The sequence below is a fragment of the Pongo pygmaeus genome, chromosome 9, assembly GCF_028885625.2.
Source record: "Pongo pygmaeus isolate AG05252 chromosome 9, NHGRI_mPonPyg2-v2.0_pri, whole genome shotgun sequence".
In the NCBI taxonomy this organism is placed as follows: Eukaryota; Metazoa; Chordata; class Mammalia; order Primates; family Hominidae; genus Pongo; species Pongo pygmaeus.
In genome coordinates this window covers 45,532,861-45,604,949 of record NC_072382.2, presented here as the reverse complement: position 1 = coordinate 45,604,949, position 72,089 = coordinate 45,532,861, and positions in this window count along the sequence as shown.

The window sequence follows — 72,089 nt, the reverse complement described above, 5'->3', positions numbered from 1 at the left end:
AATTAGGTTGCGCTCAGCAGAGATTTATTTAACTGTCAGTTATTAAACTTTTAGTCTGTTATCTTTTCATGTTACATGATTATACTTTATTAAATTTTCTATTAAATTTATTAGAAAATCCCCTTCCACATCATCCTATACAACAGCAAGTGTTCTGAATTGAATTTAGGCTATGTATGACATAGTCAATATTATAAAGGGGAACTTCCTGAAAACTTAGTACATGCCAGGTCGTTTTTGAATAAACATTGTAATTTGGAAATGTTTTAGATTTACGAAAAAGTTGTAAGGGTAACACAGAGAGGTCTCATGTACACCACACCCAGTTTCCCATATTATTAACACGTTACTATATTTGTCACAATTTATAAATAAATATTAATATATTATTATTAACTAAAATCCAGAGTTTACATTAAGATTCACTCTGTCACATAGTTCTTTGGGTTTTGGTAAATATATAATATCATGCATCTATTGTTACATTATCATATAGAATAGTTTTACTGTCCTAAAAGTCTACTGTGTTCTGCCTCTTCATCCCTCTTTCCCTTCTACTGTGCCCTTGGGAACCATTGATCATTTTATTGTCTATATAGTTTTGCCTTTTCCAGAATGTCATATGGATGGAATTACACAGTGTGTAGTCTTTTCAGACTAGCTTCTTTCACTTAGCAATATGCATTTAGGTTTCCTCCATTTTCTGTGAGTTGATCCTTCATTTCTTTCTATTGCTGAACAATATTTTATTATATGGATATGCCACAGTTTGTTTATTCATTCACCTATTGAAGAACATCTCGTTTGCTACCAAGATTTGGCAATTAAAAATAAAGCTGTTTTAGGAATTTTGTCAATATCTACAAAATCTTTCTGGAAGTTTGATTGAGATTGTGTTGAATCTATAAATCAAGTTGGGAAAAATTGATACTTTAACAGTATTTAGTCTTCCTATTCACGTACATGAAATATGTCACCATTTATTTATATCTTCTTGATTTGTTTTAGTCAGAGTTTTATAGTTTTCCTTATATGGTTACATTTATACCTGAGTTTAATGGTTTTGGTGCTAATGTAAATGATGTTTTATTTTTAATGTCAAATTCCAATTGTTGGCCGGGCATGGTAGCTCATGCTTTTAATCTCAGTGGTTTGGTAGGCTGAGGTTGGAGGATGGCTTAAGCTCAGGGTCTTGAGATCAGCCTAGGCAACGTAACAAGACCTCATCTCTACTAAAAATAAACATAAATAGAAATAATTCCAATTGTCCATTGCTAGTATAGAGGAAAGCAACAAACTTTTATATGTTAACTTTGTAAACCTGTGATAATTACTTATTAATTCCAGGAGTTTTTGTTGATTATTTAGGATTTGCTACATAAAAAATCATGTTTTCTGCAAGAAAAGACAGTTTTTTTTTCCCCAACCTAAATATTTTTTCTTCATTTATTTCATTAAGTAGGACTTCCAATATGATGTTAAATAGGAATGGTGAGAGATGGGATATTTTTACCTTTGTCCTGATCTCAGGAAGGAAACTTGAAGTTCCTCACTATAAAGCATATGAGCTGTGGATGTTTTACAATAAATGTTTTTTATAAGTTTAGGAAATTTCCTTCTATTTCTAGTTTGCTGAGAGTTTCTCACATGGATGAGTGTTGAAATTTGTGTAGTTTTTCTGCATCTGCTGATACTATATATGATAGTTCCTCTTTTAGCCTGTTGAATTGATGAATTGTATGATTTGATTTGTCAATATTTAACCAGGCTTGCACACTTGGAATAAATCTATTTGTAGTATATACAGCAGTCTCCCCTTATCAGCAGGAGACATGCTCTAAGTTCCTCAGTGGATGCATGAAATGAGGAATAGTACCAAACGTTATATGTATTGTTTTTCTATATATAATACACATTATAAAGTTTAATTAGGTACAGTAAGAGATTAACAACAATAAATAATAACAATATAGCAATATACTGTAATAAAAGTTATATGAATGTCATCTCTCAATATATCCTATCATACTATATCACAGGTAAATGGAACTATGGAAAATGAAACCATAGATAAAGAAGGACTATTGTAATTCATTCTATACATTTTTGGATTTGATTTGTTAATTTTTTTGAGGATTTTTGCATTTATGTTCATGAAAGATATTAGTCAATAACTCTTTTAACATTGCATGCAGGTTAGGTCTGTTGGTGATGAATTCCATCAGGTTTTCTCTGAGAAAGCCTTCAACTTTTGAAGGATTTTACTGGATATGGAATTCTAGTTTGAATGGGGATTTTTTTCAATACTTTACTATTTTATTCCACTCTCTGTTTATTTGCATGGTTCCTTTTAAGTCCACTGTAATTCTTATCTGTGTTCATTTATAGGTAATGTCCTCACTACCACCACCACTTTCTAAATTTTCCCTTTTTTGCTGATATTCTGTCATTTGAATAAGATATGCCTAGGGATGTGTGTGTATGAGTGTGTGTGCGTGTGTGTTGGTATTTATCTTGCTTGGTTTTCTCTGAACTTTCTGGATCTATAGTTTGGTGTCTGTCTTTTTAAAGTTTTTATCCATTATTATACTTACTTCAAATATTTTTTCTGCTTATTCTTCCCCTCTTCTTCTGCTATTCCAATTATGTATATGCTACACCTGTTGATATTGTCCCACGGTTCTTGCGTGTTGTGTTTTCATTTTTGTTCTCTTTGTATTTCAATTTAGAAGGTTTCCTTTGACCCATCTTTAAGCACAGTCATCCTCTCTAGGCTGAGTCCTGCCTGCAGATGAGCCCATCAAAGGCATCCTTCATTTTAGTAACAGTGTTTTTGCTTTGTAGGCCTCCCCTCCCCTTCCCTCCCCTTCCCTCCCCTTCCCTCCCCTTCCCTCCCCTTCCCCTCTTTTTGAGACAGAGTCTCACTCTGTTGCCCAGGCTCAAGTGTGATGGTGCAAACACGGGAGCCTTGACTTCCTAGACTCAAGCCATCATCCTGCCTCAGCCTCCCAGGTAGCTGGGACCATAGATGCACACCACCATGCCTGGCTATTTTTTATATATATTTTGTAAAGATAGGGTATCGCTATGTTGCCCACGCTGGTCCCTAACTCCTAGGCTTAAGCAGTCCTCCTGCCTCAGCCTCCCAAAGTGCTGGGATTACAGATGACAGCCACCACTCCTGACCTCTAGCATTTTCTACTGATACTTACTTAGACTTTATATATCAATGCTTACATTACTGATATATTCTTACATGTTGCCTACTTTTCCCACTTGAGCCTTTACTATATTACTCATAGTTATTTAAAATTTCCAGTCTGACAATTCCAACATCTGTAGTATATCTGAGTTTGAATCTAATGATTACTTTGTTTCTTTAGACTGCATATTTGCTCTTTGGCATGCCTTGCAATCTTTTGTAAAAAACCAGGCATGTTTTATTAGGTAATAGGAACTGAGGTAAATCGGTTTTCTGTGTCAGGATTTATGTTTATCTTGCTAGGTTGTCAGCTGTGTTTAATGTTTTCCATAGCTGTACAGGCCAGAAGCTTCCAAGTACTCTAGTGCCCTTGTTTTTGTCTTTCTTCCTGACTTTGTGCTCCCCTAAATACTCCTCCTCAGAGACGTCCTCTGCCATGCAGTTTGTTAAGCTGTCATTCACTGTAATTCTATTGGAGACTTCTTGATATAGTGCTAAGGTATGGGGGAGAGAGAACTTCCTATAATCTTCCAATTATATCTCAGTCTTTGAGTGGGTCTGTTTCATGGCATCGTGACCTTTGCAAATGTTCTTCCAGTGATACAGCTTTTTTCCTCCTTGCTCCCTACTCCCTTCCCTGGCTGCAGTATTACCAACCTGTTTTCATCAATCCCTGACCAGTATTGAAAATGTATTTCTCCCCTCTTAGCTGAAACAGGAACCCTGAAGGAAATGGAGCGGGAGCAATTTCTTTCCCCAAGCTAGGATAAGGCTCTGACAAAGTTCTTTCTGTTGGAAAATAAGCATTTGCTATAGAAAAGGCTCTGGGTATATTTTGCAATTATTACTCTTCTCCCTGACAAAACCACCTGGGGGTCTGTCTTGCTTTCTTAGATCTCCCCCATGAGAGCCTAATGCATTTCATAGTGTTACAGCCTATGAAAGTGTGAGACAACTAAACTGCAGTGACTGGAACATTCTTACTCTCAGGCTAATGCACACTCAACCTCCAGCAATTCATCAAAATAACCATTTCAGTGTCCCTACCTGTTATGGCTGCTGCAAGTTCTGCTCCAGGTAAGCACATCTCAGCAGTGTCCCTTTAGATGTGCCAACCTCTCCAGATTTGGGGCTGGTGGTCTGTCCAGCAACCTCAGTTTTCTGATGGGCCCACAAAATACATTTAGTTTTAAGTTTATTCAGCTTTTTCTTGTTGCAAAGACCTTGAGTGATGACATTAAAGTTCTTTGCATGCTGGAGCTGAAGCTGAGCAACAGTATTTTTAAAACATATCTTGTTTAAACTTCAAATCAGTACTAAGATAGAGGAAAGTAATTTGACAGAAACCATACAATTAATAAGACAGAAAAGGAACCAGAGTTTATTTTTTATTATTTTATTTTGGTTTTAATTTATTTGAGATAGGGACTTGCTCTGTCACTCAGGCTGGAGTGCAATGATGCCATCATAGCTCACTGCAGACTTGACCTCCTAGGCTTAAGCAATTCTCCTGCCTCAGACTCCTGAGTAGCTGGGAATGCAGACACATGCTACCATGCTAGCTAACTAATTTTATTTTTTGTTGAGATGCAGGCCTTGCTTTGTTTGCCCAGGCTGGTCTCAAACTCCCAGCTTCAAGTGATCCTCTCGTCTCAGCCTTCCAAAGTGCTGAGATAATGCCTGGCCAACAGCCAGAGTTTAAATTTAGGTCTCCAAATCCAAAGCCTTCTGTCATCCCATTACCACATGCTATTTTGGCACATTATCAGTAGTAGCAACAGGAGCATGAAAGATTGGCATAAATTTAGGAGGCAGCAGGTTAAATAAGCATCTGAGATCTGCAATTATTTTCAAGCTGAAAAATAATTTGTTCAGTAACTACTATTCAAAGAACGTCGAATCATTTCCTACTGTACTTAGTGACGGATAATACAATTCAATAGCTTTCACGTGGGGAGTTTGTAATGTTGCCTTTGACCTTGTACATTGGCACCTGCATTATGAAGGAGTAAATTTACTAAGTAACTGAAAACTCACAAACATTGCAATAGGCCAACACCCTATACCACACATTCATTCAAAGGCCAATAACAGCCAAATGCTATAGCATTTGAGGGCTTGGAAAGGAGAACACAATAACAATGAAAATGAAATATTGGCTCTCCAAGTAATTTTGTAACCTTCCATTAGCTCTCATATGAACAAAAAACAAATGCTGCTATTGTTTTTGTTTTGTTTGCTAATTTTTTTCTTTCTTTCTTTCTTTTTTTTTTTTTTTTTTTGAGATGGAGTCTTGCTCTGTCACCCAGGCAGGAGTACAATGGCGTGGTCTCGGCTCACTGCAACCTCTGCCTCCTGGATTCAAGCAATTCTCCTGCCTCAGCCTCCTGAGTAGCTGGAACTACAGGCGCACGCCACCACACCCAGCTAATTTTTGTATTTTTAGTAGAGATGGGGTTTCACCGTGTTGGCCGGGATGATCTCAATCTCCTGACCTCGTGATCCACCTGCCTCAGCCTCCCAAAGTGCTGGAATTACAGGTGTGATCCACCGCGCCTGGCCCTTGTTTATTAATTTTAAGGATTTTGTTCTGTATTGTTTATAAGTCTCATAATGCATGCAAAACAGATATTATCATCCCAGTTTTGCAAATAAGGATATTAAGACACTGAGCCCCAAGAATTGACCCCAGATTTATTATTAACAAAGCTCTTCTTCCTTCTATCAAACTAAGCTGTGGAAAAATTGATTTTCATTTGTTTTATGTGCAAGAGCAGCACAAGTAGAGTTTAGGAGAGAGAAGAAGGTGACCAACCTCGATAAAGTGATGATCTATACACTTTATAACTCTTTTTACTGGAACAGTTCAACTAGATTTTTTTTTTTTTCTGAGGATGTGATATGGGCAATGACAAAAGTCAGCTCCTGGCTTTGGTAAAAATAAATGCAGAGATATCCTGCAGCAAAGACTAGTTTGCCACTTGCTGGTATTCACAATACCCTGGGTGTACACTTTCTTTATTTGTCTGAATGTATATTCTATTTCCTCAAGCATATGTAATCTTGTAGAACAAAATGTGGCCTTTAGTTAGTTTTGAAAATTTTTTTTATTCACCCCATAAACTAGGGTCTCTTTTGTGTACTTCTTTGCATTTTAAAGTTTCCTAATTTATATATTTCAGTTATATTAAAAAATTCTCTCATGCAAATCAATAGACTGACCACATAGGCCAATGACATAAGCCATTTTACTAGCCACGTATAGTATGTATGATTCCCTTACTTAAACTTTAAATAAGTACTTTATTATTATTGTTAATTTATTATTATTATTTGTAGTAGTAGTAGTAAGTAGTATCCATTAAATCATGAGAAATCTAGCCCCATAGTAGCACATATTTGCAATGAGGATACAAATCAGGAAGACTGGTGAGGAGGAGAAACAGATGGCTGCCTGCAAAACCTCATTTTTAGTATCATTGGGAAGCCACCTGCTAAAAATATGCCTTTCACTAGCCTGCTTCAGTGTGGGTTTTCTAACATTAGAAGTTCAATTTTTTGGTTTATAAAGAATCTATATTCCAAAGACTTAAAAATATGTTTGAATTCAGTCAGCTTCTATTGTATTAAAGCAATTTAATTAGTGCAAAGGAAGGGAAATTATTCTTTACAATGGATACCTTATAAGGTAGTGTGTGATCAATGCCCTTTAATCTCTAGGATTTTGTTATTGTTGTGGTTTGCTTATTTTTTTAAACCACATAGATATCTCTATAAGGAATAACACTTTTTTTAAGAGTTAAAGATAATGTAGTGTGTATTCACACTTCCTACCTAAGAGGATTGCCTTGTAGTAAATGAAATAAATATTAAGATATAGGTCGTGATACAGATGTGATCTAAGGACAATGTATCCACAAGGAAAGGATAAAACAATTCTATCTGGGAAGACTAGGCTTGAGTTATTTCTGAAGAAAAATGAGATTTCAGCAAGACTTTGAGGAGAAGTTAGTGGGACGCATACTAAAAACTGTGCTTAAATCAAGGAAGAATGTACACAAGTTGGTTTACTTCTGCCATACTTAGGTGTATCACTTCACCTCTCTGAGACTTAATTTTCTTATTTATATGAAGTGGGAATTAGCATAAATTAGAATAAAAAGAGCTATATGTTTGCTTCCATGGCTTCCTTATGTGTCACTGATAGATATCATTAATAACACAAATCACTCTACAAATAAACCTAGATAAAGCCTAAAAATACTTTCCAAAACAGCAGGCAGATGTAGATAACCTTATGGAATCAACAACAGCAACAAAAATAAGTGAGAAATTAAGAAAAGTTAACAAAGCTGTAGAATACTAGATCTAATCACAAAAATCTATTGTATTTCCATGTTCTAGTGAGGAAATATTAGAACATGAAATCAAAGTTATAATAGGTCACCTTGACATAACCCTACTTGCTCTACATACTAACATCTGCTTGGTGCGGCTGGTTTTTAATTTTACCCATTCTATCAAATGTAGAGTAGTATCTCATTGTAGTTTAAACTTGTATTTCCCTAACGATTAATGAAGATTAGTATCTTTTAATATTCAATCCATACTTTTTTTTTGATGAAGTGTCCATTGACACCTTTTGTCCATTTTTGAATGGATTTTTGTATTCTTGAGTTTGGAAAATTTTTGTAAGTTCTGGATTCAAATCTTTTATATATAGTTACAAATATTTTATTCTGATATGGCTTGCTTTTTCATTTTCTTAAACATGCTTATTGAAGAGCAGTTATTATTTGAAGTCCAGTTTATCAATTTATCCTTTTATATATCACGTTTTTGGGGTCATATCTAAGAAAATTTTGCCTAATTTAATACTACAAATATTTTTCTCCTATGTTTTCTTCTAGAAGTACTAGTTTTAGGTTGTACATTTAGGTTTATAATATATATTTGTGTATATGATATGAAGCATAGAATTATGCATATGGGTATCCACATTTTTCATTACCATTTGTTGAAAACATTACTTTTTTCGACAGAATTATCTCTGTAACCTTATCAAAACCCAATTAATCATATATGTATAAATCTGTTTCTCAACTCCATTCTCTTCCCTTAATCAAAGTATCTTAATGTTAATATATTACCTTGATTACATTAATTTTATGGTAAGTTTTAAAGTCTTGTAGTATAAGTTACTTAATTTTGTTCTTTTTAAAAGTTGTGCAATCTATTCTATATTCTTTGCATTTCTATATGAATTATAGAATTAGCTTGTCAGTTTCTACAAAAGAATCCAGTCTGATTTTGATTGGGATTACATTGGCTCTATAGTTCAAATAGGAGAAAATTAGCATTGCAATAGTATCAATTCTTGCTATCCATGAACAATATACATTATCCTTTTATTTAAGTAATTTAATTTCTCAGCAAATTTTTATGGTTTTCTGCTTATAGGTCAACCACATCTTTTGCTAGATTTATCCTAAGTATTTCTTATTTGTGGTGCTATTGTAAATAACAGTTTATAATTACAATTTTCAATTGTTCTTTACTAGTTTATAGAAGTAGAAATGTTTTTTACATAATAGTCTTACGTCTTACAACATTGTTAGACTCACTGATTTGTTCTAGTAGCCTTTTTGTAGATTAAATCACATTTTTTTCTATGGACGGTCATGTTATCTGCAAATAAAGACCATTTTACTTGTCTTACCTGCATATGTGTTACTTCTTTTTCTTAACTGATTGTGCCAACTAGAACCTTCAGTGTATATTAAATAGAGCTATTGACAGCAGACTTCTTTCCCTCATTTTTGACTTAAATTGATTAACTGTCTCCTTACTTGCAATGTTTTCAGTGAAAAATTTGCCATCTTTCTGTTTTTCTTTATACAAACTTTATTTTTTCCTTTGATTACCTAAAAAGTATATCATTATTTTTTAAAAATATGATATAATTATGATGTTCCTTGCTATAGTCATCTTCATTTTTCTTATGCTTAGGGTTCATTGAGCTTCTTGGATCTATAACTATATAACTTTCATCAAATTTGCAAAATTTTCTGCCACTGTGTCACACACACACACATACACACCATACACACACACATACATACACACACATATCCAATTTATGTTTATGTTTTCCCATCTCTTCTCCTTCAGGAATTCCAACTAAAAGCATGTTAGACTGCTTTAAGTTGTCAAACTGCTTATTGTTTCCCTGGTTATTTTTCCTTATTCTTGTTTCTCTGTGTGTTTTATTTTGGAAAGTTTCCATTGTTAAGCCTTCATATTCAAAGGTTATATTTTTTCTGCAATGTCTAATCTGCCATTAATTCCATCTAGTATATTGTATCTCCAACATTGTAATTTCTATTCCTGGAAGTTTGATTTGTTTCTTCAATGTATTTTCTATGTCTCTTTTGTTTTTTATTTTTTGAGACCGAGTCTTGCTCTGTTGCCCAGGCTGGAGTGCAGTGGCACTATCTTGGCTCACTGCAAGCTCTGCCTCCTGGGTTCAAGCGATTCTCCTGTCTTAGCCTCCCCAGTAGATAGGGCTACAGGCGCACACCACCACGTCTGGCTAATTTTTGTATTTTTAGTAGAGACGGGTTTCATCATATTGGTCAGGCTGGTCTCAAACGCCTGACCTCAAATGATCCACCTGCCTCGGCCTCCACAAGTGCCGGGATTATAGGCGTGAGCCACCATGCCTAGCCTATTTTCTATGTCTCTACTTATATCATGTTCAGTCTTTTCTCTAGCTTAAGAACATATGGGATACAGTTGTTTAACTGTTTTAATTTCATTGTCTACTAATTCTATAATCTGTGTCATTTTTGGTTACCTTTCCACTGACATTTCTTCTTATTGTGAGCCATAATTTACTGCTTCTTTGCACTTCTAATAATTGTTTTTCTTTTTCTTTTTTTGTTTTTTTGATGTAGTCTGTCACTGTTGTCCAGGCTAGAGTGCAGTGGCGCGATCTCAGCTCACTGCAAGCTCCGCCTCCCAGGTTCACGCCATTCTCCTGCCTCAGCCTCCCCTCCCAAGTAACTGGGACTACAGGCACCCACCATGCCCAGCTAATTTCTTTTTTTTTTTTTTTTTTTTTTTTTGTATTTTTAGTAGAGACGGAGTTTCACCGTGTTAACCAGGATGGTCTCAATCTCCTGACCTCTTGATCCGTCCACCTCTGCCTCCCAAAGTGCTGGGATTACAGGCCATTTCTAGTAATTTTTTATGGAAGGCAAGTCCTTGTGAGTTTTGCCTGTTTGGAATGCTGAGTATTTTTTGTATTCCAAAAAATATTATTTAACACACTTCTGGGTTTTGCTTTTAAGATTTGTTAGGAGGGGGCAGAGTAGCTTTTATTCAAGGTTTAATTTTTTCTTTTCTTTATTATTATTATTATTATTATTATACTTTAGGCAAAATCTTTTTAGTAGTCTAACTAATTTCTTGTGAATTATGAGGTATCTACTCTGTTGAAAACAGGTTCTATTCCTGCATTTTGTTAAGAGCTGGTCGTTCTTTCTAATTTTTTCAGAGGGTTCTTCCTCTGACCTTGGGTAGTTTTACGTGCTGATTGGTACTTAACTAAATACTTGAAGAGGACCCTGTAGAGATCTCTGGCATTATGCCTGTGTAGTTTTCTTCTCTCTGGCACTTTATCCTGTTAACTCTCACCTCCGTTGCTTCCACAGAATGCTGACTCCATCTTCTTGCCTCACTGAGTATAATGAACTTACCTAAGCTCTCCACCCTTTAATGTAAATTATATGCATCAGAGACATTAAGCGATGGAAATTGTAAAGTTTCTCTCATTTTTTTCCATATCTTATAAACTACTGTCCTTTGTTGCCTAATGTCCAATAATTTGAAAGCCATTTTTTATACATTTTGTGTACTTTATAAATTGTTTTTGTTTGGAGATAAATCTAGTTCTTGGTAGTCTATCTTGACCAGAAATACAAGTTTTACATTATTGATTATTGCTGTTTTAACTGACCACCTTAACATAAAGGCTTTTATTAAGAGGAAATAGAGACATGAATAAATCTAAGGAAGAGGAGAACCTTATAGAGGAAGTAAAAAAAGGCAAAGACGTAGGCTAAGAATAAGCTTCTACATTTAAAAAATAGCCACAGGGCTGATGTTGAAGAGGGCTGAACCAGAGTGAATGAGGGGAGAGAATAACGTGACAGATTTTCATAGAGTTAAGAAGGTAGGTGATATACAGCTATCTCAGAACTTAGAGTACTTTTCTTCTTATTAGTCCATATTATGGTTCTGATCAGGAGAGTGCACTGTTTGTATGTACATTTTTAAAAGATGACCTTAAATTTTAATTGGAAAATTGACTTTAAGAAGAAATAATAGAAATAGAGAAGTTAATTCAGGAATTATGATAATCTGGATGAGGGAAGTTGGTAGATTAATGTGTTAACAAGTAGAAAGGGTGAGTAGTGGTCAAATTCACAACGTATTTTAAAGATAGAGATCACAAGAGCTTTCCATGAGTTGGAAGTCAGCCATGAGAAAAATAAAGTAAAGCAGCTCCTGAGTTTTGGGCTGATGCTATGCTGTTTCATTTGTTCAAATGCAGATTAGAAGAGAAGTCATTTTGAAAGCGAAGTAAGGCAAGAGTTTAATTTTGGTCATGTTCAGTTTTAAATTACAATTACACATCTAAGTAGAAATTTAAGTAGCCACTTGGAAAAGCTAGTCTTCTACAAATTAATCTTATGTTGTAGCAGTGAAAAGTCATCTCATCCAGCAAGCTGTTTATGACTTCTTCCTCCCTCTACTATTTGCCATGTCTCCTCAGAAGTTTTCACTGGGATTTAGTCTCTGGAAGCAAGGCACACTATAATTCTCCACCATACTACTCTCTGCAATTCATTATGTAGTTCCCAGTTCTTTTAACCTCTAAGAAAAATTCCTCGTATTAACTCTTCAAAAAAGAAGTTCTTTTAAGGGATTATATAGTCAGCACCATTATTTTTTAGATAATAAAATAATACAACCACTTCCACCAAAACTCCAAGTTCTGAAATAAGGCTTAATGGTAAGAAGGAAAATTTGATTTCCTTAGGGAAATCCTTGGAATCCCAGAAACAAAGAGGGAAACAAGCAGTGTCTCCTCAGTGTCATGTTTACAGTTTTCTTCATATTATTTGCCTCTTATTTCTTCATAACTTTGAAGTTAAGTAAAACTTTATTTGACAAACTGAATAATTCAAGTGTGGGGTTCTACTCTACCCGCTTTATATCACTGTACTAGATATTTTATAAGTTAAAAACAAAGATCTTAATACTTAAGAAATATAAGGAAATATTCTGGAAAACAATGAGAGTGAAGAATTTGTTGCTGCCCAGTCCTGGTGACAGACTTGAATATTAATCAAATATTAATAATAGCAATAATAATTATATTCCACATGGTGATGTTTTGTGTCTTTCTATCATATTCACACCAATGAGCACATTCTATCATTCTAAAACAACTGGTCCAATTTTTTGGATATTCTCATCTTATATTCTCCATTAAAATGCACTAAAATAACATTGCCTATCACTTGCTAGTCTTAAACTGAGAAAAAAGGAAATGTTTAACTCTGAGAACCTGCAGCTGAATTCAGATTAAAAATCATAATTCCAGGTTAAGTCTAAGTAAGTTGTTAAAGAGTTAAAATATACGTCATAAGATGAATTAGTTTGACATGATTTGGTAACATGATGTGGGCATTCAGATGGCTCATAAAAATGTTTCTTTATTTATGTGGCCAGGTATGTTACTCAACAGAAAGTTAGTTTGCTATCTGAAATGTCAGTTCCCCCAATTCAGGCAATATTTTCCCTGATTATATTTTTGCCCACATCTGCACCCACTAACCTCACTTTCATTCCCAGTCCCAATTCAATCCATGCTTCAGTAGAGAATTTGAGCAGCTTCAGTTCTTTTTTTGCTTCATTGTGTATTTGAAATGGGTTGAGTTGGGAGACTAATTATTAAACTGCTCTGCCTGTTGGCATCAAAAGAAGCTTATGTTTGTATTGGTCTGATTAGAGACCTGTTTTCTTATTCTCAGATGAACTAAGGATATTTATTTCCTCTAAGTGAGTGGGACTTAATACAAAAAACACAGAGCTGATAAGAATTAAAGAAAATAAACTTTTAATGCTGCTTCTCATCCCCTATAAATCCAGTGGTTTGAAAGAGGTAGATTCTTCACCCAAAGGAAAGTAAAGGATTTTAGTTTATCTTGCTCTAGAGTATCAAAATGGCATTATATGCTCCTGCTAACAAAGGGGCATGCTTCAGGAAGCCCATGCCCATGAGAAGCTAGACTTCCAAATTTCTTCCACACACCTTTAGAAAACACCATAACATCATTGTGGGTCTAACCATGACTTTTAATGGCCATATGCTTCGATACTCTACATTAAACCTGCACTACCTTCAACTTGGCCGTCCTCTCCTTTAATCTGCTCATCTTGCAGTGAGTACAGAGCTGTGTTACTCTGATTCAAAGAAACACCCTAAAATATAGCATGTGATGGACATTGTGATTAGTTCCCAGCACCCATTTCACCCTTGCCAATGATTCGCCTATCCAGAAAAATGTTCATGTGACACAATTCTGATCATGGAGGAAAGTCACTTGGGTGGGGATTAGTCTGGCGAAAGTCTCCCCACTCCCAAGAAAGATGAAGAAAGACCACTCTACCCCTTCCTATGGACGTTGCCCTCTCTGAACGTAATTCCATAAGGGCTGTAGCCATCTTGCCACACAGGTTGAAGAAGAGCCTCTCAAAGATGGTGACTAAAAATATAGAAAGAATCAACGTCTTTAATGACCCTCCCTGTTGGGCCCCAGATTACACTGTTTTGGAGCTCAGTATCTGTGGTATTCCAGTTATGTTAGATGAAACTTTTTTTCTTTCTTTTTTTTTTTTAAGATGGAGTCTTGCCCTGTCGCCCAGGCTGGAGTGCAATGGCACGATCTTGGCTCACTGCAACCTCCACCCGCTAGGTTCAAATGATTCTCCCACCTCAGCCTCCCAAGTAACTGGGATTACAGGCACCTGCCACCAGATTTTGTATTTTTAGTAGAGGCAGGATTTCACCATGATGGCCAGGCTGGTTTCGAACTCCTGACCTTGTGATCCACCTGCCTCGGCCTCATAAAATCCTGGGATTGCAGGCGTGAGCCATGGTGCCCAGCCTAGATGATACTTTTAAAATTATTTTCCTTTTTCTTTCTTTTTTTTTTTTTGAGATGGACTCTCGCTCTGTCGCCCAGGTTGGAGTGCAGTGGCACGATCTTGGCTTACTGCAAGTTCCACCTTCCGGGTTCACGCCATTCTCCTGCCTCAGCCTCCCGAGTAGCTGGGACTATAGGCGCCTGCCACCACAACTGGCTAATTCTTTTGTGTTTTTTTTTTAGTAGAGATGGGGTTTCACCGTGTTAGCCAGGATGGTCTCGATCTCTTGACCTCATGATTCTCCCGCCTCAGCCTCCCAAAGTGCTGGGATTACAGGCGTGAGCCACCGCGCTTGGCCATACTTTTAAAATTATTTTCTATCATTTTAAAGTAAGATTTTAATGGATATGGACAAAAGAATCCTGACTCATGATATGAAGGGTTTTAATTAATGCCACTGTCCGGGACAAATCCTCTCATAATAAAGTCAAGGGTTTTTAATAGATGACTTAATAGAAAACATCAGTATGAAGAGAAGCTGTTCTTCTCTTGTGAAGGGTTATCAATTTCTAAAATTTATTCTTTATTTGCCTGGTCTCCATGTAGCTTTTCCCTGTAATACCAATAGCTATATTCTTCTGAAAGTGAAAGTCTGTATCTTTAGATTTGAATGAATGAAGAGTTATCAAACTGAATATTCGTCATGCACTCTAAAGAATTATACCTAATCTCACTTTTTTCTGATTTTGAAAGTAACAGTCAGAATAAATAAAATGATATCATGACATTTTATTAATGGATTCAGTCTCCAAAAGTTGTTGAATAAACTGAAGAATGGCTGTAAAAAAGGAATTTAGATGAATTCCTTGGTGTCTAACACTTTTCTGGATGCAGCTGCTCTTGTATCTGCCTGAGCTTGCTGAGCCTCTGGGGAACCCCGCTGAAAACCTACTTACCAAAATAGAAATTAGGACATTGTAATCATCCTCAGGATCAAAATGTGGAAAAGGAAATAGTTGGAGATGGAAAAGCTTATAAGCATTTCTTATTTTACTTTCTAACAGATAATTTTGGCATTTTTATTTTAGTGGATATAATTATTAATAGAAATGTAAGTGTGCCTTCTTATGAAATAGTGCATTACATTTCTTTTTTTTTTTAATATTTCAATGTTTCTTTGTAATTGCATTATATTGCCTTATTTGGTCTTTAAAACTTTGTAAATGCTACACATAGATTAAATTCTTTAATTTTCTTTTTTTTCTTTTATTATTATTATTATTATTATTATACTTTAGGCTCTATGGTACATGTGCGCAACGTGCAGGTAAGTTACATATGTATACATGTGCCATGCTGGTGCGCTGCACCCACCAGCTCGTCATCTAGCATTAGGTATATCTCCCAATGCTATCCCTCCCCACTCCCCCCACCCCACAACAGTCCCCGAAGTGTGATGTTCCCCTTCCTGTGTCCATGTGTTCTCATTGTTCAATTCCCACTTATGAGTGAGAATATGCGGTGTTTGGTTTTTTGTTCTTGCGATAGTTTACTGAGAATGATGATTTCCAATTTCATCCATGTCCCTACAAAGGACATGAACTCATCATTTTTTATGGCTGCATAGTAGTCCATGGTGTATATGTGCCACATTTTCTTAATCCAGTCTATCATTGTTGGACATTTGGGTTGGTTCCAAGTCTTTGCTGTTGTGAATAATGCCGCAATAAACATACGTGTGCATGTGTCTTTATAGCAGCATGATTTATAGTCCTTTGGGTATATACCCAGTAATGAGATGGCTGGGTCAAATGGAATTTCTAGTTCTAGATCCCTGAGGAATCACCACACTGACTTCCACAGTCTGTTTACAGTCCCACCAACAGTGTAAAAGTGTTCCTATTTCTCCATATCCTCTCCAGCACCTGTTGTTTCCTGACTTTTTAATGATTGCCATTCTAACTGGTGTGAGATGGTATCTCATTGTGGTTTTGATTTGCATTTCTCTGATGGCCAGTGATGGTGAGCATTTTTTCATGTGTTTTTTGGCTGCATAAATGTCTTCTTTTGAGAAGTGTCTGTTCATGTCCTTCGCACACTTTTTGATGGGGTTGTTTGTTTTTTTCTTGTAAATTTGTTGGAGTTCATTGTAGATTCTGGATATTAGCCCTTTGTCAGATGAGTAGGTTGTGAAAATTTTCTCCTATTTTGTAGGTTGCCTGTTCACTCTGATGGTAGTTTCCTTTGCTGTGCAGAAGCTCTTTAGTTTAATTAGATCCCATTTGTCAATTTTGGCTTTTGTTGCCATTGCTTTTGGTGTTTTCGACATGAAGTCCTTGCCCATGCCTATGTCCTGAATGGTAATGCCTAGGTTTTCTTCTAGGGTTTTTATGGTTTTAGGTCTAACATTTAAGTCTTTAATCCATCTTGAATTGATTTTTGTATAAGGTGTAAGGAAGGGATCCAGTTTCAGCTTTCTGCATATGGCTAGCCAGTTTTCCCAGCACCATTTATTAAATAGGGAATCCTTTCCCCATTTCTTGTTTTTCTCAGGTTTGTCAAAGATCAGATAGTTGTAGATATGTGGCATTATTTCTGACGGCTCTGTTCTGTTCCATTGATCTATATCTCTGTTTTGGTACCAGTACCATGCTGTTTTGGTTACTGTAGCCTTGTAGTATAGTTTGAAGTCAGGTAGTGTGATGCCTCCAGCTTTGTTCTTTTGGCTTAGGATTGACTTGGCGATGTGGGCTCTTTTTTGGTTCCATATGAACTTTAAAGTAGTTTCTTAACAAAGATTTAATGTCCTATGTAAAACATTTGCTTTATGCCCTCTCTATTAATCTGAGACATTATATCATGCACTATGAAATTTATATCTTGAGATGGCATATGTTGTATCACATGATGTTATATGGTATATCATTTGTGGTACCTCATTAGGGTGAGAAAACTGAGTTCACATTATTCGTCCCTATTATATGAGGAAACCCCTTTTGTGAATCTCATTTCTCTATCTCTAAAGGAAGGGTAATATTTGACTTACCTTGTAGAGCTATTGAAAGAATCACATAAGGTACTGTAAGAATAAAACCACTTTGTAAGTTTTATAAATAAAATGCAGTTATATTTCTAGCACAATGCCAAGTTTGACTGAAACATAAACATTCTATTTAATGCATAAAATAAATACGTTGTCTATTTTATAAATGGAGTATTGCATGTGAAATAAAAATCATATAGTAATCAGAAGTGATACAGAAGGGTGAGCAGCTACAGTGGCCAAGGGAGCACTTAAGTCACCCATCGCCCCAACACCAGGTAGTGCAGCTCAAAGCTCTGGGAGAGACTTCTTCCTTGGGCTTGAAGAGAGGCAGGGGAGAGTAAAGAAAACTCTTGCAACTTTGAGACCAGCTCAGACACAGTAGGATAGGACAACAGGCAGAGTCCCAAGCCTCCCATTCCAGGCTCTAGTTCCCAAATGGATAACATTTCTAGACACACCCTGGGCCAGAAGAGAACCCACTTCCTTGAAGGGAAGGACACAGTTTTGGCAGGATGCATCATTTGCTGATTAAAGAACCCTTGGATCTGGAATAAGCATCAAGAGTAGCAGAAGCTCTTTAGTTTAATTAGATCACATGTTTCAATTTTGGCTTTTGTTGCCATTGCTTTTGGTGTTTTAGACAAAAGTCAGGTACCGTGATGCCTCCAGTTTTGTTCTTTTGGCTTAGGCTTGACTTGGCAATGCAGGCTCTTTTTTGGTTCCATATGAACTTTAAAGTAGTTTTTTCCAATTCTGTGAAGAAAGTCATTGGTAGCTTGATGGGGATGGCATTGAATCTACAAATTACCTTGGGCAGTATGGCCATTTTCATGATATTGATTCTTCCTACCCATGAGCATGGAATGTTCTTCCATTTGTTTGTATCCTCTTTTATTTCATTGAGCAGTGGTTTGTAGTTCTCCTTGAAGAGGTCCTTCACATCCCTTGTGAGTTGGATTCCTAGGTGTTTTATTCTCTTTGAAGCAATTGCGAATGGGAGTTAATTAAACTAAAGAGCTTCTGCACAGCAAAAAAACTACCATCAGAGTGAACAGACAACCTACAGAATGGGAGAAAATTTTTGCAATCTACTCATCTGACAAAGGGCTAATGTCCAGAATCTACAATGAACTCAAACAAATTTACAAGAAAAAAACAAACAACCCAATCAAAAAGTGGGCAAAGGATATGAACAGATACTTCTCAAAAGAAGACATTTATGCAGCCAAAAAACACATGAAAAAATGCTCATCATCACTGGCCATCAGAGAAATGCAAATCAAAACCACAATGAGATATCATCTCACACCAGTTAGAATGGCGATCATTAAAAAGTCAGGAAACAACAGGTGCTGGAGAGGTTGTGGAGAAATAGGAACACTTTTACACTGTTGGTGGGACTGTAAACAGACTGTGGAAGTCAGTGTGGCGATTCCTCAGGGATCTAGAACTAGAAATACCATTTGACCCAGCCATCCCATTACTGGGTATATACCCAAAGGATTATAAATCATGCTGCTATAAAGACACATGCACATGTATGTTTATTGTGGCACTATTCACAATAGCAAAGACTTGGAACCAACCCAAATGTCCAACAATGATAGACTGGATTAAGAAAATGTGGCACATATACACCATGGACTACTATGCAGCCATAAAAAAATGAAGAGTTCATGTCCTTTGCAGTGACATGGATGAAGCTGGAAACCATCATTCTCAGCAAAGTATTGCAAGGACAAACAACCAAACACCACATGTTCTCACTCATAGGTGGGAATTGAACAATGAGAACATGTGGACACAGGAAGGGGAACATCACACACCGGGGACTGTCGTGGGGTTGGGGGGAGGGGGGAGGGATAGCATTAGGAGATATACCTAATGCTAAATGACAAGTTAATGGGTGCAGCACACCAGCATGGCACATGTATACATATGTAACAACGCTGCACGTTGTGCACATGTACCCTAAAACTTAAAGTATAATAATAATAAAATAAATAAATAAATAAAATAAAATAAAAACAGTAGCAAGGCAGTACTTGCCACAGGGCTTCGGTGAGACTGAGTGCCATGTTCACTTCAGGTCTGACCAAGCACAGTCCCAGTGATTGTGGCACAGCGGTGCTTGTGTTACTCTTTACCCCAGCTCAAGGCAGCTCAGCATGGAGAGAAACATTCCATTTGTTTGGGGGAAGTAAGAGAAGAGAACAAGAGTCTCTGCTTAGTAATCCAAATAATTCTCTCAGATCGTACCCAACACCACAAAGGCAGGACCTCTATGATACTGCAAGTGTCACAGAATTACTGGTCTTGGCATACCCCCTGATGCAGATATGGCTTAGATAACAACAGCCAGGTCATTTTACATACCTGGAAAGTCTTCTCAAGAAGGAAGGGTACAAACGAGCCTAGACTGTGAAGACTAAAATAAATACCTGACTTTTTGGTGCCCAGACATCAACAAACATCCACAAACATAAAGACCATCCAGGAAAACAGGACCTCATCAAACAAACTATATAAGGCACCAGTGACCAATCATAAAGGGACAGAGATATGTGACTTTTCAGACAGAGAATTCAAAATATCTATGTTGAGGAAGCTCAACAAAATTCAAGATAATGCAGAAAATGAATTCAGAATCCTATCAGAGAAATTTACCAAAGACATGAAAATAATTATTTTTAAATCAAGCAGAAATTCTGGAATTGAACAACTAAATTGACATACTGAAGAATGCCCCAGGGTCTTTCAATAGCAGAATTGATAAGGGAGAAGAAAGAATTAGTGAGCTTGAAAATAGGCTAACTGAAAATACACAGAGTAAAGAAAAAAAAATTAAGCAGGCTTATAAGATCTAGAAAATAGCTTCAAAAGGCAAATCTAAAGAGTCTTAAAGAGGATATATATATATCCTCTTCAAAGAGAATATTCTTCAAGAGAATGTTCTTCAAAGAGAATATATATATATATATAGAGAGAGAGAGAGAGAGAGTGAGAGAGAAGGGTAGAAAGGATATTACTCAAACATATAATAACAGAGAACTTTCCAAATCTGTAGAAATACATCGATATTCAAGAACAAGGAGGTTATAGAACACCAAGCAGATTTAACCCAAATAAGATTACATGAAGACATTCAATAATCAAACTCCTAGAGGTAAAAAAATAAAGAAAGGGTCCCAAAAGCAGCAGAAGAAAAATAAATAATATACAAAGGAGCTCCAGTATATCCAGGAGCAGACATCTCACTGGACACCTTACAGGCATGGAGAGAGTGGCATGATATATTTAAAGGAAAAAAGGAAAAGGCATTTTCCTGGAGTAGTATATCCAGTGAAAATATCCTTCAAAAATGAAGAAGAAAAGACTTTCCTAGATGATCAAAAGTTCATGGATTTCGTCAATATCAGACCTGTCCTACAAGAAAAGCTAAAGAGTGTTCTTCAATCTGAAAGAAAAGGACATTAACAAGGAGTAAGGTACAAATCTTTTACCTGAAGGTACAAAACTTGCTGGTAGTCCTAAGTACACAGACACAGAATATTATAACACTGTAATTGTTGTATGTAATCTAATCATATCTTGAGTAGAAACACTAAAAGTTGAACTTCTCAAAAATAATAACTACAACAACTTTTCAACACAGAGGGAGTATAATAAGATAGAAATAACAAAAGGTTAAACAGTGAGGATCAAGAAGTTAAATTGTAGAGTTTTTATGAGTTTTCTCTTTGCTTATTTGTGAGTTTTTTATGCAATCAGTGTTAAGTTGCCATCAGTTTTAAATAATGGGTTATGTTATTTGCAAGCACCATTGTAACCTCTAATCAACAAACTTACAACAAATACACAAAAAATAAAAAGCAAGAAATTAAAACATGCCATCAGAGAAAATAACCTTCACATAAAGGAAGATGGGAATGGAGGAGGGAAGGGAGGTAGGAAGGAAAAGACCATAAAACATACAGAAAACAATAATAAAATTACAGTAGTAAGTTTTTACTTATCAATAATAACATTGAAGTTAAATGGACTAAACTCTCCAATCAAAAAGACAGAATGGCTGAATGAATAAAAAGCAAGATCCAATGATCTGTTGCCCAGAAGAAACCCACTTCGTCCTTAAGGACACATATTGAAAATAAACAGATGGAAAAAGCTATTCCATGCATATAGAAACCAAAAAAAGAGCATGAATAGCTATACTTATATAAGACAAATAAATTTCAAGACAAAAACTATAAGATAAAAAAGATCATTATATAATGATAAACATGTCAATTCAGCAAGAGAATCTAACAATTTTAAATATATATGCACCCAACACGGCAGGACCTAGATATATAAAGCAAATAATATTAGAGCTAAGGAGAGAAACAACGCCCAATGTGATAATAGCTGGAGACCTCAACACCCCAATTTTAGCATTGGACAAATGAGCAAGACAGATAATAAACAAAGAAACATCAGACTTAATCTATACTATAGACTAAATGGACCTAATAGATTATTTAAAGAACATTGTACTCAATGGATACAGAATACACATTCTTCTCCTCAGCACATGGGTCATTCTCAAGGATAGACCATATGTTAGTCTACAAAACAAGGCTTAAAAAATTCAAAAAAGTGATGTCATATTAAGTATCTTCTGTAACCACAATGGAATAAAAATAGAAATCAATAAGAAGAATTTTGGAAACCATACAAACACATGGAAATTAAGCAATATGATCCTGAATGACCAGTGCTGAATAAAGAAATGAAGAAGGAAATTGAAAGTTTTCTTGCAACAAATGATAGTGGAAACCCAACACACAAATCCTATGAGATACAGCAAAATCAATACTAAGAGGAAAGTTTATAGCAATAAGCACTTACATCCAAAAAGTAGAAAAATTTCAAATAAACCTAATAATGCATCTTAAAGAACTAGAAAAGCAAAAGCGAATCAAATTCAAAATTAGTAGAAGGAAAGAAATAATGAAGATTAGAGCAGAAATAAGGAAGATTAGACCACTGATACAAAAAAAACCAATGAAACAAAAAGTTGATTTTTTTGAAAAGATAAACAAAATTGATAAATCTTTAGCTGCACTAACAAAGAAAAGGAGAGAAGACTCAAATAAAAAAAATCACAGATGAAAAAGGAGACATTATAACATACTGCAGAAATTCGAGGGATCACTAGATGCTGCTATGAGCAATTATAGACCAAAAATTGGAAAACCTAGAGGAAACAGACACATTCTTTGATACATACAACCTAACAAGATTGAACCAAGAAAAAGTCCAAAATCTGTGTAGATCAATAACAACAAATGAGAGTGAAGCTGTAATAAAATATCTCCTAGCAAAGAAAAGCCCAGGACTTAATGACATCACTGCTGAATTTTACCAAACATTTAAAGAAGAAGTAATACTAATTCTACTCAAACTACTCTAAAAAATAGAAGAAGAGGGAATACTTCTATACTTATTCTATGAGGCCAGTATTACCCTGATACCAGAATCACACATGGACACATCAAAAAAAAAGAATATTACAGGCCAATATCTCTGGTGAATATTAATGAAAAAATCCTCAAGAATGAGCAGATGCAGTGGCTTATGCCTGTAATCCCAGCACTTTGGGAGACCAAGGTGGAAAGGTGGAAGGATCACTTGAGCCCAAATTTGAGACCAGCCTAGGCAACATTGTGACACCCATCTCAAAAACAAAAACAAAACAAAACAAAACAAAAAACCTCAACAAAAAAATACTAGCAAACTGAATTCAACAACAAGCAACACATTGAAAAGATCATATATCATGACCAAATGGTATTTATCCTGGCATGCAAGGATGGTTAAACATACGCAAATCAATCAATGTGATACAGTGTATCAACAGTATGAAAGTCAAAAACTATATGTTCATTTCAGTTAATGATAAAAAAAGCATTCATCAAAGTCAACATCCTTTCATAATAAAAACTGTAAGAAATCTGGGTATAGAAGGAACACATGTCAACTCCACAACTAGCATTATACTGAACATGGAAAAACTGAAAGCCTTTCCTCTAAGATCTGGAACAAGACAAGGATGCCCACTTTTACCACTGTTATTCAGCACAGTATTGGAAGTACTAGCTAAAGCAATCAAAAGAAAAAGAGAGAGAGACAGAGAGAGAGATAGAGATAGAGAGAGAGAGAAGGAAAAGAAAGAGAGAAAGAGAGAAAAAGGGAGAGAAAGAAAGAAAAAAAGAAAAAGAAAGAAAATGGAGAGAGAGAAAGAGGGAAGGAAGGAAAGAAAGAAAGGGCATCCAGTTGGAAAGGAAGAAGTCAAATTATCCTTGTTTGCAGTAGATGTGGTCTTATATTTGCAAAAACCTAAAGACTTCACAAAAAACTATTAGAACTCATAAACAAATTCAGTGAAGTTGCAGGACACAAAATCAATATATAAAATAAGTACCATTTCTATATGTCAGCCATGAACAATCTGAAAATGAAATCAAGAAAGTAATCACATTTATAAAGCTACAAAGAAAATACCTAGGCATTGCTATTTATATACGTAAAAGAAAGGAACACAGTATATTGAAGAGATATCTGCACTCCCATGTTTATTGCAGCACTATTCACAGTAGCCAAGATTTGGAAGCAATCTAAGTGTCTCTCAACAGATGAATGGATAAAGAAAATGTGGTACATATACACAATGAAGTACTATTCAGCTATTAAAAAAATGAGATTCTGTCATTTGCAGTAATATGGATGGAACTGTAGGACATTATGTTAAGTAAAATAAGCCAGGCACAGAAAGGCTAGTTTTGTATGTTTTCACTAATTTGTGGTAGCTAAATTTAAAACAATTGAACTCATGTAGACAGAATGATGGTTGCCATAGGCTGGGAAGAGTAGTTGCAGGGGGAAGCAGGGGTGGTTAATGAGTACAAAAACAGATAGAATGAATAAGACCTAAGTTTTGATAGCACAACAGAATGATTACAGTCAACAGTAATTTATTGTACATTTAAAAATAACTAAAAGAGTATAATTGGGTTGTTTGTAACACAAAGAAATGATAAACATTTGAAGTGATGAATACTTATTCTGATGTGATTATTATGCACTATATACCTGTTTCACGATATCTCTACATACCCCATAAATATATACACCTACCATGTATGCAGAAAATAGGGAAAAAAAAGAAATGATACAAAGGAGAGAGTAATTTACTCAGTCTATGAATATAGTAGAGAAGTCCTCAAGAACTGAACCACCTGAGCTGAATTTAGAAGACCACTTAAAAAAAAAAAAAAGAAACAGTTAACCTGTTCTTCTTTGAGAGCACAGAATGCTAGGTAAAAAAACATGGAGGTAGCAAAGAAAATTCAATGTGCAGAAAACCATGATTAAGTTGGCGTGGCCAAAATCTAGCAGTGTTGGGGATTGGTTGGTGCTGTGAGGGTGGGGGTCAAGTTTAACGTAGATTGCAATGAGATATAAATCTAGATGGGACCAAACCAGGTCTATATGTGTGCTGATAAAGGATTGGGCCTCTCCTGTAGGCCTGGTTGTTCACTGGTATGATCCATAAGACATTGGAAACTATTATTGACCTCACCTCAGACATTTTGATTAAAAACTTGGCTCTGGTGTGGACTGAATGGTGAGACTTGGAACTACAACTACACAAGTAACGCATCAGTCAGGTTTCAGAACCACTGATCTGGATGAAAGAAAGCCACTGAGGATTTTGAACAGGAAAATAACAGGGTCAGATTTGCATTTAAAAAAAAAATCACACAAGCAGCTGTGTGGGCATCAAGGGAAGGGAATGCAACCTAAAGAATATAATTTAAGGCATGGCAAAAACCCAGGAGCCAGACAAAAAGAGAGATAGCAACAAAGAAGCAGGCAGGCAGAGTCAAGGAGCCCAAGGTGGTAAAGGAGAAAGCCAGAGGAGAGAAGAAGGAATGAGGTTAGTGGTGTGACAGCATTCAAGACAAGGAGACCTCTGTGGCCAATAAAAAGAAGGTGGCTTTTCCCTAGAAAAACATGGGAAGTGATTGAAAATCTTAAGCAGGACAATGAGGTGATCCATAGCTGGGAAATCATGTTTGCCCTAATTGCAAGAAGTTTTATTAACAAGTGGCGCTTTAGGAAAAAAATTTTTGGCTTAGGGGGAATGTTTCCTTAGCATGGGTACTAATAGGTGAGAGCTAAAGTAACTGGTCTCTGACATCTTGATCAGAACCACAGTTTGTAAAGCATGTTAATTCAGATGACAGGGACAGAGGAGGCAGGAAGGTCTGATTTACAGGAATATATATATATATTTACAGGAATATATATATATATATATATTTACAGGAATATATATATATATATTTACAGGAATATATATATGTGTGTGTATATATATATACACACACATATATATATATGTGTATATATATAGCCAAGGCCCTGGTGTAGAGAAAAGAAGGGGATATCTCAAAACCAAAAATATCAGCCAGTTTTTCACTTAGGGAAAATAAACAATGTCCTATGATCATTGAGTTCAGTCAAACAAATACAAAAACCTGTGCTCTGTGAAGCAGTGCATTTTAGTTGCAGCAACTATGTACCTTGGATTTCTTATAAAAGTTCCAGTTTAAGTATTCAGCATTGTGGCCATGTGTCCACCTATGTGTCCTGTGTTTTTGGGGGAAGGGTAGTTACGAATACCAGCTCTGTTTCTGGTTTCATGTGGCCTGTGTAAGTAATTTAATCTCCTAGTTTATTATACTGAACAGAATTGGATTTGCAATTAGGTAAGTCTATATCTTTATCTCACGTTTTTCCACTGGACACTTCAACATGTTCCTTAAACTCTGAGAAACTTAGTTTCTACTTCTGACATCTATTTATAAGCTCATTATGAGAATCAAAGGAGTTAAACTGGTTTATATACCAAAACAGTGCCAGATACATAGTAGGCCTTTTGTAAAAGCTAGCTTCATTTTTCTAACTGTTTTTCTTCATTTTCAAAACGAGAGACATAGGTAAGAAGGGTAAAACTGTCCAGCATGTGGTCCCTGAGCTGCTATCCTCTCTTTATGCCTTCATGGCAAACATTGTAATTGATCACAGCCCTCTTTGTTTTGAAACCAGAAGGAGCTTTAAAATTCTTTCCAATACACAACCTTGAACTGCTTCTACCGGGTGCATGGATGTGACATTTGAGATGAAACTTGTTTGTCATCCCTGGAGTGGATACTCTCTAAGGTTTCAGCTGTAACAATCCAAGCCCATAACAAATGGAGCCTAATTTCCAAATGTACAAATGAACGGAAGGCAAATTTTTAAAAACTAAGAAGATATAAGCAACAAGATATGGGATATGTCTTGTATAGGATATATCAAGATATATGATATAGGATAAACTATCCTGGCAATTGAGCCTTTTGGAAAGTCCTGAGAGGGGAGATGACATTGGAACTGGTCTTTGTGATGGGAATAATTTTGCCCCCCACAAAGATGTCCATGTTTTAATTCATGGAACATGTGAACATACTACTTTACATGGAAAACTAATTTTTCAGTTGTTATTAAGACTCTTAAGATGGGAAGGTTAGCCTCAATTATCCAGGTTGGCCCAATACATTAACAAAGACCCTTCTAAAGAGAGAGAGGGGCAGGAGAGTGAGAGTCAGAGGAGATTGGAGCATGGAAGCCAAGGTCAGAGTGAGGCCCCTCAGCAAGGAATGCAGGAAACCAGGAAACAAGTTGCTGGGAAGGGTGAGGAGCTGGCTCTCCCCTAGAGCCCCCAGAAGAAATGCAGCCCTGACGGTACCTTGGTTTTATCCTCATGAGACACATTTTGGGACTTCTGACTTTCAGAACTATAAACTAACACATTTATGTTGTTTTAAGCCACTAAGTTTGTGGTATTTTGCTACAGCAACAATGGGGAACTAATATAGGGCTTGAAAGAAGGATATGGAGTGAAAATAAAGAGGGACAGTTTGGGTGTGTGGTAAATGATAAGCAGAGGCCTAAATGTGAAAAGAAGCCAAGTATGTGGTGGGGAAGTGTGCATTTTGACCACATGGAAGAGGTGAGATGGGCTGAAGACAAGAAGGACTGCAGCTGAGTTAGACTAGTCTGATAAGCCTACTGAATAACCTTGGGCCAGTTATTTAACTTCTCTAGCACTGCAGTGTTTCTTATCCATAAAAATAAGTATGACAATACTGCCTGTTTCACAGGTTTAAATGATATAGTAGATACACAGTTTCTGTTACTGAATAAGTGCTCCATAATGGAAGCTGCTATTTTCATGAATAAAAAATAAAGTTGAATTGCCAGCTTACTAGATAATAGGAACCTCTGAGGAACCTCTGAGGACTAGGATAAAATTAGTAAACTTTTTTCTCTAGCTATTGGGTGGCCACTGGAAGATCTTGACCAAGAAAGTATTAATAACTTACAAACAAAAACATGCTCTTGTGGTACATTAATATGACAAAGAAAAAAGACAGAAAAAAACATCTACCTAAGGGAAAGGTTGAGAGAAGGAGGTTGATCTTCACATGGACATAGGAAAAGCTGGGCTTTTATTGCTCAAGCATGCCAGCTGACTCTAATGGCTTACTAAAGGGGAAGAATGTGGTAATGAACACATCACTAGCCTGGGAGTTGGGAATAAAAGTTCTTACTCTGGTTGGGTTAGCCACTCATTGCAACACTGAGCAAACCCCTTGCTGTGTATGAATTTGAGTCCCCGAGTGGTGAATTCAAATAGTCTTTGTGACTCATCATTTGCTGAGGCTGTGCTATTTCAGAATCATACTTTTCTTGGACTAATCTTTGTGTGCCTGAGGTCAGATGATTTATCTTGAGAAAACTGCAAGGATGAAAGAGCACTCCTAAAAGAAAATTAGTTCTAATTGCTATGAATTTCAGTGACTATTTAAGCCTGACATAAACCAAATAATTAAATCTTTTATGAGGATGTGAAGACTACCTTCCGGACATTAAAAAGGTATAAATCAACATGTAAATATTGTGTTTTGTGTGCAATTAGATATTTGCTGTCTATGCTAAGCATCTCCTGTGTGGCATCCTTTGGTCAGGACCTTTTGCATAAATCAAGCCAGGAAAAAAGAGTATTTTTACCCCTTGCTTTGATGTTCAAACAGGATTTTACAGAAATATATCCAAATTATAAATATGTCTCCTGCTCATGAAACTGGCACACTTGTTAAAAATATGGAATTATTCTCATGAGGGAGAAAAGCTCCAATAAAAATTGTCCAAATACTATGTGAAAATCAACAAAAGATAAGAGACATTAAATAGTTTTTGATCAGAAAAATTTCCAATACTAAGTGGAAACAGGATACCTTCTGCCTTAGCCAGTGACCCTGTGGCCTAACCTACCCTTTGGAACAGATGCAAATGCTGATGATAATATGAAGGAGAGAAGTGCTTTCATCAATAGCCAAGAGTCAATAGGACATCCTTGATGCTAAAGAAAAGCTATCAAAATTTTTTTTTTAGAGACAGAATCTTGCTCTGTTTCCCAGGTTGGAATGCAGTGGTGTGAGTATAGCTTACTACAACCTTGACCCCCTGGACCCAAGCACTCCTAGCAATTCAGGCTTTCAAGTAGCTGAAACTACAGGCTCACAACACCAGGCCCAGGTACTTTTAAAAACATTTTTTGTAGAGATGGAATCTCGCTATATTGCCCAGGTTGGTCTCAAACTCCTGAGCTCAAGTGATCCTCCTGCCTTGGCTTCCCAAAGTTCTGGCATTACAAGCATGAGCCACTGCGCCTGGCCAGAAAGCTATTTAAATTCCTGTTTACAGAAAAGTAAATGAATAAAAATACAGCAATGAACAGGGAACACTCATAAGTGTTATTTACATTGTCCAAATGTCACTGAATCCTCTAACATCCTAAGACCCCCTTGATTTGTTATCTAAATAAAAGAACTCCAGACTCCCAGTGCACAAAATGTAAGAAGTCCAGTGCCTTGTCAGGTTTTTGATAACTCCTGGGGTGGGGGAGGGTGTAGCTTGTTTACTGCCCTAAGTATTATTTTAGCTTCTAGCTCAGTTCTTGATCTCTCTCAGACTGACCCTGCCACCCTGCCATGATTGAGAGCTGCTCCAACTTTCTAGTCTGCTTTGCTCCAAAACTTGAATAAATTGTCCCTCTTCCACACTGCATTTTCTCAGTGTTAGTCACTTAAGTTGTCAAAGCAGAGTTTAATTGAAGATCAAGGAAAACAAAGTAGAATTATAGAATTAATCAGAAAACACCTGAACATTGAACATCAGATCTGCATGAAATTAGTTTGCCGGTTATCACTCTCTGTAGACCATAGCTTCTCACTACATTGCCTTTACCTCCTCTCAAAGCACTCCTCCAGAACTTCTCTTTTCTGAATGTGCAGAAATATCACGTCCATTATGCATCACTCTGAGCATAAAACATAAAGTTCCTAACACTTCATTATGTACAGCCATTTAAGTCCTCTAGCCAAAATTTCAGGAAATGCCTTTATCCAATAAACATGCCCAAGTAATGACTTCTTAAATCAAAGTGCCACCTAACCTGAGGCTCCATCCTTAGTGCAAAACAACCAGCAGCTTGGAGTTTGGGTGTTTCCGCATGAGTTTACCTGTATCTGTTTGTGTGAATGTGGGGGGTTGCAGGAAGAGGGTAGGATTTGGGAGGTATAGAATCTCATTTCTCTACCAGAACAAACCTCATGTGTGCCAGGTTTGTTTTTGTTGCTGTTGTCCTTGTTGTTGTTGCTCGCATCATCCTCCATCTTTCTGTTCCCCTTCCTTTTCTTCTTCCTTCCTCTACTCTTTCTTTTCTTCTTCCTTTTCGTTTGCTTACTCTTCTTTCCCCTCTTTCTTATAGCCTTTTTCTACCTCCTCTTCTTCTTATATTAATTTTTTGGAATATTAACTCTAAAATGGATTCATAATTTATTCCACCAGAGAAAATCCAGAATCTCTAATTTGTCTTTCCAATCTCTCTCTTAATGAGCCCAGCCTACCTGACTTACCACTTGACTCCTTTGAATAGCCTTCGTTTCAGCAAAATTTAATCATCTACAGATCCCTGACTGTTCCTCCCAGTTGAGGTGCTGCTCCTTCCATTTTTTTGTTTGTTTTTTTGAGATGGAGTCTCGCTCTTGTCACCCAGGCTGTAGTGTAGTGGCACGATATTGGCTCACTCCAACCTTTGCCTCCCGGGTTCAAGAGATTCTCCTGCCCCAGCCTCATGAGCAGCTGAGATTACAGGCGTCTGCCACCATGCCCAGCTAATTTTTGTATTTTTAGTAGAGACGGGGTTTCACCATGTTGGCCAGGCTGGTCTTAAACTCCTGACCTCAGGTGATCCGCCTGTCTCGGCCTCCCAAAGTGCTGGGATTACAGGCGTGAGTCACCACTTTTAACAATCCTATATTTCCAAACACAGCCCACACTCAAAGATTCATTTTAGCATCACATTTGTCATTACTCAAGTGTAGATAATTTTCTTACCTTGACTACCTTTCAGGGCTCCCAAGAGAATCCACCTCATAGCTCATAGATGGCACATACCTTCAATTTGCTTCCAATTCTACTACTATGAGTCAGATTACAAAGTCAGAAAGACCTGTAATTCATTTCCAGCCCTGCTACTTCCTAGTGTGTGCCTGTTTGTTTGTTTGCTTTTATCTTGGAAAGATTAGTTTGCCTCTGTGTGCCTATTTTCCTCATCTGTAAATGGGGATTAAAATAGTACCTACCTCAAGTATTACTGGGAGGATAAAATGAAGGAATGTGCACACATTGTTTGGCACAGTGCCTGGCACATAGCAACAGCTCCATAAACATTAACTATGTAGTAATATTTTCTAACATCAAATGAGATTCCATGATTTCAAAACACACTTCCAGGTTATTAAATAAAAACATCTTATCTACCCTGTGAAATGGGTAGAATAAATTTCTAATGCCTATTTTGTGGATGAGGAAACAGTCTTAGAGACAAAGGCCAACTTTGCTGGACTTTAGCAACAATTAAAACTTAAGATAACTGCCACCATTGTTTTGGTTTTTACCCTGAATTTAGGTACAGAAAAATTACATTCACCTGGGCAGGATCTTCAGTCTTTAAGGAGTTTCTAGGAGTGTCCTAGAAATAGAAAATAGTATGAGCTGCCTGGGCCCTATTGCGACTGTTCAGGAGACTGAAATAGGAGTGGAAGGAAGAAAGAATGGTTTTATCTCTGGTTGTAAATTCCCCAGGGGGAAAAATAATTGAAGAACTGTTTATGATAGAAAACTATAATGAGGAGTAATAGAATGAAATTAAGGAAAGAGAAATAACAAGCTTATAATAAGGTTCCAGTATGAGGTATTCAAATTTAATTGTGTTTTTTAAGTAATGTCAGACTCACAGACGCTGTAGCAATGAAGACTGTATACAAATGGGTGCATAAATAAATGACTTTATAATCTACACAATCACAGTGGTGTGCCTTATAAGCCAAAATGCCATTTTGCAACTGCACATTCAGAATTGGCATTGCAAATGCAAGAAAAAAAAAAAAAAACCTCCTATTGAGCGGAGAATGTGATTGTTTCCTATTTCTCATAACTTACTAAGAGGAATAAAAATATCCTCTCCTCCACACACACACACACACAATGGAAAATTGCCCAGCCTTTTCAAATTATTAGGTTTGCATACGCTGTGATCCATTTTTGAGTTGATGCATTACAGACTAGGTGGTTAATTTATCCAACAGAATGTTATAATCAACCATTTCAAATGCATTGCTCAGATCCCCAGAGACCTTAGGGGTGAAAGAAAAAAAGATATTCAAATTAATTTTTATGTCTCCCACACTGCTACAGAGATGCAGCTAAAAATGTCAGTCAGAACTAGTGCTGCAGGAAAAGTGGGAACTTGAAGAAGATCCCCTGCTTTTCTGCTGTTGGCTTCTCTGTGGAATCAAATTATTTGGAGTTCTTTGTTTTAAAGTCATTATTTTTCATTAGACGAGCCGCTGCTCTTATTCAAAAGTTAATAGCAAGAATATGTCTGGCTGACACAACAAATACAGCCATAGTTCTACAGTTATTAATGCCAGTAACAGTTTGAGATACAATAAATGACTGTGCATTGTGGCATTTACCACTTACACAATAGCAGGGAACTGTGCTGACGATCCGTCTTCTGAAAAGAGAACACACACACACACAGACACACACACATCCATATGTGTGTACACACGCTGAACCCTTAATACTCTTGTGATGATGGCTACCAGACACATCATGGCAACTAAATGAAGTTTTATAAGTGTAGGGTTTCAAAGTAGGATTTATGATGCAAGGGAATAAATTGTGACACAAAGCATTTGTCTGGGAATTTGGAGGGCATAAGGAAGAATTGGCAGTCATATTGTACTTCTCCATGTTGTAAGGACATATACAAATAACTCACTAAAATGCTTGCATGATTCTTTCAGCCCTTTTATTTCCAGTGGTAATTGTGTCACCAGTCACTGGTTCCAGGGCTTAAGTGATTTGATTCAAGGCTAGCCTTGGTCTCAGGCATTATAATCGGATTTTCCTTTTTCTTAGAGATTTACAAGGTGCATAGGCATATTAAAGTCTTTATGGAGCTCTGCAATGCGTGGATATAACATATTTTCAACATTTAACCTATTCTTTTTGACTTGCTAATTAACATTGTGTATAGCAGCATTTTGTGAGTACTAGTTTGGAAACATGGTCTTAATTCCCTTCCTCCCTCATATATACAAACACACATGAAGAATTTTTATGATTCAATAGAAATGAGGTTGTTCTCCATATCCTTCCAATTGATGAGACTCAGATGCTCAAATTATTGGATAACTGTTACCACCCTTCTGCTATGTGTTCTTCCACTGAACCATCAGCCTGGAGAGGACTAAAGGTTGCAAGATTCTCATGGGTCTTTTGGGTTTCAGTTCTTGTTCTGACCCAGTGATCTTCTATTGTCCAATTAATTTCCAAACTCCACCACTGTCAGGGCTATTTTTCTCCTCCACATAAGAGCCCTCCTACATCATAACAGGGACAATTAATGTGCAAAATACAAAGCTTTGTGAGAACAGCAGTCATTCCTGTATCACCAGCACCTACCCCATGCTAGCCACAAAGTCAAGGCTTACTAATGATTGTGGCTAAATTAAATGAAAAACACCAGAGCTTTTCACAAATCCATTAAGTCTGCTAGAATTTTGGCCAAAGATTTTTCAGACCAATGTTTGGAAGGCTTATCACTATGCTTCTAACTCCTAATTGCTTCATGCCTATCATCAATAAGCATTTATTCAGCAACCATATGAACAGATGAGTGCTTTGCAGGGCAAGTTTAATTGACTTATCTCTGCCCTTTCAGAGCAGACAGTCTTAATTTCTTTTTTTGATAAGAGTACATATCTTCATTCAGTTAATAGAATGTGACAAATTGCTATTATAACTCTTAAATACCTTTTCATATTTAGCAGTTTGTCTCTTCAATTGCATCAGGTTCCTAGGTAGATCAGTACGTATTCAATGCAGACTAAAAACATTCATAAGCTTGATTGTTCAAGTCATGGCCTAGCTGCTGTCATTTTCTGGTTAACTAAAGGTCAGTCTCCAGTCTGCTGTTCTGCTTTGTTTGACATTGAATGGTTCCCCAACTCATCATCCAATGCATCAGTTCTGTGCTGTGTTACAGATAGAGAATCATAGACCCAGGATGTCAGGCATGAAAAGATGTTAGACATTGTTTAGTGGTAGTTGTGGTGTCGATGGTAACATTTGCACTACCTTACCTTTGTATACATTTTTAAATGTAGGAAATATTTTCTCATATCATTTGATCCTTAGCATCACCTATAAAGTGAAAGACAATAAATCAAGGAGATGCTGATCTTCTCAATGTCACAAAACACCAGAACTTTTGCAGTCTTTGGACTCTGAGTCTTCCATTCTTTCTCTATTGTCTGAATAAGGAAGTTGAAGAAGAGAAGAATAAGAAAAATGAAAGGGGAAATAAAAGAGAAGGGGAGAAAGATGAGGGGGAAAAAAGATGAGGAGAGAAAGGAGGGAGAAAAGAGAGGAGGAGTTAAAACAGAAAAAATAAAGGAAGACAAGTACTTGACTCAAAGTATGTGTTTAGCAAATATTTTTGAATGAATAATATTTCTTGTATGCGTATAAAAATCATTTGTTTTTAAGTTTCCTCATATTTTTCTCCACCTCTAGTTGTTGTGAAGGTTAAATAAATATATATTCAAAATACTGTGTATGTGTGTGTGTATATGTATATAATGTTTACAATAGCTCAATACATAGTAAATACTCAAATAATATTAACTGTTATTAAATTGATAGCATTTTACAAGTTAAAAAATTTTGAAAATAACATAATAATTAACCTTCAAGATAACCCTTTGAGATCAGTGATTATATCTTCATTTTATAGATGAGCAAACTGAAACACTAAGTATGAGTGACAATATCCAGCAGCAATACCTAGCTATTTACCCACCACACAGCTGCCTCCTTCAACTAACCCACAAATGGGAGTGGAGACTTCACAGTATAATTGGATATGTCTGTGATTTCATGGTTAATTTAGATGCAGAATATTAAGCTACATGCACCCCAACCTCAGGACACAGCCTGGATACTGAAAAAATCTTATTTTATCTTTAATTGTCCTAATTGTTAGCTTGTTACTTGAGATCTGCCTCTCTTGATAAGAATAGTTTAGAAAGAAAAAAAAAAAAGAGCTAGACAACTGGTATAGTTAATTGAGCTCTAGCTAACTAAGATTTTACTTTCTAATTATATCTTCATATTAGAACATTTTGGAACACTCACTGTAAGACAGAGATAAATTGGGAAGGAGCAGGTAAACCAACCTGAGTTTTCACTGCATTTGTAAGTCAAGTACTGGCTATAAAACGGGGAGTTCTCCTCTCCCGATCTGGAGCTTTGCCTTTTTCCTTTTCTATTTTGTTACTTACGAAGGATACAAATACATTTTCCCAAGTCAGTTGGATTCTAACCCAAACTAATCCTCACCAAGAAGGAAGAAAACGAGACACAGTTCACTCAAACTAATCCTCACCAAGAAGGAAGAAAACGAGACACAGTTCACTCAAACTAATCCTCACCAAGAAGGAAGAAAACGAGACCCAGTGTCCACTTCAAGTGCAAGCTTAAATTAGGCCACAGCAAATGACACATTTTTTGCATTCTATCTTTGATGGATTGATTACATGTGTCATACTGAGAGTTGTCTCCTTTGCCTCAGTTAATAAGCACTGTTCAAAGTATCAGCTGGCAATTTTCTCATTGGTTAAGATTTTTATTAAATCAAATGTTATGTGATTATGGTATCATTATAGGTAATTCGATATTAGGAGAGCTGTATTAAATTTTGACTCTACCATTTACTTACTACATCTTTAGTATTTACCACATCTTTAGCTCCTGGAAAGGTTGCTTAAACCTCTTGAGTCTCCAACCAAAAACTAAGATATTAATATTTACCCCTGGAAATGGTTGGAGAATGAAATTAGTTTTTTGTGCATTAATGATAATTTCTCAGTCTAAAACGATGTTATTTACAGTTAAGTTACATGAGTAGGTGTTGAATGTTGACTAAGTATCTTTCATTGTGAAATGTTTGCAGTGAGTTAACCCTAGTCCCTTGCTTTAAAAATCCTTAGAGCTTGAACCTCCATAGAGAACCTTGCTGCTGCCAAAGCCTAGAAACTTCAGATGCAGGGTCTGATAAAGGCAATGCTTCAAAGGATTTAGGGCAACTTCGTTTAACCTAGCAATAAGATTTAGACCAAGCTCTCCCAAGTTGGTCCTTAGACCTAACAACATCTCTGTCTTTGTCTCTCTTGTTATTTGTGTCCTACTGGCCTGTACTAATACTACAAGGCAATTAGCTGTGTTAATTAAAAATATCAGCCAAGCAAGATGCTTAAGAATGTTTCTGCCAAAGGCAGTCTCCAGTTTTAAACAGCCAGATTGATTTAAGGGCTTTTAACCGACTGCTCTATAAATTTCACAACCAACAGCTTAGTGCTATGGAACAGCAAGTGAAGGTTGAAAGCCCAGTGGTTTGCAGGCTCCCTACCATATGAAGGAGCCACAGGAAGGAGAGTGAAAATGAAACTTAACAGCCTCAGGGCAGTGAGAGAGGTTTTGAGGGAAGACTGTTGAGCAACCAAGAGAAATTAAGCGTGTTATTTCAGAGCTAGATGTAGATGGGTTAGCTTCTGTAACTTACCGTAGTCAAAAGGGAACTTTGGAAGGTGCTGAAGCAGTAGAAGGCAGATTGGAAAATTTCAGTGGACCATTCTAGTTGTTGAAGACATAGAAATGAGGGCACTGCTTGGCAGTGAGGGTGTTTATTTACAGAAGCCAGGCTTGTGATCTATTGGAAAAGGAATAGACTATACAATTCTGTGGTTTTAGAGCTAGGGAAAATAACCCACTTCAGAAACCACCAGAGCAACTGGCTAGTCCATATATTATCCCATGGCCCAGATGGTAGACCATAGTGAGAGTCTCAACCATTAGCAATGCATCCTGAAGCCTCTGGAAGCAGATGGTAAATCTGTGGTTCCAAATAATCTGTATAAAACAGGACGACATCCAGTTAGTGTATGACAAGGGAGCAGTACCTAGTCCCTTTCTTTCCAAATCCCTAGTAAGTCTAGGCAGGGTGTCAAAACCCCAGCAGAAGTGGATTAGTCATACTCCTGAATGTTCTAAAACATCAACTTTCTTTTTGTGTATTGAAATTACAATCTACATTTTTAATACTTGAGACATTATTTCATATGCTAATATAATATTCATCAGACTTCACTGGGCACCAGAAACATCTATAAAGTTTAATTACCTAGGCCTCCATACAGACCTATTGAATAAGACTCTCCAGAGGCTGTATCCAAGTATCTGTATTTTTAAGAAACACCACAGATAATTTTTGTATTCACCTAAGGTTGAGAAATGTGGTGTTTATAGGTTTTTAAAGGGTAGAAAGACTGCAGTGTAGTGTGTCCATACATGAGCCTTGGAGTCCAACAATCTTAGCTTTTACACTTAAAAGTTGTGAGATTTTGGTAAGCAACCTAGCCTTTTTAGTCCTCGGATTCCTCAAATGAAAATGGGAATAATGATAGTAATTCCACATAGCACTGATATGAAGATTATTAAATGAGTTCCTATGTGTTGAAAGCTTAGTCCAGTGTCTGGCAAGTAGCAAGTACTAAAGAAGTGGGGCTATTATTGACCAATGTAGTAATTTGGTCTTTGCTCCTTTTAGAGCACAGTCAAAAATGAAAACACCCTTAAGAGATGTAGGCTATTAAAAGAGCAGAATATAATAGTAGAAAGAATACAGGCAGACTCTGAGTTGTAGCTACCACCCCACTACTCTCTAGTCTTAGGGAAGAAATTTGAACTCATGACCTTTATTTTATTCATTAGTAAATTGGCATCATAAATTATGGGGTGACCCAAATTCAGTTATGGTCTGATTTTGTGTGCTCCAACCTAAGAATGACGTTTATATGTTTAAAGATTGTTAAAAAGGAAATACTATATGTGGCCCACAAAGCCTAAAATATCCACTGTTTTTAAATAAAAAGTTTGCTGACCTCTACTAGAGCGGTATTTTCCAAACTTTAATATGCATATAAATCCTTTGATGCCTTCTTTAAAATGCATACTCTTATTCAGCAGGTCTGGGGTTGGGCCTGAGACTCTGCATTTTAACAAGCCACTGAATGGTGCTGATGCTGCTTGCTTAAGGATCAATGATGATGATGTTACCTGCTCATGTTCAGTAGCAACCCTGGATATTCAGCTTTAACTGGCAGTGGGTAGGGCCGGGGCTTTTCTTATATTTGTAAAGCTCATGAGCTGATTATAATGTGCAGCTAAGGCTTAGAGCATCTGATCCACTTTGGAGCCCCTCTGCAGAATAAGTTCAATCAGCTGTCATCTTAGAAAACAGAATCAAGGGCCAGGCATGGTGACTCATGCCTGCAATCCCAGCACTTTGGGAAGTGGGGATGGGCCCAGGAGTTTGACACCAACTCCGGGCAACATGGAGAAAACTCATCTCTACAAAAAAAAATACAAAAATTATCTGGGCATGGTGGCGAGGGCCTATGGCCTCAGGTACTCAGGAGGCTGAGGTGGGAGGATCACTTGAGCCTGGGAGGTGGTGGTTGCAGTGAGCCATGATCACACCAGTGCATTCCAGCCTGGGTAACAGACCAATACTTCATCTCAAAAAAAAAAAAAAAAAGAAAAGAAAATAGAATCGAGTCTCTAGGAATGTGATTCAAAACAGATGAGTTCTAATAGGAATAAAAGGAACAGCAAAGGAAAGAGGTCTGGTTGTTAATGAGTTGCACATAAAATGCAACTGTTTAGTTCCTGAATTTTTATAGCTCAGAACATTTGTCTGGTTCCTTATCTGTTTGTTTCTTATTTTACCAGCCTTGCTTCTTCACTTGCTATTAAGTTAAATTAATTAATTAACTGATTAATTTGTGGATCCCTTTCTAGATTTGTGCCCTTGCTTTCCTGGACCTGTAATGGTACCTGCATTGCGTTGTTTGTTATCTAACCCTATAGAACTTGACTTCTGGTTCACCTGAATTGAGTAGCTATCAACACCTTTTGTTGAATTTAATTCATGGCCCAAACCCCAGACTGAAAATATAGAATGGTGGAACCTTAAGTATAAGAGCTAGAAAATAATTCAAAATACTATACTGTAGTAGAAGAATGTAAAACACTTTCTGCCACCATTTCTGTCCTGCCCTCCCATTCTCCTTCTCCTATAGCTATACGACATCATGACACAAAAGAAGAGAATATAACTAGCATTTAAGAATATGAACTGAAGGGTTGATCACTATGCCTCTAATATCAATTAGAGGAATGAAAATATTGACAATGAAAATAAAAACCCACCTTCTGATTTTGTACCCAAGGAAAAACCAATAAGTCATTTCTGATACTTCACAAATGTACATATTTGAAAAGGTTTCTCAGCTATAACTTGGGATTAGTAAGTGAAAAATATTTAGAGAAGGTCTTCAGGCCTGCTGGCAGTTTTACAGAAGTGCAACTATTCTGGGATTCTGTGATCTTAGGCATTTACTTATTTGGCTCTTCGATTGACTGAGTTAAGGGTGACATGAAACATAATGTCATCACCTGAAGAACTTAAAAATAGTGACAAAGATCAGGCAAAGCCATAACCTCTCACTGTGGTGCCTGGGAAGAAACAACATGATAGAGGTGACCTGTGGGCAGTATAAAAGAAGATACCAGAGTGCTAGTAATAAGAAAAAAAAAATTCAATTTGAGCTCCAAGCCTCAGAGTCTTGTTTCACCCAACCACTGTAAGCTGCAGCAGTAACCACTGCATAGATCCAACCAGTGTTGTTGTGAAGCAAGTGTGTCAGTGGCCCATCCCATTCAAAGCTAGCTGTTAATTTATGGTTAACTAACACTTTATTTTACTGCCTAGAACTCCCCGCTATAGTACCTATTAAGTTATATATGCCACAAACTAAGTGAAAACTCCACTGAAAGTTATCATTGGTCATTGATTGTCCTTTGTCATGATTAGACAAAGATAATGGTTTCTACCCACTAAGTGAGGGCTATTTTCTATAAATAGACCACTGCCCCCAGCCCAGTTATAGTATGCTCAAAAGCCATTCCAAAGTAACTTTGAACTATTAGTATGCTTTAGAATGGCTCTACTGTTGGCACAAGCAAGATGTGATGTATTGTTAACACAAATGTGATGTATGCTTTATAATTAAAAAGAAAAAAAATAAGCCAGGCATGGGGGCTCGTGCCTGTAATCCCAGCATTTTGGGAGGCCGAGGTGGGCAGATCAGTTGAGGTCTGGAGTTCGAGGCCAGCCTGGCCAAAATGGTGAAACCTCGTCTCTACTAAAAATACAAAAATTAGCCAGGTGTGGTAGCGCATGCCTGTAGTCCCAGCTGCTCTGGAGGCTGGGACAGGAGAATTGCTTGAACCCGGGAGGCGGAGACTGCAGTGAGCCAAGATGGCAACACTGCACTCCAGCCTGCACAACAGAGAGAGGCTCTGTCTTGAAAAGAAGGAAAAACAGTAAGTCCTCAAAAACAATGTTTGGCTTAGAGATTTAAATTATGGCTTAGAAAAGAAAAAGTACCAGGATTAAATTGGAAAAGCTCTGGTGTTCTGGTTATTGTTTTTTGATTTCTGTTTGTAATCCTGGTAATGTGGATGTAGCAAAAAATCTTTTCAGTAATTCCTAAATATTGCTTTAAAGTCCGGCATAATTCACTGATAATTTTATAATTATGTGTTTTTACAAAATCTAGTAAGCACATGTGTGTTTGTGCTTGTGTCTGAAGTTAAGATTTTCCTTTAATGAATCATAAGAGATCAGAGAAGTCATGCATGCTTTCAAAGTTACAATAAACAGGATTAACACCTTTACAAAAAAATTCACCTACTATAAAAATGTTAAGGTACTGAGAATACACTCTTGTTCCTTCACATAAGATTTTTCATACTTAATCTTTATGAATCTTAATGTAAGGTCATAATGTATACCTTCTTGCACTATATTGATGCTTAAAATGGAATTCCACATTTCCTGGCTTGAAAAATACATCATATTTTAAACAATTTTAATCACACGCAGTATATCCTATCATTGGGCTTTGTCTGGATCTGTCCAGAGTAGAATTTGGGGACATCAGTGTGGCCTAGTCAGTATCCATGTAGGTACTCCATATTCAGAAAGTCCATTGGCCCGCAATCCAGCACCCTGAGTGCTCCTCCAATCAGCAGGTAGTGGTAAGACAGGAGGCAATTTCAGCTTCCCAGAGGTGGGGCTGATAGAGGAGCAGGATGAGAGCACAGTGCTATACTTTATCAAGGCAAGGAGAAACAATGGGCCTCTCAGGTCAGCAAATATATTTTTTGTCATTTAATATCTCTGTGCCTCAATTTTCTCATCTATAAAGTAGGAATAGTGATAACTTCTTCCTCATAGGTGTATTATGACAATTAATAGGTTAATATATGCCAAGTAATTGAAATACTACCTGGGGCATAGTAAGTGCTACCTAAGTGTTTAATGATTACTATTAAAACACTTAATTATCTATCACAATATGGGCTCTGGATAAATGATGGTTATCATCTTACTTTCTACAGTCACTTCTTTCTCCAGCATGAAATAAAGAAAACAACTTGAATAAGCCAGACATTAAAATTTCCATTGCCATCAACTCAACTGTCATTTGTACTAAGTCACACAATTAGTAAGTGATTGGAACAGAAACTTGAATCTAGATCTATCAAACACCATAGCCCAAGGCTACTCTTTCAAATTCTTGTCTCCCTGCACTTTGATATTGGCGTAATGAACAAGCCATTCACAAGGAAAGCCAGATTAGTGCACAAGCCCGGTTCAGAACATACCACCTGAAGTTACCTGCAGCTTCAGTAGTCATGGTAATAAGCTTGTTTCCATCATCCCAGTTGGTGGAAATGCTTTGAAGGGGAGGAGCTAAACCCACCATAACGTGGCACTCTCAAAGAGGGTGCCAAATGAAGCAGCTCAATAGAAAAATTTTGAAAACCTCAATCTGGTCTAAATTGAGATCAATCTGTCCCTTGTGGGCATCAAACATAATGAGGCAGTAAGAGGTGACTAATCCAATCCAGAAGTTTCCCCTCATGCCTCCCACTGTGGTGAGGCCTGCACTACTGTTCTATAAAAGGCTGTTTCTGACAGCAGGTGTGACACAGCTGATGTACCTGCTAAACACACCTGTACCAGCTCAGCAGGACGCGTGTGTGATGGGTCTGTAAAAAGGTTGTAATACAGGAATGAACATAGAGATCTCTGGAGGATCCAGTGACATTCTAGCTGAGGGATAAATTGTCCATGGGGAAAAAATTGTGATCAGTAGATTGAAGGCAAAGATCTTTTCCCACAATAACGTGGAGTTGTTATTACTCTTTTGTTTCTAAATCTGGACGTTTTCCTAGAAGAGTTGCTAAGACAATGGATATAACGTGAGGTCATCTCCTTCAGATGCTGCAGAGAAAGAGATAAGAACATGATCCAACCATAAGAAGCAGTGTTACTGTACATTACAGAAGAACGTTTGAATTCAAGAGACTTCCTAGACCTGTCCATGCTTCAGGACAAACACTACTAATGCACTACTAAGCCTCAAATACTCCTCTAGCAAAGGGAGCAAAGTTAGTTTTTTTAAAATAATCTTTCAATATTAGGTTTTTTGGTGAAGTTAACAAGGTTTTCAGAATGAAGCTGCTCAGAAATTTGTTTGGAACCAATCAACTCATTTAACATTTTATGTCAGTGTTGTTAAATGGAGTTTTATGCAAATTGAGTATGTTAACATTGTTTGGTGATATGAATATTTGTCCTGTATTTCAAATATTCCCAAGAGAGCTGAGAAGGGGAAATTTGCTATTATTTGGCAATATTCCAGAAAGCTAATTACCTAAAAGAGGATTTATGAAAGACTGCATAGATTGTTGTTCTTCACATGCTTTTTGCAAAGGTGAGATTTTTGCTTGAAGTATTTTTAAAATTTCTGTGCCTTCATACATTCTGTTTCTGGAGCTGAGGATGTCTCTTGCCATTGTCCCCAATTTTTCTTGCAAATAGTTACTTATTGTATTAGTCTCTTTTCACAGTTCTGTAGAGAACTGCCAAAGACTGGATAAGTTATAAAGAAAGGAGGTTTAATTGACTCACAGTTTCACATGGCTAGGGAGGCCTCAGGAAACTTATTCATGGCAGAAGGGAAAGCATGCATGTCTTACATGGCGGCAGGTGAGAGATAAGAGAGCAAACTAAGAAGAGCCCTTTATAAAACCATCAGATCTTGTGAGAACTCACTCACTATCATGAGAACAGCACGGGGGAAAACAACCCCATGATGAAATCACCTCCCACTAGGTCTCTCCCCCAACATGGGATTACAATTCCAGATGAGATTTGGGTGGGGACACAAAGCCAAATCATATCACTTATCCTTTCAGACTCAGTTCAATTGTCACTTTTGTTATGAAGCCTTTTATAACCCTCCTCAGCAAAATAGACCATGCCTTTGTGCCACTTATATACACAATAATGGCATTGTTACTACATCATTACATTTTTTATTTAAATACCTGGTCCCCCTGGTAGCTTAGTAATTCCTCCTTGGTGTGGGCCAAGGTCTTATTTTCTATGTACCTCCAGTACCTATAATCAGTCTTTGAACCTAGATCTCATCAAATGTCTGTGGAAGGAAGGATGGAAGGAAAGCAGGGTTGGAGGAAGGGAAGGAGAATGGGAACAGGGGAAAGAGAGAGGAAGAAAACATCATTACCCTCAAGCTAGGGGAATTTCATAATCCTGGAGAATAAAAATGTAGGGAGGAAGAAAGAGCACAGGACTAGAATACAAGCTTAAATTCCACATAGTGTCTGTGACTTTGAGCAAAAGCTAGACCTTGGATTTTTTGGTAAAATTACAAGGATGTTAGAATTAAATGAAATAATATATATGTATGAAAGCACGAGACATATAGTAGTTTCTCAAAGATTTAATCATTGAATATTGGTTCAATAAACTATAAACTAATTATCTTTTAAAATCCTGAACAAGATAAAATAAAGCACACTTGGCAAAGACTGCCTTCAGAATTTCTGCGTATCAAGAAAATTTTCTTGTAAACATCAATTTATTTTTGTACTGCTAAAGCAATAGCAACAGCAAATTTTCTCAGTGGAATGCCTCCCAAACAGCTTACTTTATACACTGACTTTTCCTGCCAGAATTAATTTTAGGGGGTAAGACATTTTTTAAAGTCTCTTTAGTCCATGAAAATGCATCGTTTACATAAAAATCCCTAAGCTCATTAGTAAGGCAGAAACTCATATTTAAGCAATTAACCATAAAAATAGAAAACTGATCAGAAGCACAATGAATTGGATTGGCAGATTTCTCTTTCCATGCTGCAGAAACCCATTTTATCTTTAGTTCTAATGTGCATCTCCAGGAGAATCTCATCTTTATCAAACTATTCTTCATGTATATTTCTTTGAGACCCCTGTCATCACAATCTGTTGTGATTATAAGAGAAGACAGCTTCCCCTTCACCCTCTTGCTTTTCACACACCACTTGAAGCACCCAGCCAAGATTCTAGTAGAAAAAGAGAACAGGAAGAGATGTGCATTTAAGTGCAATAGTCTGGTCCTATGTAACTATTTGAACTGCCCTTTCTGAACCACCTTCTTAGTTCCAATCTGGTGAACCTCTCCTTTCCTTTACATCTACATACTGCATGCGTAGCTTCTTGCTCCTTTTTTCTGTGCCTTTGCTGATATAACACTGTTCTCTCTCTCTGATGTTCTCCTTGTTCTTTTCCATCTTTCAAGGCCCAACCTAAGCTCTAATGGGCTGCATTAAGCTCGTTCTCCCTAATCTCTGTGCTGAGTTTATATACATACCCAATAACCAGCACATTGTTCAAGGTAATCTTATTCTTGAATAATTTATTTTTAAAACTTACCATTTTATACCAAATGGTTTATGGCTTATTCTCTCTTTCATACTATGTGCATACTCTTAGAGAAATGAACTCAATTTCAGCACATAGATAGGCACTCAGAAAATGATTGATTTTTTTTTTTAACTAATCGAAGGGGTTTTCCTTACAATAATTGACTGAAGGCAGACCCCACATAAATACACATACACATGCATTCTGTTTGTCATCAGAAAAGCAAAGTGTAGATTATAAAACATCTAGGTTCCAATCTGTTTTGTCATTTACTACATTTGTAGACTTGAAAAAATTACTTTTAACGTTGATTTTACCATCTTAAGAAAATAATACCTGCCAAGAAGGTGTTTTCTTAGCTGTAAAATGAAGATAATAATTGTACCTACCTCATAAATTTAATTATGAGAATTTAATGAGAAAATAAAATAGAACATTTCAGAGCTGTACTGGGCACATAGTAGGTGTTTAATACATTTGTTTTTTATTGATATTATTATGGTTCATAAGTAATGTGACTAATATATCCTGTGTACTAATTAGCACATGGTAGAACCCCAATAAATGACTATTCCATGCCTTCTGTTTTCTTCCTTACATGCACCTTTTCCTTCTAAAATTTGAGAACTCCAGCAGGTTTTTATAATCAATATCATGAGTGAACTTACAGTGAATCTTTCCAATTCATTTTCGCAGCAGGAAAATAGCTGATATATTATTGACCTCTCTTAATATGCTGAAAACTGGTATTACAATGCTGGGGAAAGATGATGCAGCAAATATGTTTCATCCATTTGTTCTATAAATTATTGATGGAATAACTACACCAGACATCATTCCAGCCCTGGAAGCATAGCAGTGGATAAGATAAACAAGCATCCTGTGTGTATTGAGCTTACATTTTAGTAAAGGATAGAAAGATGGTAAACAAACAATCAGGTAAATAACCATTTCAGGTATTGACAAATATAATGAAAAAGAGAAACAAGACAATGTACCCTAATACTAAGAGGGGCTGGGTAAACTGGATATGGTGGCTATGGAATCGCTTCCTGGGAAGGTGACATTTGAACTGAGATCTGAATGATGAGAAGGATACACATATGTAGCAATCTAAGAAATAGTGTTCCAGAAGGAGGGAAGAACAGTGTAAAAACCCTGAAGCAAGAAAATATTTGAGCTCATTACAATTTTTCAGGTGTAATAATACATTGACAAGGAACAAGTCAAATACAATAACTGATTACACTTCCTGGATATATGGCATTTGGGTATTTTTCATCAAGTCTCGAGTTCTGGCTATGAACCTGCACCTGACAATGGAATACTATGTGTTAGTTTACACTGTGCATTCTGCAAACTCACCATTCATGGCATGATACCAAATGATTCCTATTAGAGAGAGGAACATCAAGCTTTTCTTTTTATAGCCAATTTCTCTCTTTTAGGACAGAATGCTGTAAGCCTACATTTTCTTATTCCACAAGATTCCCATCCAAAGCTTTATTTGTAGAATTATATCAATAATAATTTTCCTGTGATGGCCCATCATATTTGAGATCCAATTCATTGGTGTTTATACAGCTGATTAAACTTTTCACTCTGCTGTATCTTAGCTATAATGTGTGAACAGTTTTGTATACATTGATAACCTCCCAGTGCAGAGGTGCCATAATTAAGCATCTTGTTTTGACAGAATTGTTACAGTACTGGCATTTAGAAGGACAGAAAAAAGGTAAGGAATAAAAAAGCAATTTATTTTCCTAATATTCAGTGTTTATGTGTGCAGTAGATGCTAAATATCTGTATACCCAATGCTCTGCAAATAAGTGGATTGGAGGAATTGCTTTACTGTAATATTTTTTATCAGTATAAATAAGATTTATAAAATTATGATACAACTAATTTTTCATCAAAAAAAAGCACCTTTTAAAAACAAGGTCTAAAGCAATGGTGAAAATTGGTGCTGTTTTAACATTTATTGTTTTTTCCACGTGAATGGAGAATTAAATTACAACAAAAGTTATTGATAACATATTATGTGTAAGGTAGCACACTAGATACTTTAAGAAAAAAATTAATTATTGATCCTTTCTGTTCTGGGAGTTCATAGTCTGGAAAAAGACAAGATGTAAGATATGAACCTGAAAGACTATAAAATATTGACCTGAAAGTGATTTTTTTTTATAAAAGAGATTCAAAGAAAATGTTTTTGTGGTCGAGTCAGGATTAATTAGGTTTCACAGAAAAGGTGGCATTTGAACAGAACATTAATTGAAAAAAATGGTTTTTTATCAAAAGTATTGGGACAGGAAAATATGAAGATGAATGGAGACCTAGAGTAATTCTGTAGGACCATACTGAAGAATTCACTAGTGAAATAAGCATGTAAAAGGTGGCATTTTTAAAACTTCTAGGTGAACAAAGTGGAAAGTATGCAACAAGGCTTTTGGTTGACAGTCCCCAAACCTCCCCAGGTGGTGGCATTATTCTGGCAAATTTTCTTTTCTTTCTCCCTTCCTTCCTTCCTTCCTTGCTTCCTTCCTTCCTCCCTCCCTCCCTCCTTCCCTCCCTCTCTTTCCTTCTTTAAATTCATTCCTTTCTTATAAATGTATTGTTCTAACTAGGTGCTGAGTTGAAGTAATATATAAAATAGGCCTCATCATTTGCTCTCATTGGCTTATTATTATTTATGTACTCTTGTCAGGGAGACAGATAAAAACCTAATCCTAAAATAAGTAAATTTACAGCATTATAAATCATGTAAACATTATTGAGAAAATAAAAAAGAGTGAAACCAAGAAGTATAAAGGTTTTTCTAAAGTTGTGGCATTTAAGTGAGTCCTTTTAAAAAAAATGCAGAAATAAGACTTTTAAAGAAGATCAAAGGAACATTCCAAGAAGAGGAAATATTATTTGCATAGGCCTTGAGCAAGGTTAACAGTTTGGCCTGTTCAGGATATTAGAAGAAAATAGGAATGGATGGAGAGAAGTTAAGAATGGGGAAAAAGCTAGGCAGAGAGAAGAATATGTGGTAATTTAAACTGGGTTTTTAATGAAATGGGAAATCAGTCACTGATGAATTATAACATTAAGTGCTATTCCTGCTATGAAAATAAGTCAGTGGGAGTGAGGGTAAGAGTGAAATTAGGGAAAGTAGCTAAAAAATTGTATCTCAAGCAGGAGATGGTAGTACACTATGATAACATTAGTGTATGATCTTTAATGGTGATAGCAAAACTGATTGGAGGTGGGGCCAGGTATTAAACTCTGCAATTATTTTTCTACGACTCAAAATCTGGAGATAAGACACTTTGAATCCCTCTTGACAGCAATCAGCTGACTACCAATCTGTTGAGAGCACCACATTGACAACCTTGTCACCTTCCTGTAATGTGCAAGTCCATAAAGAAACAGTTTCTGAGTCACTACCTTCTGACCTCTATTTACACTTTTATGCAATCAGTCTTGTGACACAGCATTTACAGTGAAATCTTTATCAAGCCCATTAACAATGTAATATGGATAAGTGAGAGAGAGCAATCAATACACAGGGAGAAATATATACCACCTAACTTGGCCTCAGCCACATACAACTGAGGCCTCAGTCTCTGGGATGAAACTATGAGCTTTGATCCAACCTCAACTTTCTTTCCTATGCTCCTTAGAGCAATGTGCATTTGGTATCCTTAGTTACTTCTTGGCAAGCATTCCAATTTGCATATTTTCAGTAAGTTACTTTATTTCTAAACCTTCTACTCACCAGCATTCTTTTCCCAATGACAGAACGCCTAAAGGCTTGAGGTATCTATAACTTAGCCTTTATAGGCAATCATCCTGGAAACTTAGAAGCCATTGTCCTTTCACCCAGAAAACACACACACACACACACACACACACAGACACAAACAAACAAAAAACACCTCCATTGTCATCAGACCTCACATCATCTCAGCCACAAATTTTCAACCAAATGTTCAAATACTGTTATGAACATAATCTCATATAGTTGTCCTTAGAAAGCAGACAACCAAACAAAAAAGATTCCAGGATTCAATGAGAGTTAAAAATGCTACATACTGTAGTCACCATCTCCCACTTTAGAGATCCATCATGCATTTTAGCATATACAAGTTTTGTGAAATCTTACAGTAGAGAATCTTGAATTTTAAGTAACCCAATATTTGGCAAATTCACTTAAGGAAACTATTATGCGAATACCTACTAATATTATTCTGGATAGAATTCTGCAAAATATGCCTTGGAAAATGCTGTTGTATTATTTATTGCTATTTTTATCCATATGTCTGATTAATTTATTTCTTTACTTTGAGACAGAGTCTTGTTCTGTCTCCTAGGCTGGAGTGCAGTAGCGCGATCTTGGCTTACTGCAACTTCCGCCTCCCTGGTTCAAGTGATTCTCATGAGTAGCTGGGACTACAGGCACAGGACACCACACCCGGCTAATTTTTGTATTTTTACTAGAGATGGGGTTTCACCATGCCAGGCTGGTCTCAAACTCCTGGCCTCATGTGATCCATCTTCCTTAGCTTCCCAAAATGCTGGGATTACAGGTGTGAGCCATGGCGCCTGGCCAATATATCTGATTAAATTAAATCACTCTGGTATCCACAAGGGCTGCTCACCAATACCTCTCATTCTTCATTTTTTAGATCCACATGTGGATTTTACTTCCCCTTTCCTTTTAAGTTAAGCATGGACATATGACTGCTAGAATTAGTAAAATGTGAGCAGAAGTGTGTCACTTTCAGAAATAAGAATTTAATTTCTGGTACGAGTCTGTCCAGAGTGCTCCTGATCATGCTATGAAGAAGTGCTTATCATTCCTATATTGTGAATGACAAAACTAATTTTCAGAGAAAGCTAGGGAAGGATTCTAATTTGTGTGTTTCAAAGTCCATACTTTTTCTACTACACCTTGCTGCCTGAAGTTTATATTTATATCACACTAAGAAAATGTTAAGGTTTATATGCACCTATCATCTTTCGAAAAGAGATGTTATTCTTTTAATGGGTTTAATTTTGAAACCATTATTCATGCAAAATTCAGTACACTACTCCACCTACTTATGTTTTCATTAGTGTGAGTGTCTTGAGTGAAAGCCAACATTACTCATTTCCCAACAGCAAAAACACGTATCTATGCATTTCTTCCTTTGAGTTAATAGAAAACGATGAAATATAATATGTCCTTATATTATTAAAGTACTCAAACCAAGTTAATGAAACCATGCTAATTGAAGACAGCAGGATGTCTCGTATATATCTCTTTTGGAGAATTAGACAAATATTCAGGAAATTTTGATCCCTGTTATGCTTTTTACTTTAATTTCCTGTTGTGTTTGGGGAAGTCATCAAACTTTCATTTGTAATTTCCTCATTTGTAAAATAAGGATAGTAATGTCTGCTTTGAAAACGTCATAGGTTATTTTTATTTATACACTCATGAAAATTAAATTTACACATTTATGAGATTACATAAAGACACATGCACACACTACCACTTTGAACCTAAAAACATTATTAATATGTATTATTATTATTATTCTCTTCTAACTCATTTCTCTTTTTATTATTTTCATCCAAATTACTTGCTATAACTATAGTCATTGTTTTCTCTATAATGACCAAGAAAAATAAAAAATTTTCACTATTTCAACAATACTTTTGCCAATATCTTAAACTCTCAACAGTAGATTAACAACTAGTTATTTCCTGTTATCTGAATCCTACTAACTGAGCACTGCTGGAGAAAGTCGTATTACCAAACAGATTTACATAATAAAATATATGATAACCAGTCTCACATGGGCCTTGAACATCATACACAAACCTTATCATTTCTCTCACATTCTCCTTAACCATTTTAAACATTACCAATTCTCTTAAGACTCTGATATCCCCAGGAGCCATCCAATCATACACACATATATTTTTGTTCACAGGAGATACAACCTCGTCTTCCACTTCACAGAGGAAATTATTTTCAGTATAAATGCATTAAGTGCCTATTAAATAACAGGCATTGATTTAGTTGCTGGGAATACGGTTATCCAACAGACATTTAATGTCCCTGGTTTTTGAGTCTTTATATTCAAATTAAAAAAAACAGACAATAAATATGTGAACAGATTTCAAATAAACATATGGTTAGATAGAGAAAATTCTAGAAGAATAGACAGACAAGGATTGATCAGTATCATAAATTCAGGTAGTGATGTGTTTTGAGGACAATAAACCAAAATAATAAGATAACAATATGTGTACCTTATATACAGTGATCAATAAAGGCCCTTCTAATGAGGAGTCACTTGAGCAATGAGGCAGAGACTACTGATTATTTATCCCAATATCAGTAATTCTTTCTTAGTAATAGAGCTCTAATTTTTAGTGGGCACATGATCACCAAGAAAAAGTAACACATTTCCTGTACTCTTCTGTAGCTAAGTGTTGCTATATAACTAAGTTGCAGCCAGTGCAATATAAGAAGTGCCTTTTGGCACTACTGGAAGGTCTTCTTAAAAGGGAGGAGATGAGATTTTTTTTCCCACTTCCTCCACCCCACTGCCTAGATTATGTTGCAGTTGTAATGGGAAGATACTAGCAGAAGTAGGAAAAAAGGCCTGTGGAATATGCCCATATTTGCATTTGAGAAACAACACTGGCTGCTCTCTGAAGAGACTATGTGGAGCAGAATCAAAGCGAGGTAACTCATTGGGAGGTTATTATGCTCACTCTAAGGCAGCATGATAGTAGCTAGGGAAGCTACAGAGGATATCATAAAAGGGGTCGTATTTTGAATGTATTTTGCAAGAAGCTAACAAGGCTTGCTAAGAGTTGAATGTGAAGAGTGGCAAGTGGGAAAGACATGCACCAAGGCTGACTCCTAAATTGTTGGCCAGTGAATTGTGGTGCCATTTACTCAAGTGATAAAGACTGGGGAAGAAGCAGACCTGAGGGAAAGTGGATAGTGAAGAATCTTGAGTTTTATTTTAGATGTGTATGTTTAGCCTGGCATGTCTATGAGACATTCAAGTGGAAACATTGAGAAGACATTTGCACATTTCTGGAGCCCTGGGAGTAAAATAAGATATATACATCAGGGAGTTATAAATATACAAGTGGCATTTAAGCTATGAAACTAAATAAAATCAATTAAATAGAGAATCTAGATGAAGAAGCACAGGGGATTACAGACCATGTGGCACTGCAACTTTTAGAGTCCAGACAGATTGAGGAAGTCAACAAAGAAGTCTGAGAGGGAGAAATCTGGAAGGTATTACAGGGAAAACAGGAGGGTGTTGAGTCACAAAGCTTGGCAAGAAAGTGCTGCAAGAAAGAGTATCAGACGCTGATGAGAGATTGAAGAGGTAGAGAAAGAGAATTCATCATGAGTTTGCAAAGATGGAGATAAACGACCTTGATAAAAGCTGTTTTGGTGAAATGGTAGGAACAAAATCCTTCTTGGGATGAAGAGAAAGGGGAGGAAGTAATTGGCTGTTCTATGAAGAGGAGCAAGGAAATTCCACAATAGAAGGAGTGTGATGAAGAGCGAGTTGTTTGGTTGGTTGGTTGGTTAGTAGGTTTATTGGTTTTGTATATTTTTATTACTTTCTAAATAAGAAGATATTTTTAAGTGTCAGCAAGCAAATTGGAGTAATCTAATCAATAGATAAATTAATAATATAAATAAAGGCAGGCTAGAGTGTACCAGAGGATTGGATCTAAAAGTAAGAAAGGCAAGCTGAATCTGCAGCCACGAGAACTGGGATCATGTCTGCTATTGCTAACTATTAAATCCTCAGTTCCTAGAATAGTGATGAAGACATAGTAGATGCTTATTTATTAGATGGTAAGTAATTAGATGAATTAATGAATGCTAGGTCTATAGTTTTAACCTGCATATTTTATTACGAAATCTTTCATTCTGATTATTGCATTTTCTGCTTAAAATATCTTGGAGCGTCCCATAGTCTGTTTTAACAGGGATTGTTTAAATACAAGCCTTAAGTTGGCACAAGGACACATGATGTGTGTCTCTGCCACATAATGGCTGGTCTCTGCCTGTCACTGTAGTCTCAGTTCTCTACATACCCACTTGCATCCTACTCTACATTCACACTGAAGTGAATTACTAGCTCTACAAGTACATCATGCTTTAGTACCAAGTGTTTTCTGTTCTTGCAAAAACTCTCCCTCATCAGCACCCTGTATATGCCAAATGCAATTCATCCTTTAGCAATCAGCTTAAACACCATTCCCCCTGGGAAGATTTCTCTGACCTGATTTTCTGAACTAGACCTTTTTGATGTTCCCAAAGCAAATGCACAAAGCTCTTACAAATACTTATGATATAATATTAATTTTGTTTATTAGCTTGTTTCCATAATTAAAATTAAGCTCTAAAGTAAATATGCTTTTCATCACTGAATACCAAGAACTTTACTTAAGACATTTAGTTAATGCCATTAAGTGTCACAAAGATGACTATGTCATTTAATCAACCAAAAATATTTACTCTCCAAAAGTCAAGAAATGGGAGTGTCTACATTGAAATTTTCCTTGTATTTTCTTGTTGTTATCTGATTAAAAATTCAAATACTTAATGAGCCCCAAATCTTAAAAGAGCTCATAATATAAGTGAGCCAGATTATATAAAGTAGCACAGTATCATCATGAGTTAGTGTAGGTTCTCAAATAACAGGGTTTCCATCTGGCATTCCTTCATCCTTTGGCAAACATCCATAATTAATTACAATAGCCCTACTGAGATGGGATGTGGCCTTAGAAGCTGTTTTAGTGCAGTATTTTTATGCACACTGTATCAAAGTTTGCATAGAAAATGAAATCTATTTTCATTCCCTGAGTTAGTACAGTGAATTGGATAAGAGTAATGTCCTGGGTAAATGGAATAAAGTTCAATTCGACCTTGATGGGAATAGGGAGATAAACTAAGGAAGGTTTACAGCATTGTGTATGCATTGGGAAAAGGGCAGGTAGCCTCATGACACCAGATAGCTGACAAGAAAAAGGAGTTTAGCAAGAGAATGAAAAACAGATCAAGGATAAATTTGAGATATTTTAAAATCTAGTATGGTCTGGTGGTTTCTTATAGAGACCATAAAGTTTCTCCAGCCCTGACATTAATCTCCATGAACGTTAGTGCAACTCCTAGTCATCTGGAGGGCTGTAGCCTGGGCCAGATGCAAAGGAATAGATTGATCTTAAAGAGTCTGAAATCTGGTGTTCAGAAATATAGCTGATAATTTACCGGAACAAGGAAACACCTTAGCAGAACTCTGAGATTCCTAGCGCAAAAGAGCACTATTACATAATAAAAGCTGTGAAATTCTTGAAGGCAAGAGCTTCAGTTTCACAATTACTGAATCACCTGGCATGGCTGGCACCTAATAAATATCTATTCTAGGACTGCCAGCAGTGCCTCACAGTGATATAGTTTGGCTGTGTCCCCACCCAAATCTCAACTTGAATAGTAGTTTCCATAATCCCCACGTGTCTTGGGAGGGGCCCAGTAGGAGGTAATTTAATCATGGAAGCAGTTACCTTCACGTTATTCTCATGATAGTGAGTGAGTTTTCATGAAATCTGATGGTTTTACAAGAGGCTTTACCGCTTTTGCTCATTCTTCTCCTTCCTGCTGCCTTGTGAAGAAGGACATGTTTGCTTCCTCTTCCATCATAATTGTAAGTTTCCTGAGGCTTCCCCAGCCATGCTAAACTGTGAGCCAATTAAACCTCTTTCCTTTATAAATTACCCAGTCTCAGGCAGCTCTTTATTAGCAGCATGAGAATGGACTAATACAGTAAATTGGTACCTGGTAGTGGGGCGCTGCTGTAAAGATACTTGAAAATGTGGAAGTCACTTTGGAACTGGGTAACAGGCAAAGGTTAGAACAACTTGAAGGGCTCAGAAGAAGACAGGAAAATGTGGGAAAGTTTACAAGTTTCTAGAGACTTGGAGGGCTCAAAAGATATGAAGATGTGGGAGAGTTTGGAATTTCCTAGAGACTTGTTGAATGGCTTTGACCCAAATGCTGATAGTGATATGGACAATAAAGTCCATGATGAGGTGGTCTCAGACAGAGATAAGGAACTCGTTGGGAACTGAAGTAAAGGTCACTCTTGCTATGAAAAAGACTGGCAGCATTTTGCCCCTGCCCTAGAGATCTGTGAAACTGTGAACTTGAGAGAGATGATTTGGGGTATCTGGTAGAAGAAATTTCTAAGTGACAAAGCATTCAAGAGGAAGCAGAGCATAAAAGTTTGGAAAATTTGCCGCCTATCAATGTGATAGAAAAGAAAAACCCATTTTCTGGGGAGAAATTCAAGGCTGTGAAAGCAGCCATGAAAGAGGGGGGCAGTAGCCTGTAAAGCCACAGGGCAGAGCTGCCCAAGGCTGTGGGAGCGCACCTCTTGCATCAGTGTGACCTGGATGTGAGACATGGAGTCAAAGGGGATACTTTTGGAACTTTAAGGTTTAATGACTGCCCTATTGGATTTTGGACTTGTATGGGGTCTGTACCTCCTTTGTGTGGGTGATTTTCTTCCACTTGCAACAACTGTATTTACCCAATGCCTGTACACCCATTGTATCTAGGAAGTAACTAACTTGCTCTTGATTTTCCAGGCTCATAGGTGGAAGAAACTTGCCTTGTCTCAGATGAAACTTTGGACTTTGCCTTTTGAGTTAATGCTGGAATGAGTTAAGACTTCAGGGGACTGTTGGAAGGGCATGATTGTGTTTTAAAATGTAAGGACATGCATGAGCTTTGGGAGGGGCCAGGGGCAGAGTGATATGGTTTGACTGTGTCCACACCCAAATTGCATCTTGAATTGTAGTTCCCATAATCCCTACATGTCATAGGAAGGACCCCTTGGGAAGTAATTTAATCATGGGAGCAGTTACTCTCATGCTGTTCTCATGATAGTGAGTGAGTTGTCATGGGATCTAATGGCTTTATAAGTGGCTTTCCAAGTGGCTTTCCCCCATCCCCTTCACTTATAATTCTTCTTGCTGCTGCCATGTGTAGAAGGACATATTTTCTTCCTCTTCTGCCATGATTGTAAGTTTCCTGAAGCTTCCCCAGCCCTACAGAACTGTGAGTCAATTAAGCCTCTTCCTTTATAAATTACCCAGTCTCAGTTATGTCCTTATAGTGGTGTGAGAATGGATTAATACACACCATAACAGTGTAGTTTCTTAATCTTCCAAAATGTCTCCTGACCATTTAGGGAATACTGGTCTCATAAATGCTCCCTAAGAAATGCCTTAGAAAGGCTCAGGCACCTAAAAATGACTGGATAAGCTATAGTGTAGATCCCAGGAGTGAGCTTTGAGGAATAAATAAACAAGATAAAGATGACAAACTAGTTTGTAAATGTTATATAATCTGACAATATAGATGTAATATAAATAACAAAAATGGGAGAAGATGAGACTAAGTGGATAATGGAATATGGTTGCTGATGACCTCATTAGTATTGACTTGTAAGAAAAATGAAATAACAAAAGCTTAAGCATTTTTAAAGAGTAGAAAATATCTTTAAGGTAATGTTTGTCATTGAAATTGAGTAATAGAGGGGAGAAAATGAGAAAAATTGGTGCTAGCTATCTTCATTATTGTTCATTGTAAGTAGCTAATAGACATCATCCAGAAAAGACAGCGCAACAGATATTATATAAAGAAAGGTATTGGTGTAATCAAAGCCACTAGAACAAAAAGATAAACTATCCTAAAAAACAAAATAAATACCACCAACATTAAAAAAAATCATAATGTAGTGAAAGATTTACTGCGTGTAAGCATGTGAATATATAAATATAATGCAAGATCATATGGCAGAAATTAGAATTTTGAGTAGTTCATTAGTAAATATAAATGTGCTTAGCTTTATTTAAAAAACTAAAAAGATGTTTAGATTGGCTAACAAATTCATATCCAGCTGTTTGCTGAACACAAGAGACACACCTAATGCAAAATGATTTAGAAAAGTTAAAAATAAAAGGATGGGCAAAGATATACGAAGAAAATACAAATGAAAAAAGGTAGTTGTAATTCTGATATCAGACAAGGTAGAATTTAACCAAACAAGAAAACTTTATAAACTGAAGGCCATAATTAAAAACACAGGTAAAAGAGTTATTTATGTGCTTTTAAAAAACATAGCAGCAAAGTTTAATAGGACATACTAGAATAAATTCATTATTGTTTTTCTTAAGATACATACTTTCTAACTTTGCCAACAGGAAATGTTTGAATGTAATGAGAGTTTGAGAACACTTAGTTCATCTAGTTCCCAGGTTGTAGGCCCAGAGCGTCAGAGGTAATGTCTAATCCCAGATGTGGGGAAACATAGGTACTCCATAAGTCTGTCATTTCTTTTTGCTGGAAAGAAAGGGGATGCACAAAGACATATGTCATGTCAAAGGGTCACTGTCAAACATGAAGGGACTTCTAATGGCCAAAGATTCAAAAATGACAAAAGTTAAGCATTGAAAAAATAATAATTGAAGTGGATTTGGACTCATTTCATATATAAAAACCTGTAAAATTACGATGATACATAGAATGAAAGAAAGAGGTAGGAGAAGGGAGCTATCCATACCTCTCCCAATTAATTGGTTACATTAGAAGTAACAGGCCCCAAATCCTTTCTTTAACAACTTAAGAATTAAATGCTTTTCTTATTGAAATTGTTTTTCAGGTTGCGCAAATCATACTATTATATAAATATTGAGAAGTTATTCTTTGTTAAAATAATTATTACTAATATATGTAGAAGAAATGATAGAATTACAAATATTTTGCAATTTCCTATTTAATCATTGGGGCTGGCACCAATCATTAAAAACAGGAGACAATCATGGGAAGTGCTGATAAGAAAAAGAATAAGAGGATGGGGCTGTCACACCCTGAACTCACAGGTAAATCATAGCATCACCAAGAGATAGTTACATATTTTGTGTCTCTTGATGTGGTGAATATAAAATATTTAGCACCATCTGTAAAATATTCTTACCAAATGGTTGAACCTGATTCTAATAGAATGTCAGTCATGAGAGCTCATTTCCAGTTTTCAGGAAATAATAAGTTTAGAAAAAACAAAGACCTAGCTTCAATATGGAACATCCTTCAAACTGGCTGACCTATTTTGTTTTCTTTTTACATAAATCAATAGCATTAAAAAAAGGAAATGTACTACTCCAGCATTAAAGAGGCTCAGATTCATAACAACCATATGTAATGATGGACGTGGGTTGAACCCTTATTTAAGCAACCCATACTTTAAGTTGTAAGGAAACAACTGAGGAAATATGATTATAAACTAGGTATTAGATGGTTACAAGGATTCGTGTTTAAAAGAAAAAACAAGTAGAAAAGAAAATTGAATATAAAGGGACAGATAAAGCAAGTGTGGCAAAACCTAGATAATTCTTGAGTCTGAAAGATGTGTTTGTGGGGTTTTTCACACCATTGTCCTTATTTCATTAATGTTTGAAAATTTTTAGAGTGGCTTTTACTGAATGTAAATAATAAAAAGGAAAAAGTTCTCATCTGTTCTATAAACTTTGAGAATAATTAAAAGAATAAGGCTTCTATGGAAACACAAAGCTCTAATTAGGAGCACAGAATGATGGCTAATTTGTTTTCAGAAATAAAACAAGTACCCAGCACATAAAGCCATTTTTTATAAACCTTACTCAAATTGTAATGCAACTGCTAAACTTTGTAAATGGGATTTTTTAAATAAAAATGTGCCCTGAGGCAATTTATATTTATTGTCATGTCTATGGCTAAAACCAAGGAAACCAAATTCTAGTTACAAGAAAGATTGTATTTCCCTTCTTCGTGAGCCTAGTGTAAGGGAGATTGGTGGCTTTCCATTTCTCTGCATTTTTCCTTTTGTAATAAAGTATTTAAGTTTATTTGTTAGCAAGACCTGTTCTGCAGTCAGAAAAGCTCTGGGGAAGATTTGGGCTTTAATGCCAGCAAATGGAATCATGGATGGTGATGTTGATCTAGCGTTTGGCTTGTAAGAAATGCTGAGCCAAATAATCCTGCAGTATTCTAGAGAGATCTTGTGATATAGCTTGTCTTTCTGTCTATTCACAATCAAAAATAAATCACAGGATTAGCTTACCTAGCAACAAGCAACGGGTTGTTGAATTTTAGAGAAATCAGAAAGACTTGATCTATGCAATTGAATGCCACTCACCTCCAGAATTCTGTTCTAACTCATTAGGGTAGGCATAGGTGGCTTGGACTAAGTGAAAATGCAACATCAGTGAAATTTGTCATTTAGCATCTGCTAACCGCCTTGGCTCTCCTTTTTCCATCATGATGTTTCTTTTGGCCAAACATAAGCTTTCCTGCCCCATTTAGTCTATGGCAATGAAAAAGTGGTGAACATATTTATTACAAGTGTCCATGACATCATAGACAAACCTTCCCAGGACTATTGACATTTTAAAAGCATTCATAATTGATTCAAAGTGGATAGTAATCTATTAGAGGGATTTCGGTAACCAGCACACACTATATAATTATGATAATAGCTAATATTACTTGGGCATAGACTACGTGTCAGTTATTTTCATGCATAATTAATTTAATCCTCACAACAACCCTGAGGTATAAATATGATTATCACTGAATTACAGGAAACCTAAGACACAGAGGAGAAAAGCAGTTTGCACAGATCACACAGCAAGTGAGTGTCAGAATAATGTTAGGACTCAGTCAGTTTGACTCTAAACTAGTGATTAATATGAGCCTGGCAATATGCTAAGCACTTTGAATTATATATTGACTCCTCTGCCTCTGTGACTTGTTGCTATTGTTTGTTTTGGCATTTGTTTTGTTAATTTATTAGTAATTTGTCTGAATTGATTTTGTGAAGTCCATTTTCCCTCCCATGTGCAGCCTCAGATGTCCCTTCTCAAAATTGTTCGCCTTGTTTGCGTCTTTTAGCTCAGCTTCCTGAGATTAGCCCCTGAGTCCATAAACCCCAAATATTGGTTACAGATTGTTCTTCAGCCCCATTGGTCAGTTAAATTTTCACCACTCATTACCTCTGGATGTGTGTGTGTGTGTGTGTGTGTGTGTGTGTGTGTGTGTGTGGCTTGGATATTGCTTTCATAATTCAGGAAGTTCATGTTTCACATTCAACCAGGGACTAATAGCTCAGAAGTTTCCTCTCCAGTTATTCATGAGAGGGCTCAGCTTTGGCCAGGCACGGTCTTCCAGACCACCAGGGTGGAGAGTGATTACCTTTAAGCCTGGTTTCTAGGTATTGCGCCTGGATCAGAGGATTACATTGTTCAGCTAGTGTTTAGTTAGATGTTGTGCTTAATCCTCTTGAGTCAGTGAGGCTTCCCCCTTTTGCTGATGGATCTCTGTGTTGCTTAAGGAATTCTTTCCATTCCGCCCCACGTCCCATTCTGATTACTTGAAATCAATGCAGCCTAGTGTACCCACACTCCATTTCACACCCCCAGGGATAAGTGTGATCCCAAGAGGTGTCTCCTTGGCTGTCTCTTTTTCTGTTATTACTTCTGGCTGGTCTTCCATTTTTTAATTTCAATAGGATCATAGAACTACCAGCTACTCTTAATCACTTGTTAACAAAATCTGCATTTATCTTTAGCCATGAACTCCCTCATGCTTTGTGCCAGATAAAGTCAGTCCTTTTAGTCAGAGCTGTGAAGCTGAAAGCTGGGAGTTGGGAACAGCAATCCTTTGACTCCTTTACTTTAGCAGCACTCAGGGGTACAGCAGCCTTTTTATCTTCTCAGCTTGTCGTTCCCAGCATAAAACCTCTATACTATAAACAAGTTGGGCCCCAAGAGTTTTGACTTGTTGTGTCTAAGGCAGGGCTTTTGTCCAATGAGTGGAAACTTGGGTAAGGGAAGGGAGCCTCATTCCTCTCGACCATGCTCACCCAAAGTAAAACTTGTAACATGGAGTTTGGAGGGCAGATCTAAGAGATGCCTGTGGCCTGCTCCTTTCAGAGTAAAACTGTTGGTTGCCTGAGACTAGGAATTGCAGGGACAGACAGCCTTGTCTTCTTGGCCATAACCACCCAAAATAGAGCACCTGAACAAGCAGTTCTAAATCTGAGAGCTGATGGGGAAGCTGTGCATGGGATAGGAGCAGGTCCTGGCCTGGCCTGGCCTAAATGCAGCAGATTCTCACTCTTCCTGTTCAGATTTCATAGGGCGTCTCGTACCCCTGTTTCTCCATTTGATGCATGCTGTTAGGACAACTTTCAGAGATTTCAGTGGATTGTTTATGTTTTATAATTATAACTAGTTAAATGACTTTTTTCCCCAGGGAGATAATCCACCAACCTCCTCACACAGCCATTCTGGAAGTCCCAAGTCCTGCCTCTAGAGACTAAATGAAACTTACTTGTCTCTTTTTCACTTTTCTCACATCTCTGTTAAATGACAGGTTGGCTAATCAACTTAATGAATTACTATCTGCCTTTAGTCATATCTGAAATAAAGTGGGAAAAAAGGAAATGAGGAAAAGAGAAGATAATAAGAGATGAAGGGAAGAGGGTGGAAAGTCAGGGAGAGAAATCAGGGAGAGAAGAAGCAAAAGGTGTAAGCATCTTTAAAAGTTATAAGACCTCTTGCCATCAATAATCTTATTTTTGGCTGACAATAATCTCACACAGGAAGGCAGGGTAGGAATGATTACCTCATCCTTTACAGAGAGAATATCAAGGCCAACAAAAGTTGGAGATTAGCTTGAAGTCACATGGTACATGGAAGAGCCCAGAGAAGATCCAGGTCTTCTGACCCCTGGTCTTGCATCCCTTCCACTACACTCTGAGGCCCCGGTCACTCCCTGGAAAGCGTAATGAGAGGCTATCTGGTACTGTAGCGGGCCCATCTAGGAAGATAATCTGAGGAAAAAGAGCCTTCGGTACTTTATCACAGAGGTGGCTACTGTATACATGTCAAGTCACTCTTCTTTTTTAAATATCTTGTCTCTTGGAGTTTGGAATGACTGTTTAGATGAAAGCACCCCCTTAAAGACCATTCTAAGGAGCCACCGAAATGCAGTGCTTTCAAAAATTAAACAAGACACATTTTACATTTTCCAAACATCAGACAATTACTAACCCTCACTCTTAGTCCTCTGTGAGCACAAGTGGTAACACAGGTCACACAGATGCCTTTCTCCCTCTTTAGATCCTCTTTAATACCTGGAAATTGTATATGTTTAAATTTCCTGACTGCTCTAGGTGACAGTGGTTCTTGCAACTCTTCAATTCTCTTTTTTCCCCCTTTTTAATCAGAAATCAAGATGCTGCCCTGAGAGTCACCTCTCATGCAGAGTGAGAAATCTAATAACTGAAAGCTTTTCTAATTTTTGCCCTCATTTCCAACTTAGGAACCATGGGATAAAGCCAAATATGCACACCTAATCAATCACGTACGATGCCCTGCTTCTAGTTAGCTTGTCTATAGCTTCCCCATGCCAGCATAACCAAAGCTTTCCTTTTTTTCCACTGTAAGGCTTTCTCACTCTTCTGCCTGCCTTGGAGTCTTTGCCAGAATAAGGGATGGTGGCTGATTTCCTTGCTTTAGCAAGCTCTGAATAAATAGCCTTTGCTTGTTCTCATTGTGGTGGGCCTCAGTTATTTCCTATATCATGGATTCAAAATCCTTTACAAACCATGAAGCAATATTAAAAACATTATTATGGTTACCATAATCTATTACTTCCCAAATTGTGGACCATACAACTAGAAAGGCCATTAAACATTTCCTAGTGGTTTTTGTTGTTGTTGTTGTTTATTTTCCTTCAAATGAAAACCCAGTGAGTGCTGAAAAGGCCAAACCACATGTCTCTTCCTCATATTCTAGTTCAGGCCTTGCAGTGTCCACTCAAAATCTACTGATTTAGTTGAATTACCTAATTGTTCAAATGAAAAAAGTAAAGCTCAGAAAGAAGTAGCTTGCCCTGAGTCACAGAGCCAGTTACTAGAACATTTCTCATCTTCTAACTTCCTATCAAAGTTAACTTCTCATACACACTATGTCAATGCATTATAACACTGGCAGAGCTGTATGTCCTGCCAGGTAAACTGGGTCCAGGGATTTACAAGCTCTCTGGAAAGAATTGCAATTATGTGGAAAGAGAAAGGAAAGAAACAAAAGGGTGCATTTTGGCAAACAAAGGACATATACCCACTCATCGCCTGAACAGAATAATTTTTAACATTAAAGGAGGTAGGTAGAGCTCAACTATTTCCCTTTTATTTTCAAAATAGTGGGAACCTCCCTTTTCTACAATTTAAAAGAGTAAAAGATAAGAAAGGGACAAATAGACAAATAATGTGAAAGGAGAGCAAATGCTACAGACAAAGCTTATGAAGAGGCAGTCTTGTCTGGGTGATGGTGAATATGTTGATGCATTGATGTGCATGGTGCTTGGAGACTAAGAAAGAAAACGCCGAATGAGCCTGAACAGCAGTGCATGTCAAGTGGTGTTGATGGATTTGAGTATAAATTGGCTGAGGAAAAGTGGTTGCAATAGATAGCTCATGCTGGGGCTCTGAATGTATTTCTAATTGTATTAAAGGAATATGACTAGGCAACCTACATTATGCTGGTCATCATTCTCCTCATCACCGTCCATATTCCCCCCAGTGGGGAGAAGGCATCCTGTGGGAAATTAAGGAGAATACAAGTCAAATCCGAGCCTTCTCTTGCCTGGCTATGCTCCGGGCTCCCTTTGTGCCACTTTGTGTAGATTTAAGAAACATCAAAATTTTGATAAGCATCATTTCATTGGACATAAAGTTCATATTTTATGTTTATCCTTTAAATGATGTATCCTTTTTAAATGATGGGTTGTGAATAGGAACCAGACTCATTCAAGCTATGCCAGACTGGGTTTTCTAAGGCAATTACCCATTATTGTTGGAATGCTTCCTAGCTAATAACTCTCAAAGAGTAGCCTATAACTGAGCCTCTGGATAACCATAAGTCACATGCACATTTTCAGTGAGATTTATAGTTTTTTATTCTCATTTTAATAAATATGAAGCTAAATCTTTGTTTTTCCTATTCCATTGATGAGACCTGTACAGTTTCATTTTAGAGTTTATTCTAGATTGTTCCTGTCCCCAGTGTTAAGGAAACCTATAAACTCATAAAATATTATTAGGTCAAACTGGAAGAAACTTAAAAACTATTTATTCAATATTTAATTTTATTTCACGAGATCATTTATATGCAAAGATATTAAGTGACTAGGCCAAATTCACAGAAATAGTTTGTGCTACTGCATGAACCAGGCTTCAGGTAGCCTCATAAACTCATTCTATTTGACAAAGAGGTCTAGCTATCCGCCTTAAGGGAAAATGACATTTCAAATTAACTTGCCAAAAAAATATGTTTGTTGTGTCTAGAAGTTTCATTAGGCGTCAATTTTGGCAGATATCTTTTGGAAAATTCTTGTGACAATATTAAAGTGAATGCTTGGAAGTCACGCCCTGTGAGAAGAAAATAAAAATTGGTTTTCTAATCAAGTAGGCGTATATAATTTAGGTAGTAAATGACCAAATGGCATGCGTTGCTGTTTTTTTACCAATTACAGAAGTAATTTGTAAAGTAGAGAAATAACTGAATATTTCACTTGCAAAGATAAATCTATTTATATATTAATCTATTTGTCTGCCTGTAGCATAGTCATCTTAAGTTATGAACATATAATATTCTCCCAGAGAAGTGTGTGTGTGCACACGTGTCCCCTCCTAAGTTTACTTAGAAATTAAATAACAAATGTCAATTTATGGCCAAAGATGTTTGCTACATCATGTTTATTACTTGGCTGAGAATACTCAAATGCTCACCTAAAATATGAAAAAAAAAGCAATAGATTAGCCATAAAACAACCTGTATTCAGAAAGAAAAAAATGTAACCAGAGTTACAGAGCCTCCAGAAAGAGGATTTAGATCATTAAATCAAGGGAGTGCTGTTCATAAAAAAATCAGTATTACCAAATGAGGGTGCATATTAGAATGCCCTAAAGAGCTACAAACAAAAATTGAGGTTCCCAGGTCCCTTTTTCAGATATTTTGACTCAGTACGTTGGGGTAAATTCCAAGAATCTATATTTTTCCAAGTTTCTCTGCCGACTCTCATGCAGTCAGTCCATCTCTCAACTTTCAAGAACCACTGCATAAAATAATATTCTACTTCTTCTGAGAGGCAAATATATTCTAGCAAGAAATTACAATCAGTATTTATTAAGTATATTTTATAGCATTTAATATAAGGGTTAGGACTTTTAAATATTATTTCATTTAATCTCTCCCATAGTCCTGAGAGGTGGGTAGTGTTTTCTGAATTTTCTTACTGAAGGAACTGAGCTTTAAACACCTTAAGCAAAGGCCCAAGATGCCAAACTTAAGATTCTAAATTCTCTGATCTTTAAACCAAATTATGTTGCCTCTTCATTGCTACAAGTATCTTTGAGGTTTCCTCTTGGACTATTTAGTCAGCTAACTAATATTTACTGAGCATCTACTAAGGTCTGGGTAATGTAACTTAGTTACATTACTAACTAACTAAGTAACTTAGTTACTTAGTTACTCTTTGAGAGCTTTTTTGCTTGGATAAAAATAAAAAGTCAAGTACTCATTTAAAATGTATTTTAATGAGTCTCTCAGTGAAGAACTAGACCTGTACTTAAGCAAGGATGGCTGGTATCCACAATGACAGTTGGTGTTAAGGACACTTAGTACCAAAACATCTTCTCAATGATATTTAATCTCTCTTGCATTCAATTTAGCATGAACAATGAGATTGTCTATGTGAGGCAATGTATAATTTTGAAGAAATAACCAACAGCAACGGAACACAGAACGAACACTGGACTTAACACCAGAATATCCACTTAATTCCTGGGCTCTGTCACTAAGTGACTTTCACTTAAATTCTGTGTATGATGTTCCTCAAATATAACATAAGGAAATGGGGCAAATGTTCCAATTCTAATGATCTGTGATTCGTGTGTCTGAGAAAATATTTTTAACAGGGAGACCTTTCCGCCAGTCCTTAACCACCCTTTTTTTCCCTACACAAAAGCACACAGACTCAGACTCAAGGAAAAAGCTGTCAACTGTCTTTAAAACTGAGTTACTTCACTTCTAAATATCTACCAACGTGTCATCTGGAAAATTTTATAGATGGGATATTCAGTAAACTTATGCAACTTATTTTATAGATGGGATATTCAGTAAACTTATGCATTCACTCCAGAAGCAACTGCATATCAGCAACATGAGAGCTTTTTGCAAGGTGTAGGTCATTTGGAAGAAATGTGTATTAAAAAGTTAGCAGTTGAGGTTGGTCATGGTGGCTAACACCTGTAATTTCAGCACTTTGGGAGGCTGAAGTGGAAGGATCACTTGAGCTCAGGAGGTCAAGATTGCAATAAGCTATGATCGTGCCACTGTGCTCCAGCCTGGGAAACAGAGTGAGACCTTGTCTCAAAAAATAAATAAATAAAATTTAAAAAAAATTTAAAAAGTTAGCAGTTGAAATCTCTGATGATAGAGGGTTAGGGTGTAGTCAAGCTAGACACTGGAGTAGTTTTTGGAAAGTTGTGCTTGCACAGTTAGTTGCTGAATCTGTCGTCTTCAGTTAAGGCTTTGATGACCATGTGCCTCGTGAACATGAAACTATGTAGGTAGCTCAGTTAGCTTTAAGGAAGGATGGCCCTGGCCACATAATTTATTCAGCTAAAAAGACAAAGCATTTGAATGTCAGGTAGTTGGCAGTGACCCATAATTGCTATTGCCTAATAGCTATTGGCAGTCATTTCAAGAATTCCAGAGACCCCGATTGTAGAATTCACTTAGTACAAATGAGATGCATGACCTGGAGCAAGTCTGTTCCCCTTTCTGAGCCCATGTTTCCCCCGTGGTTGATTATGTATCATGAGTGAAGGCAGGGGGGCCTTCCTTGTTATTCTAGCTTACCATTAAATACTCAGCATCTAACTCATAGTAAAAATTAAATTAGTTTTTGTTGTCTTAATGAAAGGAGCTAGACTTGATGATCTCTAGGGCCCAATTAGCTCCAGCATTCTACAGTTGTATCTTTTCTGGCACATACTCACCTTCACATAAGTCTTTAGGCTGCTCGATTTATGCCCTATATTGAAACTCAGGCAAGAGCCTCCCTTTTGGGTCAGTCCCTTCCTCTTGATTTCTCATCATTATACTTGTGACCATAGCTTAAATAAATTCCAGTATCAACCCACAAGCCTGATGCCATGCACTCTTATCCATCTTTCACATTTGTGTATTGTTTATATGTGTATTTTCATTCTCCCAATGCTTTCACTTTATATAGATCATTACAGAGTGAATTTGAACATACTTTAAAATTCAATAATAACCCTAGAACCAAAGAAATATAATGTTTTTATGTCCTATGAAGCTACCAAGAAGAGAAATATTAATAGCAAAAGAGATACTTCTAGACATTTTTAAGAAACCCTGAATATGCAGCTAAGCAAAACTAAATAGTAATTTATTCCTAAGGTATGAGGTTAGGTGAGGTAACTACACTTTGATAAAAGTTTCATATTCAGCATAATGACAGGTGTCACCAACTCTTAAAATCACAACTTTCACTTCTGGAAAAAAAAATCTCATTGATCTTGCCCAATTCCTGTACCTCACTGGTGAGACACTGATTCAAATAACTTATTTGCCTTTCCTAACTTCAAGTAACACAGGAGTTGCAAGATTATTTATTTATTTATTTATTTATTTATTTATTTTCCAATGACCAAATTCTTTGAGCTCAGGACATTATTCTAAGGACTTGTTCTATTTTAATATAAATTTTTTTAAAATAATCCCCTGATGCCCTTTGAATAACTGGAGTAACACAGACAATGTAATTGCTTTGAGGAACTGATGACTAATAATCCCAAAGCAAAACGAAGGCAAGGCATTTAGATAATGAAATGTCAATCAGTGTAATAGAAGTGTCACTTACTTATTACTTACCAGTGTCTGAAAAGATTGCATGGTATTTGAAGACACATCTGTGTGTCAATACAACCAAAAACATTGTGCATGCACACATGCAGTATTGTGGCTCTCCTTACATGCTTCGAGATACTCCACCTACAGTAATGTAGCTACAAAGACTGGTATGTAGAAGATTATGTGTGCGTGTGCATCTGTATGAGTGTGTCTGTGTGTCCATCTGTCAGCTTTCAGGATTCTGTGAAATGCTGGCCTTCTTGATCTAACACTGCAAAGCCTGCATCTGCAGCTGCATTTTTACAGATAACCAGGATGTTTTGTTCAGAGGAAACTGCAGTGCCCTTGACATTGAACAGTGCCAGAAATCAACTCCAGACCATCAAGCAAGGATTTTAAGTGCATGAAAGAACAATTTTTCCATAAATATTTATAGGAAACACTGCTCTGCATGAGTGAAAATGATAAGGATACGTAGTCAATAATCAAGTTGGGTTGTTATTTGTATGTAAACATTTAGAAATGGGCGAAAGAAAGAGAAAGTCCTACGTTTTATTAAATAATCCAGACATTGCTTCAAATATTATGTTTTTCTGCCAGGGCTCCTTGCATTTTCCCCCATGCTGGCATCAGATTTTAACTTCTTCACAACCCTATATATGAGTACTTTCAATCTCCAGAGCAAAGAGAAACTTTATTTGTTGGAAGCAAATGACATTTCAGAAGCAACATCTTAAAACTGAATGTCAAAATTAAGAAAATCTAGGCCAGGTAGCTTCAATCTGACATTCGAAGGTATTTTTTGTGTTACTCAGGTAAAAATGACCAATTGGCAGTTGTGATTTTGACACAATGCATATAAGAACATGTGTTATTTTCCTGTGGCTGCTATAACAAACCACTGCAAACAGGCAGCTTTAAACAACATTAAGTCTCTTGTCTCACAATTCTGGAAGCCATGTATCTGAAATCAAGGTGTTGGCAGGGCCCCGGTGCCTCTGGAGGCTCTAAGGAAGAATCCTTCCTTCCCTCTTCCACTGTCTACTGGCTTCAGATATTCCTTGGCTATGGTTGCCAAACTCCAGTCTCTGGGTTTGTCTTCACAAAGCTTTCTTTTCAATGGCGGTGCCTTTTTCTTCATTTGCCTATTATAAGAATACATGCCATTGAATTTAGGGCAGCCTGGATAAATTAGGATAATCTTATCTCAAGATTTCCCACTGAATTATATATGTGAAACCATTTTTTTTTTCCAAATAGAGTCACATTAACAGTTTCTGGGAGTTAGAAAATAAACGTATCTTTCTGGGGACCACCATTCATTCCACTACAGCAGGGGCCCCCAACCCCAGGGCCAAGGACTGGAGCCTGTCAAGAACCAGGCCACACAGCACGAGGTGAACAGTGAGTGAGCAAGCAAAGTCTCATCTGTATGTACAGTCGCTCCCCATTGCTGGCATTACCACCTGAGTTCTGCCTCCTGTCAGATCAGTGGCAGCATTAGACTTTCAGAGAAGCACAAACCCTATTGTGAACTGTGTATCCAAGGGATCTAGGTTGCATGCTCCTTGAGAATCTAATGCCTGGTGACCTAAGGTGGAGCTGAGGTGGTGATGTTAGCACTGGGGAGTGGCTGCAAATACAGATTAACATTAGCAGAAAGGTTTGACTACACAGACACCATCATAAATCAATTGCTTACAGACTCATATCAAAATGCAATAAGTGTGTGGCAAGTGACAAGCTGCATCTGGTAGCAGGCTTTATATTGGCAAGTGAGTTGATGTACTTCAATTGTACTGTTGCATCTGGTGGCAAGCTTTTAAGTCAGAATCTGACACTTATTTTAGTCTGCAGATGGCCTGCACATTATTTTATTTACCACTTCCATTCGTGCCTCTTTTCCGCACTGTGCACTTGTCTCAATCATGGTATTGGTAAGCCCGCAAGCTAACCCTAGCCAAAATGAGTAAAAAACAAACGTCCCTGCAGAGCTTCTTTGAAAAAGGGAAAAGACCCAATGATGAGACAACAGAAGACTCTAAAACTGCCAACAAAAATAAAGCTGCATTTAAAAGAAAATACCAAGAGTTCTACTTAAATTATGGTTTCATTGCAACAGGAGATTCACATTGTCCAAGCCGGCTTTGTATCATATATGGCAATCGGCTATGCAGTGAAGCCATGCAACTTTCAAAACAGCTGTGCCCCATGGAGACTAAGCACTCTGCATTAAAAGGCACACCTTTGAAATTTTTCAAAAGAAAAATATACAAACATGAAGAACAGACGCAGTTATTGAAGGTCACCACTTCATCAAATGTGTCTGCACTGAGAGCATCATTCCTAGTGGCTAATCACACTGCTGAAGCTAAGAAAACTTTTACTATTGGTGAAGAGTTGATTCTGCCTGCTGCTAAGTACATTTGTTGTGAACTTTTAGGAGAGGTTGCAGTTCCAAAGGTGGCACATGTTCCTCTTTCAGCTAGCACCATAACTAGATGAATTGATGAAATAGCAGAAGATATTGAGGCATAATTGTTAGAGAGGATTAATGAGTCACTGTGGTATGCAGTCCAGGTTGATGAGTCTATTGATGTTGACAACAAAGCAACAAGGCTTGTTTTTGTACAATATATTTTTCAGGAGGATGTGTATGATATGTACACTTCTGTTGCCAACCAACACCACGGCTGAAGAACTACTGAAGTCTTTGAATAATTATGTATCAGGAAACTGAGTTGGTCATATGGTATTGGTATATGCGCAGATGGAGTGGCTGCCATGACTGGATGGCTTTCTGGTTTCGCTACTTGGGTCAAAGAGGTCACTTTTTAATGTGAGTCTACACGCTGGGTCATCCACAGAGAAATGCTGACAAGCCAAAAAATGTCACCTAAATTTAACAACGTTTTACAGTATGTGATTAAAATCATCAACTGCATTAAAGTGCATCCCCTTAACTCACTTCTGTTTGTGTAGCTCTGTGAGGAGATGGACGCAGAGCACATACGTCTTCTCGTATACGCAGAAGTGAGATGGCTTTCTAAAGGTAGATCACTGGGCAGAATCTTTTGAGTTACAGAGCTGCTCCAGAGACTTCTTTTAGAGAACAGTCACCACTGGTAGCACATTTTAGTGGCACAGAATTGGTCGCAAGACTTGCTTACTTGATGGCATGCTCAACCTGCTCAATGAACTCAATCTGTCACCTCAGGGGAGAATAACAACTGTGTTCAAGTCTGCATATAAAGTGGCTGCATTCAATACCAAACTGGAATTATGGGGGCAATGAGCGAATGTTGGGATTTTTGACATGTTTCAAAAATTAGAAGAAATTTTGAAAGAGACTGAGCCAGGGTCTTCTTTCTTCCAGCTAGTGCATGGTCACCTATCTCAGCTTTCAAGAGAGTCTGAGCATTATTTCCCAACCACAAAAGACCCCCCGCACACCACCCCCCCAACTGGGAAGGAATGGATCTGCAACCTATTTGTGAATAAGCCAGGTGAATCGACTTTGTCTGTGCTGGAAGAGGATCAACTGCTTGAAATCACAAATGGAGGTGGCCTTAAAAGTAAGTTTGAGACAACTTCCAAGTCTTTATACATTCTGGATTAAAGTCAAGGCAAAATATCCTGAGACTGCCATGAAAGCACTGAAAAACCTGCTTCCATTTCCGACATCCTATCTTTGTGAAGCAGGCTTTTCTGCAGTGACAGCAACCAAAATAAGATTACAGAGTAGACTGGACATAAGCAACACACTTGGGGTGTCACTGTCTCCCATCACCCCCATTTGGGACAATCTAGTTGCAGGGAAAAAAATCCCAGGGTTCCCACTGATTCTATGTTATGGTG